The following is a 72,089-nucleotide window of genomic DNA, read 5'->3' as shown; positions in this document are numbered from 1 at the left end:
CATTATTGTTAGTGTTAGAGAAGTCACACAACTTAGTTTTTTCTTGAGACATTATGACAATGCAAGCAATCTAGCACACAAGCAAACGAAAAAGCGAACGGAAAGAAGGCAAATATTTTTGTGTTTTTCAGAAAACATTTTAGAAGTGGGGAAGAGGAAAATGAGAGGCAAATGGAAAATAATGTAAATTCAATAGATGAGAGTTTATGATGGGTACTTGGTAGGCTTGATGTAGATCCTCCCCGGCAACGGCGCCAGAAATTCTTCCTGCTACTTCTTGAGCTTGTGTTGGTTTTTCCCTTGAACTGGAAAGGGGTGATTCAACAAAGTAGAGATAAGTATTTCCCTCAGTTAAGAACGAAGGTATAAATCCATTAGGAGGAACACACAAGTCACCAATGGTTGCACCTACACAAACAAACAAATACTTGCACCCAACACGATAAAGGGGCTGTCAATCCCTTCAGCGTTACTTGCAAGGATGAGATATGATAGAGATAGGTATAAAAGATAGGTAAAAGTGCAAAATAAAGCAAAGGTAAATAAACTGCAGCAAGGTATTTTTGGGTTTTTGTTTTTATAAATCTTAAAATAATATGGTAAAAATAGACCCGAGGGCCATAGTCTTCAGTAGAGGCTTCTCTCTTGAAAGAAAGCATACGGTGGGTAAACAAATTACTGCTGAGAAATTGATAGAAAAGCGAATAATTATGATGATAACTAAGGCAATGATCATGAATATAGGCATCACATCCATGAAAAGTAGACAGACTCCTGCCAGCATCTACTACTATTACTCCACACATCGACCGTTATCCAGCATGCATCTAGTGTATTAAGTTAACAAGAACGGAGTAACATCTCAAGCAAGATGACATGATGTATAGGGATAGATCCAATCAATATGAACAAACCCCATCTTTTTATCCTTAATGGCAACAGTACAAATGTGTGTCATGTCCCTTTTTGTCAGTGGGAATAAGCACCGCAAGATTGAACCCATTACAAAGCACCTCTCCCATTACAAGAAAAATCAATCTAGTTGGCCAAACCAAATCAATAAATCAGAGAGAAATACAAAGCTATCTTAGTCATGCATAAAAGAGTTCAGAGAAGACTCAAATAATATTCATAGATAATCTGATCATAAACCCACAATTCATCGGATCTCAGCAAATGCACCGCAAAGAAGATTACATCGAATAGATCTCCAAGAACATCGTGGAGAACATTGTATTGACAATCAAAGAGAGAGAAGAAGCCATCTAGCTACTATCTATGGACCCGTAGGTCTATGGTAAACTACTTAGACATCATCGGAAGGGCGGCAAGGTTGATGTAGAAGCCCTCCGTAGTGGAATCCCCCTCCGGCAGAGTACCGGAAAAGGCCTCCAGATGGGATCGCACGAGGACAGAAACTTGCGGCAGGGGAAAAGTATTTTTGGTGTGCCCTCTCATCTATGGGGAATATTTAGGTATTTACAGAAGAATAATTAGGGTTGGAAGAGCTATGAGGGGCCCACAAGCTTGGGGCGCCCTATGAGCTTGTGGCTCTCTCGTGGCCCTTCTGGCCTCCTCCCGAAGCTTCTAGGGTGTCTTGTGGTCCAAGAAAAATCATCAAAAAGTTTCGTTTTGTTTGGAATCCATTTGGTATTGATTTTCTGTAAAGGCAAAAACAAGGAAAAAAACAGCAACTAGCACTTGGCACTAGGTTAATAGGTTAGTCCCAAAAATGATATAAATGGCATAATAATGCATATAAAACATCCAAGATCGATAATATAATAGCATGGAACAATCAAAAATTATAGATATGTTAGAGACGTCACAGTTGCCAAGGGAAATGATGATTGTGTGTGGTTTTTTGATCGAGTATCTTTATTACTGAATGTTATTGGAGTGTCTTGTAAGCGTCAATACATGCTTCGAGATGCTAGACTTCAGAATATCATGAAACTACTTGAATGTGGTGAGTTACAAACTGGGGGTGGTTTGAATCAAGAGATGGGGTTACCTAGGTCTGGTGATACTCCGTGGAGCTCTCATTACAAAATTGTTCTCAACATTATTGCTATGTATCCCATCATCCGTGATGTGCTCATAAATCTTGGAAAAGATACTTCACAAAGAAGTGATTGGCCCAAAATTCATACTATTGTTGGAGTGTTTGAGTCATTTGACTTTATTTTGAAAGCACACTTGATGCTTGTCATTCTTGGATACACAAGTGATTTCTCTGATTGCTTGCAAAGAGGATACCAAGATATTCTTACTGCAATGGCGCTTGTTAGAACTGCAAAAAGTAGAATGCAATAACTTAGGTCTAATGGGTGGGATGCATTTCTGCAAAAGGTCACACTATTTTGTAACAAGCATGGCATTCAAGTTCTTATAATGGAAGATAATTATGTGCCTTATGGAAGATCTGCATGGTTTGCTCAACCTCAAACAAATGGTGATCACTTCAGAAGAGAAGTTTTTCTTGGAGTCATTGATCAAATTTGTCAGGGGCTTGAAAATCAGTTTGATGAGATCAATATGGAATTTCTATATTGTATGTCTGCTTTGGATCCCGCCAACTCATTTACTGCTTTTGATGCACAAAAGGTATGCAAACTTGCTTCTAAAATTTGTATTGCTTTCAAAATTGGTATTGAATCTCTTAAACTCATTTGTTTCTTTTGATGCACACAAGGTACGAAGACTTGCTGAGTTTTATACCAAATACTTTTCAAGTGCCGACTTGATACACCTTGAACTACAACTTGATAACTATATTGATGACATGAGAAATGATGAGAACATCCAAGGCCTTGGAAATCTGGTTGATCTCTCGGTTAAGCTTGTTCAAACAGGGAGGCACATAGTTCATCATTTGGTGTACATGCTTTTAAAATTGGTATTGATTCTACCGGTGGCTAGGAAAATGTTGAGAGAGCATTTTCTGCCATGAGTATAGTCAAGAGCAAGTTGAGAAATAAGATGGGTGATAGTCTTTTGGATGATTGCCTAGTTGCATACACTGAGAGGGATGCTTTCTCTGAGGTGAATGAAGATGATATATTTGATACCTTCATGGCAATGCAAAAGCATAGGCTAGAAACATAGCCTTTTTGAACTTCTTAAGGTATGTACTATGGTCCGTGTACTATTTATTATGTAGGCTTCTTTGTGCAAAACTCGGATTTAATTGAGAATTTTAGTGTGTTCGTTAGACCTATTGATATATTTCTTTGTGTTCTTAATAATTAGTTAGAACATTCACATGTCGTATGAGTTATCAATAACATTGGGGGTGAACCACCCTATTGTCAAATGCGAGCTCCGTCACTAACTAGTAGGGGGTTGCTGGGGTGGGTTGTTTGCTGGGACGCCTGGTTAGTTTCTCTCCCTCTCTTTATTTTATTGTTTCTATTTTCTATTTTTCTCTTTTTGTTTTGATTTGATTTAAAATACCAGATTATTTGTATAGATATTGAAAATATTTGTGCGCCCCTTTCCGAATTATTGCGGTGACCCTCAAACAGTTCTAGAATATTTGGAGCAACAAAACTATTTATAGGAACTGTTTGCTCCAACTCAAATATGATATGAATTAATTCAAAAATCCAAAAATGTCCTAGAAATATGTGCATCATCTTTGGCAGAGGTTTTCACCTTAATCAAAAATCATGAACTTTTCTAAAGGGCATTTTGCGTTCATTGAAAAGATTTAAATTTGAACATAGTTGAAAATTTATCTTCTAGGGCTTTATCATCCCCATTTCAACTTTAAATAGAATTTGAACATGATGGATGGATGCAGATGCAACTATTTACAATCAATTTCTAGGGTTGTGACAGCCCTGGGATGCACCAACGAATTGTTGGCACCTTAGGTAGCCTAAGAAGCATATCAGGTTGGATACACAATCCCCAATGCAAATACCATCGTCATTGATGCCCCGGATTAACAGCCCTGCACTGGGATCATTTCCTTCGGGTCAAAGCCCACTTAAAGGTCCCAAGGACTTAGTACCTAACTAAAGAGAGACAACTAAGAGAGATGGGTACATCGAGTACTTTGAGCATGCTCTCAATGACATCAATATGTATTTGAACAATATGCCTCCTACTGCAGGTAACCCTGATACGTCTCCAACGTATCTACTTTTCCAAACTCTTTTGCCCTTGTTTTGGACTCTAATTTGCATGATTTGAATGGACCTAACCCGGACTGACGCTATTTTCAGCAGAATTGCCATGGTGTTATTTTGTGTAGAAATAAAAGTTCTCGGAATGACCTGAAACTTCACAGAGATGGTTTTTGGACTTAATAAAAAAATATTGGCGAAATAATCAAGTGAAGGGAGCCCACACCCTGGCCACAAGGGTAGGGGTGCACCCACCCCCCCGGGGCGCGCCATCCGTCCTTGTGGGCCCCCTAGACCTCCACCGACCTCAACTCCAACTCCTTATATTCACATTCAGGGAGAAAAAATCAAAGAGAAGGATTCATCGTGTTTTACAATTCGGAGCCGCCGCCAAGCCTTGTTCTTCCTGGGAAGGGCAGATCTAGAGTCTGTTCGAGGCTCCAGAGAGGGGAATCCGTCGCCATCGTCATCATCAACCATCCTCCATCACCAATTTCATTATGATCACCGCCGTGCATGAGTAATCCATCATAGGCTTGCTGGATGGTGATGGGTTGGATGAGATTTACCATGTAATCAAGTTAGTTTTGTTAGGGTTTGATCCCTAGTATCCACTATGTTCTAAGATTGATGTTGCTATGACTTTGCTATGCTTAATGCTTGTCACTAGGGCACAGGTGCCATGATTTCAGATCTGAACCTATTATGTTTTCATGAATATATTTATGTTCTTGATCCTATCTTGCAAGTCAATAGTCACCTACTACGTGTTATGATCCGACAACCCCGGAGTGACAATAGTCAGGACACTTCCTCATGATGACCATAGTTTGAGGAGTTCGTGTATTCACTAAGTGCTAATGCTTTGGTCTGGTACTCTATTAAAAGAAGGCCTTAATATCCCTTAGTTTCCAATAGGACCCCGCTGCCACGGGAGGGTAGGACAAAAGATGCCATTCAAGTTCTTTTCCATAAGCACGTATGACTATATTCGGAATACATGCCTACATTATATTGATGAATTGGAGCTAGTTATGTGTCACCCGACGTTATAACCGTTGCATGATGAATGCCATCCGACATAAGTATCCATCATTGATCCATTGCCTACGAGCTCGTTTCATATTGATCATTCCTAAGTTACTTTTCCGTTGCCACTGTTACGATTGCTACAAAACTGCTAATGTTACTTTTGCCACCATTATCGCTACTTCCATACTACTTTGCTACTAAATATTTTGCTACAGATATTAAGTCTTTCAGGTGTGGTTGAATTGACAACTCAGCTGATAATACTTGAGAATATTCTTTGGCTCCCCTTTTGTCGAATCAATAAATTTGGGTTGAATACTCTACCCTCAAAAACTGTTGCGATCCCTTATACTTGTGGGTTATCAAGACCTTTTTTTGGTGTCGTTGCCAGGGAGCATAACTCTATTCTCTGAGTCACTTGGGATTTATATCTGTTGATCACTATGAAGAATCTAAAAGATCAAAGAACTAAGATTTTTCCCTCAACTATGAGGGGAGGTAAGGAAATGCCATCTAGCTCTGCACTTGATTCTCCTTTTGTTTTGAGTAAACTTGCGACACCTACACCTGCTATTGATTCTGATATGTCACATGTGTTATTGATGATGCCACTTCTGCTATGAATGATGCTTATGATGAAACTACTTCTATGCTTAATAATACTGTGCCACTTGGTGAATTTCTTGATGAACAACTTGCTAGGGTTAGAGAGAATGAAATTACTAAAACTGATGATATTACTAAAACTGAAGATTATGATTCTCCCCCTAGATATGAATTGCCTGTTGTACCTGAGGGTTATGCTATGGATGAAGAAACTGCTAGAGACTTCTTTGCTTGCAATGATAGAGAGGATCTTAAGAAATTGTTAGCTAAGCTAAAAGAAAAATCCTTGAATGCTAGAATGAAATATGATCCTACTTTTGCTACTTCACCTTTTGTTACTAATAAGGATTATGAATTCTCTGTCGATCCTGAGTTAATTACTTTAGTTGAATCTGATCCTTTCTATGGTTATGAATCTGAAACTGTTGTGGCACGCCTTACTAAATTGAATGATATAGCCACCCTATTTGCTCATGAGGAAAAAAATCGCTATTACTATATTCTTAAGTTGTTTCATTTCTCGTTAAAGGGTGATGCTAAGTTATGGTTTAATTCTCTTGCTCCTGGTTGTGTGCATAGTCCCCAGGATATGATTTACTACTTCTCTGCAAAATATTTCCCCGCTCATAAGAAACAAGCTGCTTTAAGGGAAATATTTAATTTTGTGCAAATTGAAAAAGAGAGTCTCCCACAAGCTTGGGGGAGGCTTCTCCAATTACTTAATGCTTTTCCTGATCATCCTCTCAAGAAAAATGAAATACTTGATATCTTTCATAATGGACTAACCGATGCTTCCAGAGACCACCTGGATAGTTGTGTTGGTTGTGTTTTCATGGAAAGAACCATTGAGCAAGCTGAATTGCTATTGAATAATATACTGAGTAATGATAATGATTGGACACTTCCTAAACCAACTCCTAAGACAACTCCAAAGAAAAGGGGTATTCTATTTCTCAGTCCTAAAGATATGCAAGAGGCAAAGAAATCTATGAAAGAAAAAGTATTAAAGCTGAACATGTTAAGAATCTACCGCCTATTGAGGAAATACATGGTCTTGATAACCTGACACGGGTAGTAGAGGTAAACTCTCTCCGTAGATTTGATGAAGGTGATATTCCTCATAATAAGTCTGCTAGTCAATGCTTGGATGAGTTTGATAATTTTATTGTTAAACAAGAAAATTTCAATGCTTATGTTAGTAGACAATTGAACCGTAATGCTTACATGCTTGACCACTTGGGTGATTATATGAGTAGAACCGTTAATGATCTTAAGCTTAGTAGTAAACATGCTTCCACGGTTACAACTCAAGTAGAACAAGTACTTAAGGCGCAGGATGATTTGCTTAATGAGTTGAATAATAAGAATAATGATAATGTTGTTAGGGTTATGACTAGAGGTGGTAAAATTACCCAGGAACCTTTGTATCCTGAGGGCCATCCTAAGAGAGTTGAGCAAGATTCTCAGAGAACTAATACGGATGCACCTAGTCCTAGTAGTAAAAAGAAAAAGAAAACTGATAGGACTTTGCATGCTGGTGAACCTGCTATAGACACATCTGAGAATCCCAATGATATTTCTATTTCTGATGCTGAGACACAATCTGGTGATGAACATGAACCTAGTGATAATGTTAATATGCAAATTTTTGCTGCTGTGGTGACCTTGTTCTTAAGCTTGCATGTCAAAATTATATGGTACAAAGTAGTTTTGATGCATGATATAGCCTCTAGGCACTTTTAGGAGTAGTTTCTATCGATTTTGTTGAGTTTGATTTACTTTTATTTTGAGTCACTAAAAATTTCAGAAATTTTCAAAGGAAGAAAATGTTGAGGAGATTGTTGAGAGGCTCCTCGAGCAGGGGTTCGAAGGATAAGGAAAATGAGGAGAAGGAGAAGGAGAAGCCCAAGTACAATCTTCCTCGCACCACAGAGATTCGGCCGTGTGAATGGCCATGTGATGCATTTTTACAGGCGGACAGAATTTATGATGATTTCTATTATTTGGCTGGGAATGCGGGCATCACCGACTTCCTGCACGACCAGTGTGATCAGTATCTCCTACTCACTAATACTTTCATGCAAAATTTTCATCTTCATGCTAGGAGATCACCACCCATGGTAGATTTTTACTTATATGATGAGTACATGGAAATGACGCTCTATGACTTTTGTGAGGTTTGTAAATTGCCTTATGAGCGTAGCATTGAGGAACCACATCCTAGTGATGTGGAAGGTTTTATTAATGAAGTTACCGTAGGGGAAAGGAGAAGGGTGTCCGAAGCAAGAGTGGCTAGTTTACATTTTCCTGTTTTGCGCTATTATTCACTATTTGTTGGGAGATGTTTAATTGGTCGTGGTGAGAGTGGAGGCCTTAGTGCTCCTGACCTTGCCATTTTGGGCCATGCTTTACTTCGTGATAAAACTTCCAGTTTAGGCGCTATGGTTGCTAAATGGTTGAGTCTCAACCGAACAAAGGGTCCTATTTTTGGAGGTATTTTCGCCTCCCGTCTTGCTAGACGCTTCGAGTTACCCATTAGGCATTATGAGAAAGAGGAGAAATTTCTACCCACTATATACTTAGATTATGAAAGCATGGTAGTACATAAGTTTATTCACTATGATGAGGAAAAGAGACTCATTTATAACTTGATATTTAGCGAGGATACTTTTCAGATTATTACCTTGCCTACACCTACTTTGTTCGATATTCATTCAGGCAGGTACTTCGTTTTGCCCGCGGACATTCATGCATACTGGGAGGGGACACGATCCCCAGCTCCTGAGCCGGAGCCATCACCTGATCCATATCAGAAGTCTATTTATCAATGGGAGCCGCAGGAGCTCGCTAACCAGTGGAACCCCCAGGATCCTCCTCAGTACACCGGAGAGGGCTACTTTGATCCATGGGCGTAGACCAACTTAGGCCAAAAGCCTAAGCTTGGGGGAGTATGTATTTCTCACCAACATTACATTCATGTTCACACACTCATTTTAGTTGTCGGTATTCATACTCTTTCATTGTATTATCCATGTTAGTTCATTTGTTTTTCCCGCTTTCTTCTTGTGTGTTTGAAAAACCTTAAGAAAAACCAAAAAAAAAAAATTAGTTGTAGTTAGTTTACTTTCTATGCATGCTTAGTTGTAGTATTAAACGAAAACCCAAAAAGATTTCTCATTCTTCTCTTGCTTGTTGGGAGCTTTCCCGTATAAATTGTTTTTCTCGTTCTTGTTTTACCTTTCTTCAGAAAAACAAAAACTCCAAAAATATTTCAGTTTGTTTCTTTGAAATTCTTTTTCTTTTCTTTGGGGGTCGAGAGAAGAAGACCACGATGAAAACGTTGAGTGGCTCTCATATGCATTATTGTTGATCTAACAAAGAGCCCACATTACCTTGTATTCTCCTTTGAATAAATGATTGCAGATTCCAGCTTAGTCCAATGCACGTGCACTATTATTATTATCCACTTTGTTCGGTCGTGCAAGTGAAAGGCAATAATGACGATATATGATGAAATGATTGAGATGAGGAAAAGTTGGTATGAACTCGACCTATCTTGTTTTTGTAAATATGATTAATTCATCGTTCTTGATTCAGCCCATTATGAATGAAACATGTTTGCAATGACAATTAGAGATTATAGTTACTCATGCCATGCTTAATTAGCTAGGAGTTTATAATGGTTTACCTTGTGTGCCAACATGAAAATTAAAATGGTTGTGATGTAGTATGATAAGATGGTATCCTCCTTTGAATGATTCGAGTGGCTTGACTTGGCACATGTTCATGCATGTAGTTGAAACAAAATAAACATAGCATCCATGATATTTATGTTCATGGTGATTTATATCCTACTCATGCTTGCACTCAATGTTGGTTACTCTCAATGCATGTTTATGACTGTCGTCGCTCTCTAGTTGGTCGCTTCCCAGTCTCTTTCTAGCCTTCACTTGTACTAAGCGGGAATACTGCTTGTGCATCCACTTCCATAAACCCAAAGTTGTTCCATATGAGTCCGCCATACCTACCTATATGCGGTATTTACCTGCCGTTCCAAGTAAATTTGCAAGTGCCAAACTCTAAACCTTCAAAGGATAATCTGTTTTGTATGCTCGAATCGCTCATGTACCAACTAGGGTTGTCTATATCTTCCATGCTAGGTGGGTTATTCTCATGGTGAGTGGACTCCGCTCATCATTCACGAGAAAATGGCTGGTAACCGGGATGCCCAGTCCCATGCTCAAATCAAATCAAAATAATTGCAAACAAAACTCCCCCAGGACTGTTGTTAGTTGGACGGTACCCGTTGTTTCGGACCAGCCGTGGAGTGTGCTTGTTGGTGGTGAGGGAGTATAAACTTTTCCATTTTGTTTGGGAACCGCCTATAATGTATGTAGCATGGAAGATACCGAGACCTCTTGGTTGTTATGTTGACAATGAAAGCATGCCGCTCAAAATATTATTTATCTCTATTTCAAAACTCGAGCTTTGGCACCTCTGTAAATCCCTGCTTCCCTCTGCGAAGGGCCTATCTATTTACTTTTATTGCTAAGTCATCATCCTATTATAAAAAGCACCAGTTAGAGAGCACCACTGTCATCTGTATGCATTGTTACTAATTTATATTGAGTATGATTGTGACTGGATCTCTTTTATCATGAATTACAATGTCTAGTCAGTCCTTGATCTTCAGGGGTGCTCTGCATTTATGTTTTGCGATCTCAAAAAGGGCTAGCGAGATACCATCTTGTTATATCATATCATGATTGTTTTGAGAAAGTGTTGTCATCCAAGATTTATTATTATTGCTCGCTAGTTGATTATGCCATTGATATGAGTAAATGTGAGACCTAAACGTCATTGTGAATATGGTTAGTTCATAATCTTTGCTGAAAGCTTGAATGCTGGCTTTACATATTTGCAACAACAAGATCAAACAAAGTTTGTAAAAGTTTTTCTTTATCACTTTCAGTTCATCAACCGAATTGCTTGAGGACAAGAAATGGGTTAAACTTGGGGGAGTTGGTACGTCTCCGTCGTATCTACTTTTCCAAACTCTTTTGCCCTTGTTTTGGACTCTAATTTTCATGATTTGAAAGAAACTAACCCGGACTGGCGCTATTTTCAGCAGAAATGCCATGGTCTTATTTTTGTGCAGAAATAGAAGTTCTCAGAATGACCTGAAACTTCACGGAGATGATTTTTGGAACTAATAAAAAATATTGGCAAAAGAATCAAGTGAAGGGGGCCCACACCCTGGCCACAAGGGTGGGGGTGCGCCCACCCCCCTAGGGCGCGCCATCCGTCCTTGTGGGCCCCCTGGACCTCCACCGACCTCAACTCCAACTCCATATATTCACATTCGGGGAGAAAAAAATCAGAGAGAAGGATTCGTCGCGTTTTACGATACGAAGCCGCCACCAAGCCATGTTCTTCCTCAGGAGGGCAGATCTAGAGTCCGTTCGGGGCTCCGGAGAGGGGAATCTGTCGCCATCGTCATCATCAACCATCCTCCATCACCAATTTCATGATGCTCACCGCCGTGCGTGAGTAATCCCGTCGTAGGCTTGCCGTACGGTGATGGGTTGGATGAGATTTACCATGTAATCAAGTTAGTTTTGTTAGGGTTTGATCCCTAGTATCCACTATGTTCTAAGATTGATGTTGCTATGACTTTGCTATGCTTAATGCTTGTCACTAGGGCCCGAGTGCCATGATTTCAGATCTGAACCTATTATGTTTTCATGAATATATTTGTGTTCTTGATCATATCTTGCAAGTCAATAGTCACCTACTACATGTTATGATCTAGCAAACCCGGAGTGGCAATAGTTGGGACACTTCCTGGTGATGACCGTAGTTTGAGGAGTTCATGTATTCACTAAGTGCTTTCCAATAGGACCCCGCTGCCACGGGGGGTAGGACAAAAGATGGCATGCAAGTTCTTTTCCATAAGCACGTATGACTATATTCGGAATACATGCCTACATTATATTGATGAATTGGAGCTAGTTATGTGTCACCCTATGTTATAACCATTGCATGATGTATGCCATCCGACATAATTATCCATCATTGATCGATTGCCTACGAGCTCATTTCATATTGATCTTTGCTAAGTTACTTTTCCGTTGCCACTATTACGATTGCTACAAAACTGCTACTGTTACTTTTGCCACCGTTACCGCTACTGACATACTACTTTGCTACTAAATATTTTGCTGCAGATATTAAGTCTTTCAGGTGTGGTTGAATTGACAACTCAGCTGCTAATACTTGAGAATATTCTTTGGCTCCCCTTGTGTCGAATCAATAAATTTTGGGTTGAATACTCTACCCTCGAAAAATGTTGCGATCCCCTATACTTGTGGGTTATCAAACCCTAGTGTTGCTAAGAGTCTTTTTAATATGCCGCAGACCGATGACGCTCAAATACAATGTCAAAATACCTTCAAAGCTAACTCTGAGGACCATGAATGGTGCAGTATGAGAAACTTTGCCAGGTTCCCTAGCCGATGTTGTACCAAAGAAGAGGAAGATGCGGCCAAAAAAAGGATCACCTAGGCACGACCAATTACATACAGAAATAGGCTGAGAACAAGATGGCGGGTCATCCTCCACCGTTCCAAGGGCCCATTTCCCTGGTGAATCCATCGCACCGCATTACATGTACGAGAGCATGGTGTCTGACATAAAGCTTCTTCATCACGACATCCTGGAGAGAGAGCCGACGACTAATGTCGACTTTCGTAGTCCATTTGAAAATCTTCTGGTATGCACGGTGAAGGTTACTAAGGATCTTGTCTTCGTCGATGAATTCCCGCTGACAAGTTCTATTTACATTTCTACCAAATCTTCAACAAGATCAACCTCAGGCAGCTTGAGGGAAGCTTCTTAGTCAGGCTATGTGTGCTTGCTCTAGCCAATAAGGTCAAGGTCGACAACGTGACGACAGTCGCGGTGACTAGGCGAACCACCGCACCCAGGCAATTGAGTTGTGGTGACGGGACAGCCAACCACCCATCCATTAATCGCCTCCACCGTTCCCCTTGATTCCCAAGACAGCCATTTGGATGGCCATCGGCTTCATCCCGACTATAAAAGCTCGACGCAAGACATCCTCATCACCAAATCCCTAGCCGCCTGATACTAACCTATTAACTCAATGCCTAGTATGAGTTGTTGTTTTTTGCTTGTTTTTGGCTATTCGGAAAATCAGTACCAAACGAAGTCCAAACACGATGAAACTTTATAGTAATTTTATCTAGACCAGAAGGGACCCTAGAACATTCGGGAGGAGGCCAGACGATCTATGTGAGAGCGACGAGCTCACACGGCGCGCCCCTAGGGGGTGCCACCTGAGCTCGTGGGTCCCACACATATCTATTTGGCCTAATTCCAACTCCATAAATTCCCAACTATTCCCGAACCAACAAAGAGCTACTCTAAACACTTTCTCCGCCGTCGCAAGCTTCTGTTCCTCCGTGATCCCATCTGGAGGCCTTTTTTGATACTCTACCGGAGGGGGAATCGATCACGGAGGGCTTCTACATCATCCTTGCCGCCCATCCAATGACGTGTGATTAGTTTACCATAGACCTACGGGTCCATAGCTAGTAGCTAGATGGCTTCTTCTTCCTCTCTGATCTTCAATACAAATTTCTCCATGATCTCCATGGAGTTCTATCTGATGTAATCTTATTTTGCGATGTATTTGTTGGGATCCGATGAATTGTGGGTTTATGATCAGATTATTCATTGAAAGTAATTGAGTCTTTTCTGGACTTTATTATGCATGGTCGTTATAGCTTTGTATTTCTTTCCGATCTATCCATTTAGTTTGGCCAACTAGATTGATTTATCTTGAGCGGGAGAGGTGCTTTGTAATGGGTTCAATCTCGGTATCCTCACCTCGTGATAGAAGGGGTAGCGAGGCACGTATTTGTATTGTTGCCATTAAGGGTAAAAGGATGGGGTTCAATCAGATTGCTTGGTTTTATTCTGTCTATATTATGTCATCATACTTCATGCATTACTCTGTTTGTTATGAACTTAATACGTAGAGAGGCAATCATAGAAGCGCTCTCGAAGTGGAGTAATAGTAGTAGATGCGGAACTGCTTTGGTCTACTTGTCATGGACGTAATGCCTATATACACGATCGTTTCCATGAATGACATCATAATTATGTGCTTTTCTATCAGTCGCCCAACATTAATTTTTCTACCCACCGTATGCTATTAATTCGAAAGAGAAGCCTCTAGTGAAAACTATGGGCCCGGGTCTATTTTTATCATATTATAGAAACTAAAAATATATTTGCTGTAATTTATTATCTTTTATTTTACTTTGTAATTTATATATCTACCACTACCAGATTTGATCCTTGCAAGTAACGAGTTCAAGGGGATTGACAACCCTCTTGCCCACATTGGGTGCAAGTATTTTCTCTTGCATGTGCAGATATTGTTCACTAGGATTTGCTTGATTCTCCTATATGTTCGATAACCTTGGTTCTCACTGAGGGAAATACTTATCAACTACTATATTACTTCACTCTTCCTCTTCGGGGAAAATCCCAATGCAGCTCACGTGTAGCAGAAAGAATTTATGGCGCCGTTGTTGGGAAGACATCTTCAAATACCTACAAGTACCTTCATTTACATTATCATTTACTTGATCTGATTTTTATTTTCTGTATTTTCTTTTATTAGTCTCTTTACAAAAAAATATCAAAACACAAAAAGATTACTTGTTAGTTTTCTTGTTTGCTTGCTTGAAGTTGATATCATGTCTGAGTTTGAGAAAATTATTGTTGAAAGTGCTAGTGAAGGTAGTGCTAGTGAGACGCATGAGGAAGAACCTAAAATTGATCTTAACAATGATCCTTTCGAGAGTAAAGGTCATCATAATGAAGCTCCACAATATTAAAAACTGGTAGTGGGAATATAATTGGAAAAACATCATCCCAAGAACTCTTTAATTACACGGGAGTCATACCATTGATTAATGGATCTATTCTTGATAAAACCTATTGTTATGTGGATGCTATTTCCATGCTTGTGGTTAAACTGAAAGGAAATTTGTGCATATTCATCCCATCCTACAAAAGATGTTCCTTGAACTTTCAAATATACATGACCCAAGAACTAAAAAGATTGCTACAATCATCCTTATGCATGAATCTGATTACATAATCCGTGAAGCTAGGGAAATTTTTTCCTTCTATAAAATAGATTCTGACCATCCACCAATAGAAGAAATTCTTCATGATAAAGACACTATGCTTAGGTTGGAGTCTAATGATTATCATGCTTATGGTGAAAATATTAGGAGAGAAGTTCCTCAACCTGAGTTAATCAAAGCCTTGTACCACAACACTTGTGATAAATTGAATGGATCACCAATAGAGTTGATGAAGGATTTAGTGAATAATGGTTTAAAAGTACTGCTAGAGATCCTATTGATGATGAAATCCATGTTTTATATGAGGACCTCTATGGTGATGATTTGGAGTTTGAAGTTATGAATGTTAAAGTTACAAAACAAAGTCCCCTCAACTATTTAATCTCACCTACTAGAAAAGTAGAATTTGAGAGTAGAGAGTTAATGAGGAAGGTTTTTGATGATTTGATTAAAAAGGATTCAGAAGATGACAATACTTGTGAACAATGCATTATGCCTATCTAGGGGCATAAAACAATAGCGCTTGTTGGGAGGCAACCCAATAGTTATCTTAAAAAAAATTCTTTTACTTTCTGTTCTTATGTGATGACGTGATTACTTCTACTATAATGATTGTGTTTTTATCTTTTAGTTAGTGTTTGTGCCAAGTAAAGCCTTTGGGATGATTTGGTTGATATTGACTTGATTGTGTGAAAAAAAACAGAAACTTTTGCTGCTAGTCCAAGAATTACTATAATTCACAGGAACGTGATAAAATTTTGAAATTTTTACACATGATTTATATACAAACTACCCATGTCGTCCTAATCTTTCCGATTTTTTGGAGTTAAAGAAGTGTAGTTTATGTAGATCATTACAAACTGTTCTATTTTAGACAGATTATGTTTTTAGTTGCATAGTATGTTTGTTTTAATGATGCTCTGGATTATATCGGGGGGTATAAGTCACGGAGAAGTTAGAATACAATAGGTATTATGAAAGAATAATTATGAATGAGTTTACAACAGTACCTAAAGTTTATGATTTGTCTATTATACTAACGGATCTCGCGAGGTTTCTGTTGAATTTTGTGTGCTAAAGTTTTCAAGTTTTGGGTGAGATCACGATGGATGAACGAATAAGGAGCAGCAAAACCCTAAGCTTGGGGGCATCCCAAGGTAATATTCAAGGAATACCCAAGCGTCAAAACTTGGGGATGCCCCGGATGGCATCCCCTCTTTTGTCTATAATTCATCGGTATGTTACTTGGAGCTACATTTTTATTCATCACATTATATAAGTTTTACTTGGAGCATCTCATCCATAGATGTGTTTTATTTGCTTTTTAGTTTCCCACAATCATTGTTTGTTGGACACCTTTTTGAAAGAGACACACATTCATTTGATTTGTTAGTGTACTCTATGAGCTTCACTCATATCTTTTGAGCTATGCAGTTGCTCTAGTGCTTCACATATATCTGTTAGAGCACGCTAGTGGCAATATTTTATAGAAATTATTGCACTCGTGCTCCACTTAAATCTTTTTGAGAGTCTATTAAATAGGAGGTGGTAATGTGCATGGGTTATAAGGCTAATCCAAGAAGGATAGGTATTTAAGAGTGGTATAATAAAAACTTCATGTAGATCACTAAATATGAAACGTATGTTCTAATTATATTGATGTCGTAATATGAAAGGTATGAGTCTATGATCATTGGTAGTAAGAATATTGATATTAAAGCTTGTTATTGACTACTCATTTAAGTGCCCGATGTGGCATGGTGGGGATGTTTGAGCATTTTAATGTCTGATTGAAATCCTTGAATGTTGTCATAACCGAGGATGCGCAATGGTTAACTCCTACCGACCTCCTCCCTATGGGCATGCGAGTAGTACTTTGCTTCGAGGACTAACAAAATTCCGCAATAAGTATATGAGTTCTTTATGACTAATGTGAGTCCATGGATAATTATTCACTTCTACCTTTTCACAATTTTCTAGCCTCTTCGGTACCGTGTGTTGCCCTTTCTCACCTCAAGAGTTGATGCAAACTTCGCCCGTGCATCCATACCTAGCGATATGATACGCTCTATCACACATAAGCCTCCTTATATCTTCCTCAAAACAGCCATCATACCTATCTATCATGGCATTTCCATAGTCATTCCAAGAAATAATGCCATGCAACCTCCACCGTTCCATGTTATGACGTGAGTTTTCATCATCATATTGCTTTGCATGATCATATAGAGATGACATGATATTTGTGGAAAAGCCACCGTTCATCATTGTTATACATGTTACGCTAGATCATTTCACATCCTGATACACCGCTAAAGACATTCATATAGAGTCATATTGTTTCGGTTTGTCTGAGTTGTAATATCGAGTTGAATGAGACAAGATCTGGCTCAAAGGTGAAGACATCATTCTTTGAACCCTCTCGGGCAGTTCCTGTTCTAGCTTCTCTATCTCTAGCAAGTGATACAAACAACACAGCATCAAGTAAATAAAAGTGTGATGATCATCATTATGAGAGCATTGTCCCAGTGAGGAAAGAATGATGGAGACAATGAACCCCCCACAAGTCAGGATGAGACTCCGGACTAAATAAAAAAAGGAGGCCAAAAGAACCCAACAAAAACATGAGAAAGAGAGAAAGGGCAATTCTACTACTCCCTCTGTTCACTTTTATAAGACCTTGAAGACATTTCAGACAATGTACAAAACAGCCCATTTTGAGTTGTCTGAAATGACTTACAAAAGTGAATGGAGGGAGTATCTTTTACCACACACAGGGCCGGTCCTGAGAATTCGGGGCCCGGGGCGAGGCTATAATCCGGGGCCCTTAATATAAAAAACAAAGTGATGGCTTATGGAGGAAGTAGACAATGGTCTCTGTTCCTATCAAGTTATTTTTGTAAATGCATATCCATGTTTAATGTGAGCCTTGTACGATAACTATAGGACTACATTATATGTATGAGGTCTCAGAAGGTTGGAACAATTTCAACGCGGTAAAGAATTGGTGGCACTCCGTGATAAATGTCAACGACGACGTCTGTAAGGAACTTGCTTCCTTTTTCATGCTTACATTGTGGGAGATTTGGTGTGAGCGAAATGCCCAGGTTTTTAGAAATTTATTCATCTGTGCCGAACACCATGTTTGGTAAGATCAAAAGAAAGGCTCTCCTTTTTTTTGCGGGTGAAAACAGAGGCTCTTTTGTGGGAAAAGGCAGGGGCCAAACGCTTAGGTTCTTTGATGCCACCAGAGCAGTTCATTGTAGCACCAGCCTTGTGGTCAAGTATTATATGTAAAAACTCTTCTTAATTAATATGATGAGGCAAAGCTCTTGTCTCCTTTTCGGAAAAAAAAAAGTTCAGAGAGACATGTGACTCCATGAATGGTCCTGAAAGAAGTTTGCATCGAAAATGCAGGGATGCAAAATTTTCAGTTCATGGCATGTGTTACTCCAAATAGAAATTAAGATAGATGAGCCAATCCATATTCCAACTAGATTCACGGGAGGGATCACCATCCAGAGCCTTGCTCTCGTCATGATCTGTTTGAGATCTGCACCACAATTATATCACAACTAAACCGCCGAAACAGTGGAAGGCGCTGACTTACCTGAAACACTCACGCCTCCGTAGACGAACGTAGCACCAGTCCGCCGCCGAGCTCCGCAGCGCAGCCGCATCGATCCCTTGCAATCCGGGCTTCCTTCCTTATTCATCTACCGCAGTTTGGTCACGAGGCGAAAGGCGGCGTGATGTGCGCACGATGGCTCGCTCAAGTTCCTCCTTTTTTTTTACGATGCATGCGTTACGGCTGGGATGTATCGCTCCAGCTAGCTACTAATTGGGCCGTCCAATAAACTTTATTAGTGTGCTAAAAAATAAAGGCCTAATTAAACAAAGATATACATATACACATACGGGGGGCCCTCCCCATTGGGGGCCCGGGGCGGCCGCCCCCCCTGCCCCCCCTCAGGACCGGCCCTCCACACTTGTGCTTCCGAGAAAAAAGCGCATCATCGTTGACTCTAGCCGTTGTCGTCGTCTACCGTAGCATGTGTAGCCCCATGGCTCGCCGCGCGTCTGCCATAGCCTGCACCGCCGGTGGCTTGCCACGTCCGTCCCACACCTAATGGCAATGCGTTGTGTTGCGCCCCCGCAATTGCAGCACCTCCGGCCAGCGCATCGGCGGCCTCATTGTGCAACGCACCCGGTGGATAGAACATCGCCGCCTCGCAGCTCCAGTTGGACCGCAGTTGCAGCATCTCACGTCACTGGTTCCAGCTCCATGCCCAAATGGTTGCAACATGGTGTAGGTCTCATGCCGACGGTCGCAGCACCTGGCGGCACTGGTTTGGACATGGATGGTTGGAGCCGGTTGAAGCATTTTTCATCTATGGTTGAAGCTATTTTTGTCAACGGTTGTACCAACACGGCGACTCCGACTCTGCTATAGTGACACTTGCCTCCTGAATCCATTGCCATCGCCAACGCAACCCTAGGAGCTAAACACCGGCTTCCTGTTTGGTTTTGAACCAAGTTTTGTTGATAATGGATGAAATTATAAGCCCATGAACGCAACTCTGGAATGGTGGAAGTGTTAGAACAGAACCAAGTTTCCCTCATCATATAATTGTATGTTCAATATTAAACAGGTCGGTCGTAGACTAATCATAAAGATGATAATACTGCGATTTTACTAGTATTCAGTGCTCATTCTAGAAAACACACATAGACCACTAAATCTAAAATTTCCAAATTAGCATGATTCTAGAATGCTCATACATGTACGACGGTTTGTACGAAAACCATGACCTGCGGATCCCACTAATTCTTTTCCTTTTTTGACTACCTTCCCTTTTTTGAACGGTCACCGGAAGAGAGAGCTTCCGCACCTGAATATATTACCGCTCATAGTTGTTACTCCCTCCGGTCCATAATATAAAACGTTTTTGTAAGGAAGTATTCCCTCCGTCAGAGGGAGTACATTACAAGAGGGGATCAAGACTAGAGGAGAGACAATTAAGCCAGGATCTGTCGGCGTCTCGTAGTGCAATGTCTTTGAATCTAAATATCCAGAGCGAGAAATCAAAAATAATGTTCCCTTTGAGAATGAATGCTTGTATTGAAAGTACATATATAGATAGTTATGGTTTTCTATTTATATAATATACACTACTTTACGAAAGGTAAGAAGAGATGAGAAGCATGCAAACAAAAGAATGTCACCTTTCACAATCAGTAAAATCGCTGGGATTTTGGATCACCCCATGAATGTAAATATCTACCTCTGCTAAAATATGGATAATCAAAACCAACATCTTGCACCGGTATTAGAATGTGAATCTTCCAAAGAATGAGTTTGGTGTCGATCCACCATCTGACAATGCTGTAGCTGGTAAGGAAGCGACATTTGAGAGGACGCCATGTTGGCATTTATTGAGCTGCCAAGGTTAAGAATGTCAACTTGGCATAATTGGTATTTTAATATCAGTCTTATAACAGTCATTCCTGTTGCAGATAATTTCCAACCAAGATATCATTGAAAACTTTATACCGGGCATGGAAGCAAGATAAATTCTCAGTACTTGTAACAACAACAAAAAAAACACTCCCAAAACTAAACCCATGTCAGCAGGATGGAAGCAGAAATCCATAGATGATAGACCCAGGTCCTTGTTCAAGGTGATTAGATGAACTCTACCATAATCATAATGACAGTTAGTTAATGCTTATATGCTGAGTACAAGTTTGAGAAGGATGGGGTTTTCCTAAGTGTGGCTTTTAATATCTATATTATGCTATAGGAATTATAACTGTCCAGTCTAGAATGTACTCTCCAATTCTACACTATAGACATGTCACATGATGTTTAACAGTGTTATCCGAATAAAACACTTCCCTGTGACCTTAATATTTGAGTAACTTAACCATGTGCTAGAATTATATAGGATCGATTCTCAAAAAAAAAGAATAATATAGGATCTAAGGCCTTCTAGAGCTAATTTGTACTCCATCTGTCCCAAAATAGGTGTCTTGTAGTTAGTACAAAGTTGTACTAAAGTTGAGACACTTATTTTGGGACGGAAGGAGTACTAATTAAACACCATATCAGAGGTTACAAGCTAGGACACTAAGATAAAACATTTTATATATACTAGTACACAAGTACCTCGTCAGGGCTGAACTGTAGTAGCATCGCAACCACGGGCAGCAAGGCCCCCACCTCCCCTGTGTAAAAGATACCAAGTCGATGTTTCATATCATCTGCCAATCAACAGCAAAATAAGCAATAAAAAGTTCCAGATACCTGTTTCAAGAAGCTTTAAGATCACATTTTTTAGGTATGTCATATCTACTCCTTCTCGCTTTTGTGATCTCTCCATATTCCGAAGCTCAGCCTTCAACATTGCTTCCTGAAATACAGAATTTCAATAGATCAGGCATCCAACTGAAGGCCTCGCACCAATAACAAGTCATGTAAAGATTACAAATTTCATCGGAACACAAAAAGGGTGAAAGATATTTTTGATAAATATAAGGTCTTAGTTCTGTATTTTATTCAACTCATCACTGCATTGACCGAATAGCAAAAGGGGAAGGGGGCACAAACTATATGAATATAATTTTGTGAAATGCAGGAAGCATGTGTCTAGTTCAATCAATTATAAATGATTAAACAGTACACAATACATGTACATAAACTGTTGTTACATATTCATGACTTCACTGACTCCCATCGCTGGATTCCACGAGAATCCCACAGAACAAGGAATATTGTGCAACTTAACGGCCTAGAGACAAAGCTTCTATTAGCCTACTGCACTCCAATGTTCACGTGATAAAATAAGAATAGGACATCTTTCATACTTCTAAGAATGTATCACAAAGAATAATGACCCGAAAATTAATCACAACACGAATAATGTGACAACAGTTAATACCAAAATTTTCACTATCAGTTTCAGCAAGGTTAGTTAGATAAATAAAATTTGACCAGAACAGCATCAAGGAACAGATAATATAGGAGCATGACTTCCATATCACTTGAGTGCAGCACACTGAGTAATAGTTACTGCCGAACTACTGTTGGAGACAAATAGGCTTGAGTGGTACTTCAGAATTAGGAACAGCAGTATAAAAATATGATTTAATTCCACAAAAAACTACACATATAATGGAAAACTGTCACAAAAGTATACAATGAAGATTTTATTCAGAAAACTACTTATTGAAGGTCATATTCCACAGAACTAAAACCACTTGGCTTTTGCCTGCACCTGAGGCTAATTCATGCCAAGCTCAATTATGTTGATTGTGCTTTTTATTCTGCTTGTTTTATTATTGCAGTAATCAGAACTCCAGCTAACTAGGAGACAGGCAATGTTTGACAATTAAATCAAACTCGCAAAAAAGTTGTGACATGAATTGAAGAAACATTGTTTATGAGACCATTATTTTCTATATCAACTGTGGTATGTTATGACATACAAACACCAAAGCCTTTCAATTCCGAACAAGTTGGAGTGGGCTAGAATTGAAACCCATGAGATCTCGAAACTTAGTTATGGTTCTGGCCTGTGGATAACTAACTTCCACTCACCCCTGTCCAAGGCTAGTTCTTTGGTGATATTTCAATCCCTCAAGTCTCTCGTAACGGATTCCCCCCATGTCAAGTTTTGGTCTAACCTGATCTCTCCTCACATTTTCAGCACGCTTTATCTTTCCTCTATGCACCGGCGCTTCTGGAGGCCTGTGTTGTACATGCCCAAACCACTCAGACAATGTTGGACAAATTCCTCTTCAATTGGTGCTACCCCAAGTCCCAACTCTATCACATATATCATCATTCCAGACCAGGCCTTTCTTGTGAAGCCACATATCCATCTCAGGATACGCATATCTGCTACATCTAACTGTTGGACATGTCGCCTTTTAGTTGGCCAACATTCTGCGCCATAAAAATTCACGGGTCGAATCACCGTCCTATAGAACCTGCCCTTTAGCTTTTGTCGCGCTCTCTTGTCACAGAGGACGCCAGTAGCTCCATCTGGCTTTGATTCCATGGCTCACATCTTCATCGACATCACCGTCCTTCTGCAGCAATGACCCCAAATATCAAAAGGTGTCCTTTTGTGGTACCGCATGCCCATCAAGGCCAACCTCCTTCTCGTGCCTAGTAGTACTGAAACTGCACCTCATGTACTCAGTTTTAGTTCTACTAAGCCTAAAACTTTTCAATTCCAAAGTCTGTCTCCATAGCTCTAACTTTCTAATAACCCTTGTCCGACTATCGTCGACTAGCAACCACGTCATCCGCAAAGAGCATACACCATGGGGTATCTCCTTGTATATTCCTTGTGACCTCATCCATCACCAAAGCAATAAGATAAGGGCTCAAAGTTGACCGTTGGTGAAGTCCTATTCTAATTTGTAAGTATTAGTGTCGCCATCACTTGTTCGAACACTTGTCACAACATTATCATACATGTCCTTGATGAAGGTAATGCACTTTGTTGGGACTTCACCAACAAAGTATGCTCTTTGTAAGTATCACTGTCGCCATCACTTGCTCGAACACTTTGACGAGTGTTTGTCCAAGGCCCACCACATGACATTTCACTGTATCTTACCTTGGGCCTTCTCCATGTCAATGAACACCATATGCAGTCCTTCTTTTGCTCCTTGTATCTCCCAACAAAACGACTTTCATGTCAACCTCCCAGGCATGAAACCAAACAGATTTTTGGTCACTCCTCTTCTTAAGCGGTGCTCAACGACTCTCATAGCTTCATTGTATGGCTCAGCAGCTTAATTCCATGGTAATTAGCACAGCTTTGAACACCCCCCTTATTCTTGAAGGTTGGTACTAATATACTCTGCCTCCATTCTTCGAGCATCTTGTTTGTCAAATGAGGTTGAAAAGCTTAGTTAGCCATATTAATTGTATTCAAGGCATCTCCACACCTCAATTGGCATACAATCATGACCCATCGCCTTGCCTCCTTTAATCCTTTTTCAAGCCTCCCTGGATTCGCCGCATGTTGGTATCATCAAAGGAGTAGTCCAGCTCAATGGCGGAGCTCTCAGTCTCTCCACTGAACAGTTTGTTAAAGTACTGTCGCCATCTATTCTTGATCTCCTCGTCCTTCACCAGAAGTCGATCTTCTCCATCCTCGATGCATTTGACTTGTTTGACATCCCTCGTCTTCCTTTCTCGGATCTTGGCCATCTTATAGATGTCCCTTTCGCCCTCCCTAGTGTTTAAATGTCGGTAGAGGTCCTCATATGCCCTACCCCTTAGCTTCACTCAGAGCTCGCTTTGTGGTCTTCTTTGCCACCTTGTGCTTCTCTATGTTGTCTGCACTCCTATCCAGGTATATGTGTCTGAAACAATCTTTCTTCTCCTTAATAGCCTTCTGGACATCATTGTTCCACCTCTAGGTGTCTTTAGCTTCGCTTTGACTTCCCCTGGTTACCCCAAACTCCTCTGAAGCCACCTTCCAAACGCAAGTCGGCATCTTAATCGACATATAGTTTGTATCTCCTCCTTCCTCCCAAGAGTCCTCCATAGTAACCCTCTCCTTGAAAGCCTGAGCTGCCTCACACGTAAACTATATGGAAAGCCTGAGCTGCCTCCCCCTTAAACTATATGTTATAATATGGTCGTAGATAATTGATTTCAATTCCTGCCCTGCCCTGCCCACCCCGTGACTGATGACAATACACTCACTAGCAGGCACCATCCATGTGTAGTTTAGTGAAATGAAACCTTCAATGCGCAGTTTTGTGACAGTTCATTATACATGTAGTTTTGCTGATTTTACTCCATGAATAAAGTCAACACACATACCACACTATATTTGGAAAATACGGTACACATTTTGCAAAACTAAATCATATTTAACATACCATGACTAGAATGATCATCTTGTGTTTTTAAATTAATCAGCACATCCAATCAAAGCTACACAACTAATTTAGGTGTGAAAAGGGAAAGATTCAAAGTCACCTGTTGATCATGAAGACGGTTTTCACGCTCAAGATCTTCAACTTCTTGCTGAACAATGCAAAGAACAAATTTAGTTCACACCAAAAATGAAAGAACAGAACCACCGAAAATGTCTGCTAAGCTGAAACTGACTTGAAGCGCCAAGATATGCCTATGTGACTGACTCAATTCTTCTTCCCTTTGTGCTTGTTGCCGTGCAAGAAGCTGAAATGTACACAATTGTAAGCTGAGAACTGTGAGATGTCGTATCCCCGTTGTTACCCGTTTTCATCAAAGTATTGTTGATTAGCGAGGTGTTATAACTTGAATGTGTAACTGAAAAGAAAGAATAGGTAAAACACTAGGACATCATCACAAGGGTGCAAAATTACAGATCAAATGTCCAATTAAATACATGTAACTAGCTCGGACTTCGGTTTCTTGGGAGTTTGCTGGAGCTCGTGTGAGCCGGAGAGGAAGATGGCATCGGTGCTGCCTTTCAAGATTCACGTGGTCTGGTTCGGCCCATTGGCCCTGGTGAGCTGCACCTGGGTTTGTTACCAATAGGGTAACCTTCTGGCTCGCAAAACCAGTAGGTTCCAGTAGGGACTAACCCTTATGACCCAGCCACACACACACATCCGCAACACACAGCCGCCGCCGCCACTGTCGCAAGATGCAGATCGCAGGTAGCCGGCCGGCCACCGGAGTAAGCACACTGGCACACCCCCTGCAGGTTTTTTACCATCTGCCTCTTCTCTCTCCCATCAGCACGTCCCCGCTGGTTCCTCTACCATCTCTGCCTCTCCTCTCTCCCACCGACACGCCCACCTGCTGGTTCCTCTCCAATTCGCCTCTCCTCTCTCGCTGGTCTGCAAGTCTTTCCCATAGCTATTGACATCGACCGGCACGGGATGCAAATGGCAAGCCAAGAGCAGAAAGATGCCATTGACCATGAGGTGTTCGTTTTCTAAATTCAGCACAAGCCCCTTTTAGCCCTGTGGCCTTCTTTGTTTTGTCTTTCGCCCTTAATCCAGGTCATGATTTAGTTGTTGCACTCCCCTTTTTTAGCACAAAGCTGCTGTACTGGTGTGTTGTGCTCCCAGCACAAGCTGCAGGTGGTAGGGCCGAACCTAGAACCTAAATGTTACCCTTTACCCTACCAGGGAGGTACGGGCCAAACCTTTAACCTGACATTTTCCAACAGGTTCTGAGGTCCAACACCAGGGGGGGACCGGATCAGACCACTTGAATATTGAGCTGCCATACAAAGCCAACGAGCTGCAGCCAACATCCGCCCAAGTCGAGACAGTACGCGGCTCAAGCTTCCGTTAGATCGTAGATCGACGGCTGATAGGTGCTTGGACAAACTGAACCGGCACTAATATATCAGGCCCTTGTCGAGACAGGTACAGTCCTGACATGAGGCCCTGGTGAGTGAAGGCTCAGCAGCAGTCCTGGACTAGGGGGGCAGGGGCTGAGCTTGTGGAACCATGCTGGTAACCCTTGCGTGGCTGCTCCTGTGGATCTGGTTTGTGTTGAAATATATTGCCCGCCGTTCTCTATCAGTTTGGATTTTTGGAGTAATTGGATAGTGCATGAATTCAATATAGTTTTATTGGATTAGCTGTGTGTGAATATGTGATGGATTCTTCAGCCAATTTGATTAAGCTGTGTGATAGATTCTTGACAAAGTTTTATTCGACTATTTTTCCCTTGATGCCATTTTAGTTGATCATTTTTATGCAAATTGCAGCTGATGACCAGCTATTCACAGTACCTATCTGCCCCACCTCTGTGGCCACGTGGCACACACACATGACCAATAACAAGACCTTGAAGTAGTTAGTTGCCAATGTGAGATGGAGAACATCCAATGATATAGAGGTCGTGCTTAGCTACCCACTGGGTAGAGAATCCACTCGTATAGCCAAGTACAGGAACAGTGGTTAGAAATTGATAATATCCACTAGATTTTTGCAACATTTTACTAACAATTTCCTACTGAACATTTAAGAGAATAGTTTATTTGAAACATAACATTACCAGAATTTGCTGCTCAGCCAATTCAATACTTAGTGCATCCTGTTTAACATATCCTGCAAATACAAATAGTGTTAACAGTGCCAAAACATCCGCAAAAAAAGTTAACAGTGCCAAATTTTAACCATTCAACTGATGGGGAAAACAAAGGAGATTAGAAAATGATATAGTATTGAGAAAACCAATTACCTGGGCTTTGATTGTCACGTTTGCTGACCTGTAGCATCAATACAGTACTCTCATCAGCAGTTTCAAAACATAACTCCATATATTCACAAGTAATTGCAATGTGAAATATGAGAAGGAAACTCTCACTGTTGTGAACTTGATTCACAATGGGATAACTACCATGCTGAAGATAGCCAGACGGCATGGCTGCGACGAATTGGGTAGACATAGGTTGGGACAAGAGAATAAACTGGAGAGATAAGATTGATTGTTCTTGCTTGCCTTAACCCTAGATACATGTCATCCTTTTATAGTGGAAGCTTAGGCCACTGACCTTTCCTAACACAATATGACTTCTAATGAATGAGACTCCTAGTCCTAAACTTCCTAATACAATGTCATTCCCTAAAGGACTCTTCTCCTTTCCTTCCCCAGCACATGACCTGCTGTTGCTGCAATATCCCTGGCCCTCTTGCTGGCCGCATCCACCGTACTAGTGTCCACAACACTACACCCTTTCCAGACTAGCAGCTTGTCCTCAAGCTGCAGGATGGTGGCCATGGTTGAAGTTCAATCACATCACACTGAACTATTTGCTCGGCAGTATATTTTGTTAGATCAATCCCTTGGTCTTCCCTCGGCTCCTTTTCCTTTGTATGCACAATTCAACAGCAACCCCATACAAAATTCAAAGCACAACACCTCTGCAAGCTTTTTTTTCAAAACTGAAACTGTTGAATGTGTGGCACATCACTGTTGGCCCAAGAGGCCCAGGTCCATACCCCAGAGAGGTATTCGAGCTAGAAGGAGAGGAACTCGATCTGTCTGGAGCTAAACGCCGCTACACCACACTGAAGCCACGGGGTACGCCTCTCCTCCTCTCTTAACATGGTATCGGACCAGGAGGCGGCCTAGTCGCGGGCGACAGCAGGGCCCTACTGGAAGGGGGAAGGCGGTGGCGGACCTGCACGACGGCGGGGCAGCTGCGGCATGCAGCAGGCGAGCTCGGGCAGGCGGCTGGTGAGGAGCGCACGGCATGGCTGCACACGAGCTGTGGGGAACACTGGTGGCCGTGGCCCGACATCTTCCTCTTCTTCTCTTCTCCGGTGGCTTGAGTTTGACTCTTGTTGCTGGAGCGGTGGTGTGTGTGTGAGGAACTGCTGGAGCTGCTGAGAAGGGGAGAAGAAAACAGTGGAGAAGGAAAGATTGAGTGCGACTGGTTCTGCTGCTGCTGAGGGCATCTGCTAAGAGCTGCTGCTGCTGCTGTGCTGATTAGAGAAAAAGGAGGAGCTGCTGCTGTTTCTGTTGCTGCTGCTGCTGGTTTGCACTCCTGAGGGCTGAACTACTGCTGCTGCTGTCTTGAAGTGTAGAGTAGGAGCTGGTGGTGCCTGTGTTGCTGCTGCTTCTGTTGGAGGTGTTGCTGCTGCATGCAGTTATTCGAGGAGGGCTAGCTGCTGTGTGTGGCTGCCTGGGAGGAAGATGGCAGGTGGTGAGGTCATGGATTCGGTGCGGCTGGATGATGGATGTTCATGTGACGCAGAGGAGGAAAGAGGAAGGCGTGTAGGAGATGAAAGGCTAGGAAGAGACCATGACCTGAAGAGGACACATGTGCCAGGCGGGTGTGAGCTGCACGAGGCAGAGGAGGCGATGGCGAATGGCGTTGGTTTGCTGTGGACATGTGCAGCAAGTATGTGACAGCACACGTGTGCTTTGTTGTTTCCCCTCGGCGAAGCGATGCAGGAAGTAGAGGATACATGTGAGATCGAACAACATGATAGCCAGGAGGACGCTAGTCTTCCAAGTTTGGCTCATTTTATCTGTACAAATTAAGGCAACACTGAAAAGGCCACAATAGCTGCTCACAGAACTGATCCGGAGTGGGTGCTCGACTCTGGTGCATCTCAACATGTTGCTGGTGACTTCACGGAATTTGAGTCATATGATCACCTAGGTTGAAGATAGTGTTTCTTGGAAAAAGTGCACTGACATAGCCACAAGCCTTGCCCAAGCTCCAAAGACCAGCTGGCTCCGGCACTGCTGGAGCCCGCACCACCGGCACCATCTCCATCCCCATTGCAGATCTGGCGCCAGTGGTGAGTTGGCAGCCACATGCCAGATCTGCAACACTGGTTCAAACTTGCAGCCAGCCACCTCCTTCAATCCCAGGAAATATTAAGCCCAACATCAGAATCTCCATCGATTCCTCATTGATAAGACTCGACTAGACGACGAGTCGCTGGTTGGTCCGATCCTTCACGGTAGTGGCAAAACAACAAAGAACGGCGGCAACGACGGTCGGATAAAAAATAGATAGCAGACGTAGAAGAAGAATTGGCCTTTGGATCAAGGAGATAGCATGAAACCAAAGGATTAGACTTGCATCGAAATTAACCCAAGGTTAATCACGACAGCGCAGCAGCAACAATCCCCGATCAAGGATCGCAAAAACTCAGAATATTGACGCCCCCGACCCGGGACTTTTCTCTTGTAACTCTCGATAAGAAAATCAATCTTCCCAAACTAATCTGCATACAAAACTGACGACGCTGCCTTTTATATCCTAGTCACACCAGCCGTAAGGGCCTAAACTAGTAACCAACTCGATATCTCAAACAAACACGGCGATCCTCTCCTTTTACATCTCGGAGAGAGAGAAAAAACCAAACTAACTAGCACGACTTGTACGTGGACCCTTGTATTCTAGTATTCTTTAATTAGGAAGCTAATTAATCATCCGGCCACGCTGATCACACATGACTAATTTAAAACAAAAAAACACCTTATTTGCTTGCACGCTGGAAGTACTTCACCGGACATGAAATACTACCAATATTAGTGCACTTTGGAGGGGTTCTAAAGTTTGGCTTCACCGCGTCCTTCTTCGGCTCCATCGGCGAAACCTCAAAGCAGAAAGAGCCAAGCCGTAGCACAGTCGAAAGTTTAGAATGTGAAGTCTCTGGAATACTTGTGTCAAAACAAATGGCTGTGCTTGTCTTTTGTTCAACACTTGGAGTCGCCCCAAGTAAACCTACGCCATTGGTGCGCACATCACTCATCCAACAGCGCACCTGAAACAGACACCTGCTGTGACTCCGGCGACGATGGCGTCAATCTCACTTCACAGTTACATGGTCACTCTCCTCCATGGGACACGGTCGAGTTGAGAGACTAGACCTCTTTGTGAGAACCTAGACCTGTTTGTGGAATGTGGGCATCAACCAGATTAGGTTCATGGGGAAGTTTCTCGATCGGAGGCAACAATGAAGGTGCGCAAGGCTCCGGTTTTCCTCAGACTCGAGATCAGAGAGCAGAATGTGGTTCCACTCGATCACAGAGAGAGAGAGAGAGAGAGTAAGAAAAATAAATCCAATTGCTAGGATCTCGTGTGGCATAATCTGATGGTTAATATGTTCATTTGTGTGATTTAGAGGAACTTCTGCCGTTGAGCTGCATGGACAAAAGACGGTGTTTGTAGGCTGAGCCTTGGATGGATACATGGACAAAAGACGGTGCCATGAAAAATACATGCAAAATGAGAGGTCAAGGGAACGGTATAAAACTTGGGACAAGGAAAGTGAACCAAAAAATGTTTGGGGTCATCCGAACAACATCGATACTCTGAAGGGAGTAAAAAGGACTTTTTATGAATGATGCAAATCACCAGCTAACAGTGGGTCCTTCTTAGCTGTTGCACATGAATTTCCAACAAGTACATAGAAACGAAAAAACATGTGAGAACAAACATAACAGGGAGTGCCCACCATTCATTCCCTTTTTCCTGCTTCAATATAGCAAACAAAGGTAGCAATGAATGGGCTTAATAGAATAACTCACTGCTGCTTTAGCCTCTAAAGAATGATGAAGATCCTTGTTTGCATTGAGAAGTTTAGCTATCTCCCGTTCCTTCTCTTCAATCATTCTATCAGAAATATCACGGAACGATTCATGCTCTTCCTAAAAAAATCAAGAATATATTAAAATACTGAATGGAAAGACCACATTCAGTCATACAAGTCATGCCACAGGGCAGGAAACAACCTTCAATTTCTCATACTTCAGTGTCCATTCCCCTAGGTTCTTCTGAAGGTGGTCTTCAACATGGCCATTGCTTTGACCCTTCATAGACTCACATTTTACTGCATTATCCATGTTCATACATTTGTTCAACGAACCTCATTAAAGAGAAAGGGAAAGAATTCTGAAAATACACTGAAGTCCTCTTACATCTCCAGCTTTCCTCTACACTTGCCAATTTTTTCTCCCATGATTCTTTTTCTGAGAGAAATTGAGAGGTAACATAATCTAATTTTTTCATGACATTCTTCAGTTTTTTGTCCAACTCCGCAAGACCCAAATCCCTGGAAGGAAATTAAGTAAAGGTAAAATGTTTCTCAAACTAAAAACTGCTTGCAGAAAATAAATTGATGGTATCACCGTGCATCAGCTTACAGGAGTAGTGCCAAGGCAGACAGGTCTAAGTGTCTAAAGTAGTCTCGACTCATGATGACTACTATGACCAATCTCAACTGGTCGACTGCCAGTCATAAGACCATACTTGATACAAATACCACACTGCTGGTCTTTTACAGTAAAAAACTGGAGGAGGGAACAACAGTATATGGCTACATACTGAACCAGAAGCACAACATTTTGCTATTTCCGTTAAAAAAACATCTTGCTATCAGATTATTAGAGGCACTTGTAAGAAAGTACATGCTCAAGCGGAACCCAGAAGCGAATCATAACTTCATAAGAAGCTGATATGAGTACATGTCGCACAGCTGATATGAGTACATGTACGCACTGCACATGCTAGATACTGCTCATCTCTACATACTGCTAGTCTGCTACTTACAAGATACTACTGAACGCATTAGGTTTGATCCCCTGGGCTCGATCGGAGGCGTATCCCCTTCGGAGTGGGCACGGACCGACATGAACACACTCTATCCGTGCACAGCACAATATGTCAAGCGACTACTTATACTTGACTAATCAGCAACAGCCAACAGGTCAACAACTCTCGACTAGTCCAATCAGTCGAGTCAGGATGTCCAGCTGAGACCCAAGTACTGACTCATAGATTAGTCAAGCGACTCTAGTAGTGCTCTGAATACCATTCGGATTTTTTTGTCACAATTAGTAGTATTACAAACAAGGTGGGCTACTACTATACACAGGCTAGGAAGTTAGTTCATTTTTTAAATAATACTCCCTCTGTAAACAAATATAAGACGTTTTAGATCACTAAAGAGTAATTCAGTAACCACCAAGTAGTATCTTGGAAGAATTTCCGGAAGCATAACCATTTTAGTTATGGACGTCATTTCAATTTAAGAACATCAACGAAGTTAAGCTGATATACCTTGCCTCAATCTCTTCACTATGCCTGCATTGAGCAACTTGAAGGTCCTGGATCGCTTCATCTCGTTCTTCTAAGGCAGCTGCCACCTCCTTTTCAGCTTCCTACATTACAGCACTGGTGATTGATTAAATAAGTTGTGACATATTTGGTTACATTACACATCTACCAAACAATTGATGGCATACTCTTATTGCTTCTTCATGTGCTTTAAGAACATCTGAATTTTGAGCTGCGCTCAACTCAGCATCCTTCCTTTGCAAAAGTGCATGTGCACGGATCTTGTACGCGGAAAACTCACTTTCTAGTCGACTGATCTGCAAAGTTTAAAATGCTAAATTTTGAGTTCTTGTCATAAGTGCTAGTTACAGCATGTTTAAATGATGTCTTCGCATCTGCAAGTCAGTGAAGCTTTTAAACACAAGGCAGTGTCGTAATAACTGGGTCAATAATATATCCTATGCCATTTTAGGCTTAAAAAGAATCATCGCATAACCAGAACACTAAGGAAAATAGACACAGTGGTTCCTCACTAGTTCAATCTCTCATAGTAAAGGCACTGTCAGGTTTTGTTACCTATTAAAGTTATACTAGACAGACATTTCATCAACTTCTACTCACCTCTTTTCCGGCTACCTTTTTTTACCAGCCTATCTGTGAATAAACCCTTGTAAACACATATCCAAACATGCTTCTCCCTATACTCCGGCTAGCTCTGCTATTCTTGGCTGACCTCTTAACTGCAGAACTGGTACAGGTCGCCATCTTCGGTCCAAACAGAAATATTGCAGCTTATACTATTAATTAAGTACTTACCTGATGAGTTCAGAGGAACTCCATGTTTATTTTATTGTGTTACTGCCTCTGTACTCCATCCTAAACCGCAACCCTTGGAAAGTCCTCAGGTCCACCATTTGGAACACAACCAACTTGCAATGCATGAGGCAACGATGCATTATATTGTTATGGACTCATACTCTGGCTATCAGAGCTGTCAACTATGGAACATACCATCAAGAAAAATACCCAGACATGCAGAGCTAACTGGTGCAACCATCACGTGTTAGGAAGTGTTAACCAAGACGAGTCCGGTTGGAATATGAACAAAGTCAATTAGTTACAGTGTTATGAATCCATATCTTAGAAGTTTGAACGTGTTAAAGAGTCCAGTGTATTGGTTGCATCCTATATCCATACAAAAGAGTCAGCATTATAATTACAAGGCAAGCACCAAAAATCTCTTCTAAAGAAGTGAGCCTAGCTCACTTGGGTGGGGAATTTGGGTTCCTACTTATTATACTGCCAGGGTCTCCGCTACAGTAATCTCTTATATATTCCATCCCCAACTTATTATAAATATCGCCAAACTGGGTGTCTGTCTCCTCTACCAAACTACCCATACGACCTTCGCAGCAAATCCAAACCACAGCGGATAAAGTATTATGTTGTCACCGACTTAAGAACCAATGGTGGTGCCAGGAGGTAGGACCTGTGTTATCAGTACCTAACTTCTACGAAGTAGGGACAGAAAGCTTCCAGTGCAGGTACAAACTTTTGGATAAGATAAGATTTAAAATAAAATGCACCTCCTCCTTCGCAGAAATTAGATCCGAATCTTTGTTTTGAAGCAATTGATTTTGCGTTGACAACTCTGATTCCAATTGATCTGCAGAATATCCAAATATCTGTATAAATGTATTACTCCAAAATTAAAATAGAAAGTTTGGGGCAGACTTACTTCTAAATTTGGCAGATTCTATCTCAGATCTAAAGCGCGCACTTTCCAATGCTTCCAATTTTTCTCTAAGGGATTCACATTCGGCTTCCCAGCTTTGTCTTTCTTTTTCCTGAATGATTATCAGTTGGGACAATTTTGGTTAGTGCCTCCAACTCCAAGACATCATAAAAAAATGTGTTAACCATACAGCAGTAAAAGCTGTTTTAAGGGGAAGTTAACTAAAGTCTAAAATATTCTACTGATGCATGGTGACAAAAAATACTACCTACTCGACATTTTAATAAGTTGATTGAACAAACTCATAGGGTGAGTTAATCTACAAGACAGAAACTAAATCAAGCCAGGCAGGTAGGTATACTCAGAAACAAGGTTACATGGACAGAACATGAAGTAACATGGCAAGTTCTTGTGAACTATAGCTGTTTCAAAATTTGAACTTAGGCTAACCACTAAAAATGATCAGCATATGTGAATAAATAGTATTTTTACCACAATTTCTGGATGCTCACTGTTTCCACAAGATAATAATCAGCATATGTGCTATTGATATTGAAGATGCCTACAAGTTTGGTGTCTAATATATTAAAAACTATCAATGGGAAGAGTTGGTACAAGATAGGCTGACATACATGTTGGTCCTTTAAATGAGTAAGCTCGCCTTTAATCTCCTCCAAGGTAGCTTTAAGCCGGGCAGCTTCACCGGTTGATGCTGCTTCAATTCCGGTTATTTTTGAATCTTTCTCCGCGAGTACCATCTGGAACAGTTTAACTATAAATCAAATATTCCAATAGACAATGGATGTTCTATTTAATCCACCTCTTATTCCCAGCATGTTGAGGCTTATCTTCTTCAGCTAGAGAATACTTTGACAACAACGTATCACATAAGAAAACAGTAATGTTTGAAAACACTCAAGTGGCAGACACAGGATATAACTTAGTCTATGATACAATGCTGCACAAAGATAACTTTTCACTCGAATTAATACCTGCAGTGATTGAATAGTTTTGGATGCCTTTGTCCTCTCTGCAGAAACCTCAGCTAGCTGTGCCTCCAAGCTCTCTAATTGCTTAAGAGAAGAAAGAAGCCAGATTGGATTACCCTAAATACTAATACTTGCATATTCACATTTACAAATGTCCTTCCTGCTTCTCTTTCCTTACCTTGCGATGCTTAGCAGAAAGCTCTGAAACTGATGCATGCCTCTTTTCTTCCGCAGACTGCATTGATCTTTGGATTTGTTCTAGCATCTTTATAGACATCACATTAGTCCACTTCAGATTATTTTAGCTCATCAGAATAACTATTGTTAACTCCGATCATGAGCATCAACTATACACATCCAAAGGTACGCATACATTAATATCTTGTTTGGTTATTTCAGCATACTCAGAGTATGAGAAATAACTAAACAAATCTCAGCAACACAACCAAACACGCAATTATTTTCACTCGATCAGCATTCAGCATCACCTATCCCCCATTTCCACCTTTGTAGGAGATCTTGGCAGTTGGCACTTACTCCTATGAAGTACTAATACGATTTTCAGAATTCGAAGTGTATACCCCTGCAACTCTTTTATCCTTCAAGATCATGTGACTGATTATGTTCGCTTCTGTTTTAAGAACATGATCACATTTCCCACAATTCAAACAACGAGAAATTATTAAGCCCTTTTTATACATGTACGTACCTGCTCTTTTTCAAGCATTGACTGTTGCAATTTCTCAAGGGCATTATTCCTGGCCTCCAAAGCAAGCCGTGTCTCGTCAAAATTACATCTTAACCTATGATTTGCATATAGTAGTAAGACAAAGATATTGTTTAATTAGCATGCCTATTGCAGAAGATAAGCATGAGATTTGATGAGTTGGTTGCAACATTAAGGAGATCATTTACTGGTAACTGCTCGGTTGGCTGGCGAGTAGGGGATTAATAGGGGAATCGGACAGTTAGTCGGCTACTCAGTGACCCACCTGTTAGGAAAGCAACTTAACTTTATTGAAGGCCCAAGGGGCATATATATATTACACATGACTTGAGGTGCAAGAAAACTAAACATAGACTAATAAGGACTCCTAGACCAATACTAATACTCCTTAACACCCCCCCCCCCCCTCGAATGCAAAGCATATGCAATAGCTTGCATTTGAAGAAGTGTAATACTAAAAAAATGATAATCCAAATCCGCGTCTTGAGAGTGTCGTCATAGCATGAAGAGTCTTCAAAACCTGTCGAGTCACCAAAGGGGATAACGAAGAGATGGCACATCAGAGGAAGACACCCCATCGATAGAAGATACAAGAGAAGTATCAAGAGAAGATGGGTTGATGAAAGAAGATGGCACATCAAGAGAATGAAGCATTGCTTAAAGAATCATGGCCCATGAAAACCGATAGCGAAAGAAGCACGGCGGCAAGAGAATGGGCTTAGATCAACAATGCAAAGAGAGGCCACAGAAATCCTAGAGAGGACAATGGCCAGAAAAAGGCTGACGGACATAGGTATGGTGGACTCACATGACATGAGAAACACAATATCAACGGATTTGATGGACGCAACAGAAAATAAACTAAAAACTAGAAAGCTAGGAAGCACACACTAGATGAAGACGACGAAGCCATTGTGTTAGCAAAAGAGATTATGAAGGAAGTCGTGCATGTAAGATGCCGACAAAGAGCAGCAAAGAGGAGCAAGCAGAGATGCATGAGTGCTACGAGGTTTAGCAGCAGCCAGCGCAGACAAGCATGCTGCAGCAGCAGCCAATATAGTAGGAGATAGCAGCAGCCACGCACACGGAAGCAAAAGCAGGAGAGGAACACCTGCACGGCTGCATGAGCGGACGCACGCGAGTGAGAAGCGGCTGCACACGGGAAAATGCATGCAGAAAGCAGCGGCTGATGAATCGGGATGGTGGTCGTCACGCGGCGGCGACAGTCTTCGCGGGAGGGCCGATCGTCCCGGTGGCAGACTTGGAGAGCAGCCAGCACGAGCACAGGAGCCCTGCACGGGGGCGACGTTGACCGAGGTGGCGGCGATCTTTAGGGCGATGGGATCCTGCGCGACGGTATTGACTGATCCAACCCGATCTCTGGAGGGTGCCAAACCAGCCTGATCTGGAGGCAGCATTGACCAGGGAGGACCCGGGCAGGGCACGTGAAGGAGGGAGGGCAGCGCGAGATGTCCAGAGGAAGATGGCGGCATGGCGAGGGGAGGCAGCGTCCGGCCAAGAGGGGGTTGGTGGCGGCGCAAGATTAGATCGGATCAGCACGAGTTGCGCGTGCGGAAAAAAAAACCTAAAGCTCTAATACCATGTTAGGAAAGCAACTTAACTTTATTGAAGGCCCAAGGGGCATATATATATTACACGTGACTTGAGGTGCAAGAAAACTAAACATAGACTAATAAGGACTCCTAGACCAATACTAATACTCCTTAACACCACCGAGTAGGGATTAATCGGCCAACATTTTGAACAATGGCTGATTGTGCAAGAGTACCAGATATGAACATGTGACACGTAATATACCCCCCCCCCCTCCCCAAACGCACGCACAAGAACAAAAGTGGAATGTGTTGTTAACTTTGCAAGATGGTATGTGCATAAATATTGCCAGCTGTGTGGGGTCCACTTTAGTCCCAAATATTCCACCCACGGTGCATCCTGCGCAGCATGCACTGCCGCTGTTCTTCTCTCCCTGCCCTGACCATCTTATCACAGGACACGGTGCTTGTATTGTCGTACAGTTGCTCCGTGCAATCATCTCTACCTCCTGCTGTTCTCTCGATGATAACGAGGCCTGCTGGGCCAGGGTCAGGTGGCAAATGGCACCAGATATAGAGTGCATATTGACTATTCAGTTTTCTTGAAAACAGAGAGTAGAGCGTGGAGCCATGGGAAGTGATAGGGAGCTAGAGAAGAATGACGAGTAGTGGTGAGCTGGGCGAAATGGAATTGCGGAGGACAGGTGAAGCTAAGTGTTGTGTTTACATGGCGAAAGGAGAAGAAGGGTGGCCTCGTTGCAAGCGGTCATGCAGCGCGTACATGTCCCAGCAGAAGCTCTTTTGGGAGCAGACAGTGGCGTGCTTCAAGGACACGTAGAGCATGCATGCTGACTCACGCTGCAGCGCCGACGGCAAACAGAGTTACGAGGTGGCGGCAAGCTCATCCTGTTCGACATTCAGGCCATGCTCCCCCGCTTCATCGTCCTCTACATGCTAAGGCACTAGAAAGTTTTATTAGCTAGCTGTGGTTTCTGTTTGTTAAGAGTTATATATATTTACCAGTGTACCCCTTTGTATTTTCCCCGTTCTATATATACTGGCCTATGGCCACCTGGAAATACAAGTTGCTATTTCCCTAACATGGTATTAGAGCCTAGTTTTTTTCCCTTCTAGGTCACAACTCGTGTCTCTGGTCGATCTTGTACTGCTTACCCTCGATCCAAATTCTCACGCCACCGCCTTCTTGCCCATGCCTTCCCGTTTCCTTCTCCAAGACACAACCGTCGTACTGTCCTAAATCAGCTAGATTGACCACTTCTCTCCGCATACGTTTGCAGCCTCCGCATAGTCCTCCGCCGATGCGCCGATCTCAACCTCGTCCGCCGTCCCGCCCTTCGCCTATCTGCCGTCGCCTTCGCCTGGTCCGCCAGCATCCTGTCGTCCATCGTCGGCTTCTCGTGTGTGAGGCTGTTGTTCCGTGCATTCGCCTCGTCCGCCGGCTTCCGCATGCATGCTACTGCCCCGTGTACGACGGCGCAGGCTGCTACTGCTCTATTGTGGCTTGCTGGCCATGCTACTGGTTGCTACAAGCCAATACCTGCTGCTACTAACTGTTGTTCATGGTATAGTGTCTGATTCGAAGTGCACGGATTGTTTCCTATTTCGGTTCAGCCAGCCGCCGCCTGTCCTCCTCCATCGAGCAGTCTGCCCAGGATATTGTGTTCTGTTCGGTTGGATCGACTGATTACAAATAAAAGTAAGTAAAAAGAGAGAAGAGAGAAAAGGTGCAATGTCTTCATTGGGCACAGTTTCCCTCCTTGTTGCCCGCTGATTTTTGACGGTGTTCCCTACACTAATCATGTCTCGCACATGCGCCGCCTCTCAATGCTTGGTGCTTGTCCGCCTGTGACGTCGTCCCCTTTGGCGTCTTTCGTAGGTTGTGCTAGTCGCTCTACAGCGACTTCTACATAAGGTCATGGTGGTCGCTCTTTGCGACCTCCACACATGGTGATTGTCGCTCTACCTCGACTCCTCTCGCGACTTCAACAGCATTTTTGGTGCATCTCGCTCCATCGACTACGCCTCACACACGCGCCTTCCCTTGGCCCTTGGTGCTTGTCTACATGCGACCTCGTCTCATGCACCGGCTTCTGCATAAGATACTGGTCATGCTAAACCGCCTCCTCCAGCGGCCTCCACAGGAGGCGGTGGCCACTCCTTTGTCGATGTTGCTATGTTGACTACGCCGGTTGCGTCCTTCAGTGAGCAGAAGATTGTGCGACTTCGCGGCCAGCTGACTGCCTCCGGCTCTCCATTATCAAGTGCCTCTACGTCAACATCCTCATATGAGCCCCTGACTGAGCAGGAGGTTGCGCGACTTCGATGCATGCTAGTTGCATCTTCCGATTCTCCATTGACAAGTTCTGCTCGTTCTTCTAGCGACTCTTCTGGCATTATGAGACCACCTTGTACACAGGCAGGTACATATGTGTGGATTCTTGATATTAGAGCATCTTTCCATATGACTCAAGATTGTTATGTGGACCAGCCCATGTTAGGAAAGAGTCTTGTCAGTTTAGAGATTCTATTAGAGTTTGAATAGATTTCCGGCTTGTTGGCCAATTATATTAAGGAGCCGACCCTTTGTTGTTTACTTTTATCTACTTTTCAGTAATTAGGGTTAGGTCAGTATTAGTTCTTCCAATTTGGTATCAGATCCATCTATGATGGCGGACAATGAAATTGAGATCGAGGCTGTGGAGCTGATGAACATCATCACAAAGCAATTGGAGGCCTTAGCACTCCAACGAGCGGAGGATCAGGCGCTCCTTGCCGACATGGTGCAGCTCTTGACGGGACTCAAGCAACGGCTGTCTGTCGTGCCCCCGTCTCCAGATTCCACGACTGCAGCAGCCGCCCATGACGCCACCTCCGCAAGCCCGGCCCTCCTCCCCAATGATGACTCGACTCTGGTGCTCCCCCTCACCAACACCTCTGGTGTCTCCTTCTCCAGCGGGAGAAATCGCCGCCACCGCTGCCACCGGACTTCCACCAGCCGGGCAGATTGTCCACCCCCACCACCCCCTCACTTTTGTTGCCAACCACCATCAGCCGCCAGCACCCTTTTCCCACCAACAGCAATCTCCTTACTCGCCACAGCCACCCCTAATATCAATCTGGGCCACCTGGCACCCTCACCCTACAGCCCAAATCCCACCCCCAATGTTGCCACCCACCTACCTGCAGCCGCCCTACCATCACCAGCGGCAGCAGATTTTCACCGCCACCTCTACCGCCTTCATGTCTCCACCCGTGAACCGATTTCATACGCCGCTATGGCCGCACCCCCCTACACAACCCATCTATGGATCCACCCCACCCATCACCTCCCTTCCGCCTCTACCTAACAACCACCTCGGCTCAGGTTCCGGTTCTGGCGTTCGCTTCCACAAGCTCAACTTCCCTATGTATGATGGTTCGGTCGATCCTCTTGGTTGGATCTATATGTGTGAGCGGTTTTTCCGTGGACAGCGCACGGCCGAAGCTGACAAGGTCTATGCGCCATCTACTTCTAATGTGCCATCTTCCTCGTCTCAGCCAACTTATCGCTTGCGTGCTCATCCGCTTCCGCTTGTTAACCGCCTTGATTTTCCAAGCGCTAACGTTGCTGTTCTTGAGCCGACTTCTTATCGTGATGTTGTTCTTCCTCGTCTCAGCCAACTTATCGCTTGTGTGCTCATCCGCTTCCGCATGTAGACCGCCTTAGTTTTCCAAGCGCTAACGTTGTTGTTCTTGAGCAGACTTGTCATGATGTTGTTCATCCCGAATGGCAATTTGCGATGGCCAAGGAGATTGATGCTATTGAGCGCACCATTACATGGGATTTTGTTTCTCTTCTTTCACATGTTCATTCCATCACTTGTAAGTGGGCCTACAAGGTTAAGACTCGCTCTAATGATTCTCTTAAGTGTTTATTACATGTTCTTTCAGCGCGAGCATGGTCGTGATTGCACGAGACTTCTCATGTGGCCCATATGACCACTGTTCGCACACTTCTTGTTGTGGCCTCTATTCGCCATGGGTCTGTGACTCAGCTTGATGTTAAGAATGTCTTTCTTGTTGGCGTCGCCTCTCCTCGCAGCGCCGCTTCTTCTTCTACCTCAAGCTCTCTCTTCTATGGTTTGTCACAAGAACACATGTGACCAGGGAACACACGCACACACCTCACTCTGCTAGCTTTGCTTATATCTCCCGGTGAGAGCATAGGCGCTACATCTTTTCCCTCAGCCCACTCGGTCTCTCTTTCATTTACTCAATGCAACATATATACACAGGAGATGGCCACACGCACGCCTATCCCGACCGCCACACTCGGCCACCATACCACGTACGAGCATGTCCAGCTAACTAATCCCTGGATTCTCTCCTTTATCTAGTATGACCCAGCTGCCCAACAAACAGCTCATGCATGCACTAAGCCACTAACTAATCTATGCATGCAACTAACTAATAGTAGTAGCTTTGCATGTGTAGCGTGAATCACATCTCAGACGTCGTACACAGCCACAGCTCCTAGCGGCATGACTCAACTATATGCATGAAACAAAATATGATGAAAACTAAATAACAAGGTTAACTCTAACAATCACCCCCTTAACCTGTTCCGCTATGAATTCCAAGGGGGGTTAGAGTTATATATATTTAGTCGTGTACCCTTTTGTATTTTCCCCGTTCTATAAAGGTTTTTTTGAAGGGGGGCCTTGGCGCCTGTGAAGCTGTTGCCTTGTGACCATGAGGTCACAGGTTCGAGTCCTGGAAACAGCCTCTTACAGAAATGTAGGGAAAAGTTGCATGCTAAAGACCCCAAGTGGTCAGACTCTTCCCCAGACCCTGCGCAAGCAGGGTTAAGTGCGCCGGGTTGCCCTTTTTTGTAAGGGGTTTTCTGCATGTTGTACCACACTTGTACGTGTATATATACTGGCCTAGGGCCACCCCGAAATACAAGTTGCTACTTCCCTAACACCGTTTATCTGAATCCAGATTGACTCAGTTTACCATCATGTCAATTACCACCACTAAACACTACTCCCTCCGTCCCATAATATAAGATCATTTTGCAAGCTAACATAGTTTGCAAAACAATCTTATATTGTCGGACGGAAGGAGTAACTGTAAGCTAGGCTGCTTGCTCCATCAGTCTAGCGTGTTCCTTTCTTGTTTTGCTGCGTGATGTAGGTGACAACCCAACCTCCCAAATCCAGGGTAGGAGAGGATATTGACTGCAGCAACCAAATTTGGAAGCACCAAAGGATCCAAGACTGTCATCAACAGAGGGGAGTAGCCCCGCTCATCGCCAACGACCAATTCTTCTCCAAATCCAGCCTGCCAGAAAACATCGCCACGCCACCTCCACAGATTAATGGACTCTCACCAGTGGCTTCTCTTTCCCTGGATCACCTCGTGTGCAGGCTTGCTTGGTGCCTGACATCGTGGCGGTGCGGAGAGCAGCAGATTTGGAAGGTGAGCTTATCGACCTCAAGTGCATTTTACTCTTTAAAAGATAGAATCTTATCTAACTACGCAAGCTGGGCGGGTTGGGCGCTAATTATTTCTTCACTGAGTTTGTTCACAAAGTAAAGTAAAAATTGGTGGCGACTGATCCACCAGTGTGGTGGCTGGGCCAGTAGGTCAACAAAGTTTCGTCGTGCCTATAACTAGCAGTTGAATGGCATCTCTAGTAGTTGGGAGGTTTTACTTGGTTTATGGTGGGGCGGCTCTATATAAGAAAGGTTGCAACATTATTAGTCTTGTTTACGGATGCAAGCTGGGCGTGTTGGGCTGATCCACCCATATTAGTTGCTTCACTAATTTAAGAGTTTTGTGCACAAAGTGAAGTAAAAATTGAGTGGGAATTGATCCCCCAGTTGAGTGAACTGGGCCAGTAGGTCAACTCAGTCTCATTCCTAACCTCATATCTAGAAGTTGAAAAGGCATTTACAGTAGTTAGGAGGTTCTAAGGCAGTGGGGCTCTGTATAAGAGGTTGCCATATTGTGACTGAGATTAAGCAAAAGATAGATCAAGTACATTACCCAAGTCCCTCAAATCCCTGCTACATCTCTGCCCTTTAGCTAGCTATATATTCTAAATTGTACATCATTAAATAGATGGCCCCCTCTCCATCTGGCGGCTAGCACCGTTGTACCTTAAGTCATGTACACGACAACATTGTACAGTGAGACCAGTACATTACTCACTTGTTGTTCACAGTCCGCAGTTGCTGTCTTTCAGCATCCATTGCCCGTAAAGCATCACTAGCCTGGTGACGAGCACGTTCCAGTTCCTGTTGTGCCGCTAGCTGTAGAGAAGCAGTTTCCATAGCCTTCTGATTAATCTCATTAAACCGAGCTTCCAGATCATCTTTTTCCTGTTAAGAAAGAAAACCGTGTCACGAATGAACAAGAAACAACAACTCATGGTTATATTATCTCGAAACCAACTCATAGTTCTAGCACGTGGATAGCTAACTTCCATGCCCCTGTCCATGGCGAGTTCTTTGGTGATATTCCAGTCCATATATCTCTTCAGGGACGTCATTAAAAAAATCAAAAATTATAACTCGCGCAAATTCTTGAGCAGACATCGAGTGATTTCCAAACTGAATGCATAAATTTTAGAAAGTGATGCAACCACTATTCTCAAGTTAATGTACAGAAAGCTTGAAGTGGTTACCTTCTGTATATCTTGTATACGGTTTTTCGCACGCTTGTGAAGCCTCTGGAACTTAGTATCCAACTCAACATATTTGTCATCTCGTTCCTTTAGTTCTTTTTCAATCTTCAGTTGAGCTACATACATGGGAATGAATGATGATTTGGATTCTATAAAAAAGGGAAATGTGCAACGACAGGAAGCAAAAAAGCGCTGGCCACATTACACATAAAAAGGTGCATTCTGATCAAGCAAAAAAGGTCCAGAAGTCGATATTGCCATTATTCAGAGAAGCATAATAATCTCAAGCTAAATGGTTTAAACAAGTTTGGAAAACTGGAGCAGGAAAAACTAGCCTAAATGATAACGCCCACACGTGTGGCACTTATCAACATGGCCCAAACGCAGTCGATGCCGTTCGATCCATTTGCACGAATATTGAAGCAGTTGCCATCTGGGTCGAGAGCCACGTAAGCACCCAGCGTCATGTGGGCGTTATCATTTAGTGCCACGTGTGGGCGCTCCTCGCCCGAACGTGTAGGTGAAACTGCTCTTCGCCCACATGACACTCGCAAGGTGATAGATGGCAACTACAGTTGTGCATATTTGGCAAGTAGTTAATCACACACGGCAACTATGGTTGACCATACATGAAAACTATGGTTTAACCACACGTGGCAACTCCAATTAGTTACACAATGTGCATATGTGGCAACTAGTTAAACAAACACGACAACTATAGTTGACCATACATGGCAACTATGGTTTGACCACACTTGGCAACTCCAATTAGTTACACATGACAACTATATTTAATGATACATGGCAGACATGGCAACTATAGTTAATTACACATGGCAACTAAAGTTGATTACACACGCATTCCCGCTCACAAGGTGGGGGTGAGCAGTTGCCACAAGGTCGTGTGGGCCGCCATAGCTGCGCCCGAATGTGTGGGCAGTTTTAATGCTCGCCCACAGAACTAGAAGAATCGGGCCGATCAACCACGGCATTCCAAGTTCCGCAACCAGACCAATATCAAAGCGTCGGGGAGGGTAGCAACTAACCTTGGTTGAGCTTCGCCGTGAGCTCCTGAACCTTGTCGTCCGCCTCGGCGTAGGACATATTGACGTGCTCGAGGGCCGCCTCCGCAACCTTCTGCGTCTGTTTTTGCTCTTGAACCTCCTTGCTAAGCCTTTCGACCTGCTCCTTCAAGCTCCTAACGAGCTCGGAGTCATCCTCGTCTTCCCTCCCACTGCCTATTCCCACCTCGGCGCTATTCGCCAGCTGCTGAGCACCGGCGATCTGGGACTTGAGGTACTCGTTCTGGATGCTGAGCTCCGTGACCGTCCGCTCGAGCTCTTCGCGTGTCCGTTCCGCCTCGTTCTCACTCGCCCCTTGGTCTTCTCCCGCTACCGCGTCAGTGTCTGCCCTCTCTTCGACCACCGGCGCCGCACTCTCTTCTTGCGACGGATCACACGCCACCTGTTCCGGAGCCGGTGGTGTGGTGCCCTCTTCGGGATCCATCCTTTGCGAGCCGGATCTGGTTTTGCCCCGCCCGCGGGGTCGAGGTCGGGGCATCGGGTGGGATCGGAGAGGCTGACCGTCGAGGTACTGGACTGGATTGGCGAAAGGTGGACTAGATTAGGGTTTACGAGCGAAGCGAAACCCCGGTCTCCAATGGCCCGGTTGAGGCAGGGGAGATTGGCGGGTTCGCCGTTGGTGGCGAAGTGGGATTGTGGGAAGGAAAGTGTTGTCCTGGAACGGAGATGGGAGTCTCAGCCGCGCCACGGTGCTGACGTGTGGGGCCCCCGGGGCCAGAAGAGAGTGGTGAATAAAAGGGCAATGACCGGCGCCACCGCGCCAGATGCACAACGGTGCCCTCGGAAACCGTCGGACTGGCTCACGCATAAGGGCGAGTTTGGTTGCCTGCATCGAGCCCAATCAAGTCTGTGTGATGCAACACTTTTTGAAGGTGGGTTGTTTTTCTTTTTGAAAGTTGAAGATGGGTGTAACATCTATGATGTGGTTATATCTCTCACGTGTCGAGGCGCGACTTATAGACATAACCGCATGATGATTTAGTCGCAAGTGGGGTAATCTTCACACAATTTCATGTATTGAATAAGAATGGGATAAAGAGTTGGCTTACAATCACCATTTCACACAAATAACAAGTTAAACATACATCATCGAGAATACAATCAAGATCCGATTACGGAACCAAAAAAAAAAGACAACCTCAAATGCTAGATCCTCGATCGTCCCAACTGGGGTCCACTATTGATCAACCGAAAAAGACACGGAATAACGACCAAAATCTTTATCGAGCTCCCACTTGAGCTTGGTAGTAACACCTGCACTGGTATCATCGGCACCTGCAAACTGTTTGGAGGTATCCGTGAGTCACGAGGACTCAGCAATCTCACACCCGCGAGATCAAGACTATTTAAGCTTATGTATAGGAGAAGGTAGTGGGGTGGAGCTGCAGTAAGCACTAAGCATATATGGTGGCTAACATACACAAATAAGAGCGACAAGAGAAGCAACGCAACGGTCGAGAAGCTAGAAGTGATCAAAAAGTGATCCTGAAACTACTTACGTTCAAGCATAACACAAGACCGTGTTCACTTCCCGGACTCCGCCTAGAAGAGACCATCACGGTTACACACGCGGTTGATGCATTTTAATTAAGTTAAGTGTCAAGTTCTCTACAACGGGCATTAATAAATTCTCATCTGCCACATAACCGCGGGCACGACTTTTGAAAGTTTTAACCCTGCAGGGGTGTCCCAGCTTAGCCCATCACAAGCTCCCACGGTCAACGAAGGATATTCCTTCTCCCGGGAAGACCCGACCAGTCTCGGAATCCCGGTTATAAGACATTTCGACAATGGTAAAACAAGACCAGCAAAGCCATCCGATGTGCCGATAAATCCCGATAGGAGTCGCACGTATCTCGTTCTCAGGGCACACCGGATGGGCAAGACGTCGGGTTGGCATAGACCCTGATTGCCCAGGGGCGCCGGACATCGCCCAGTTTGTACCAACACTCAGAGGAACACTGGTCTAGGGGTTTTAAAATAAAGATGACCCTTGAGTCTGCAGAACTCAAGGGAAAAAGGCTTAGGTGGCAAATGTTAAAACTAAGGTTAGGCCTTGCTTGAGGAGTTTTATTCAAAGCGAACTGTCAAGGGGTTCCCATAACACTCAACCGCGTAAGGAATACAAAATCAAGGAACATAACACCGGTATGACGGAAACTAAGGCGGCAAGAGTGAAACAAAACACCAGGCATAAGGCTGAGCCTTCCACCCTTTATCAAGTATATAGATGCATTAATTAAATAAGATATATTATGATATCCCCACATAAACATGTTCCAACATGGAGCAATCTTCAACTTCACCTGCAACTAACAACGCTATAAGAGGGGCTGAGCAAAAGCGGTAACATAGCTAAACAACGGTTTGCTATGATGGTTGAAAAGGTTAGAGGCTATCATGGCAATCTGGGAGGCTTGATAAACAAGTGGTAGGTAGCGCGACATAGCAATAGAGCGAACAACTAGCAAACAAAGATAGAAGTGATTTCGAGGGTATGGTCATCTTGCCTGTGATCCCGCAAGGAAGAAGAACGAGTCCATGAAGAAGACAAATGGACGTAGTCGGACGGATCCTCACAACTCTGAAACGAAACCGAAACTAACGAGAGAAGCAACCCGGAAAGAAGCAAGCAACATAGTAAATAACCATCACATAAACATGGCATGATGCACAATCAAATATGATGCATGCCCGGTTTAAAGAGGCATGGCAGGGCAAAGTGCAACAAACAATGCTACAAATTAAGTGGAGCTCAATATGCAACTCCGTTGCATATTGACGAAACACCACATGACTTATTTAGTTCTCTCTCGGTTATGTACCCAACAATATTAAATGTTATAAAACATGGCAAGGGGTGAAACATATGAAAACTACCTATCTAAGCAATTTAAATGGGGCCGGAAACATCAAACAACAATTCCGATAAATCCCCATATGCATTTAGCAATTTAATGCAAACAACAATTTTAAACATTCTTGATGTTGTTAGCATGATGCGGATGACATGTGCAAGTTTTATGCAATTTTTATTAAAAGTTGACATGAGCATGATATGAAGCATTTGGTCGCCATGACGGAATGAAAGGGGTGCCATGGCGACGATAACGAAAATGATGCCAAGGCAACATTCTGGGTCCCAGTAACTCGTTGGAGTACTGGTGCAAAGAGCAAGTGTGTGGAGCGAGTCACGCAAGGATGGTGGGGTGATCCCGGATTCCGGGTGTCCCACGGGTTCGCGGCAAGGCTAACGGGGACATGCATGAAACAAACGGGCACGGTGCAAACACGTGCATCTCATACAACACACATGCATTCGTCCACGGGTCATCGTCTCGACGGTTATACCTTACAAAGGTGCGTTTACGGAGCGATTCGATTTCGGTAAAGGAAGTAGGTGTTCTCAGGACGGTCGTAGGAAGTAGTCGTTCTCGTGACAGTAGTGGTACACGGTCATCATGGAAGTAGTTGTACACATTGTCTTGTCGAATCCACGGCGACGGTAGTTATTCACTCAATGGCCTTCGGCGGCGGTCATCATACACGGTTCGTAGACGTTCGGGTCTTCCGTAGAGGTACTCGACGCATCCCGGATGAGTAGTCGTACACGCATGTAGATGAACTTGACGGATCCCGTGAGTAGTCGTACTCGGCGAACCCGCGTAGTTGTACATATCTTCATGCTGTAGTCGAACTTGATGAAAAACCCACGGCGACGGTAGACGTACACAGCCGGCTTGATGGAACTTGGTGAAACCAAAACGTGGCAGCACAAGACGGTCTTGGCGGTCAACGACAGGAGGTGGGCGGCGAAGCAGCGGCAACGTGCGGGCACTGGCAGCGGCATCCGTGAGCAGAGGCACAACGTTGGTCGTGTGCACCGGCGGCAACCAGACACGGTGGCAGGGGGCGAGGTGCTTGGGGGCGCGGAGGCGGCGTGGCTTCGGTGGTTGAAGCCGAACGGAGGGAGAAGGCGCCGGACCACGCAGCGGTGGAACGGGAGGCCAGGGAGGCCCTAGGCGGTCGAGGTTGCCGGCGGGCTGGATTGCCGGAGCGGTGCGACGTGGTTCCTGTTCGTCTTGGTCGCTAGTCGTCGACGCGTGGAGGAGCAAGGGCGAGGCAGTCGGGGACGGGGCAAGGGCGCTGTAACACCCCTAGTGTCATGCTACAGTAATCCCCTGTTAATGGTGCCATGTCATCATGTTACTGTTGTTAATCTTCACTTGATCCAAATCACAGTTCAAATTCAAATCCAATCTAAAGTCAATTCATATTTGTCAGACATGAAAGCTAAAATGTTCAAAGTGTGGCAAATAATCTCTGGTTATTTGTCATGTTGAAACCAACCTCATTTGAGTTCCCAAAATGCCCCTGGGATTTTATTTTGTGGTCCAACAATAATTACATTGGCCTTTCCAATTTCTAAAAATGGTTAGCCAACTCCTTCTGACCCCAAACTTTTTATGCAGCTTCACTTTGTTCCTATCTATTTTTTGTGCAAAGTGCCACATTTAACAAAATTATTTCAGTAGCTCTTTTAAATAGGAAACAGTGGTAGAATAAAAGAAAGGGAGAAAACAACAGGACTTTCCCCCTCACTGGGCCTCGACCCAGCTAAACCAATGGTCAGCCCAACATCCCCGGTACCTCCCCTCTCCCCTGTTCACGCAACCGGGTCGCTACAGGGGCAGGTCGCCCCGGACCACCTCGCCGGCGCCGATGAATAGGTTTCTCGTCTCCTTGTTGATATCAACCCAATCTTTGATTTTGTTAGTGGCAGGTTGTCACCTCATAATTTGAGATGTATTCCATAAGACCATAGCAAGTTTATCCTTTTACGTTGCTGGTGTTCCAACAACTCCATTCGACCCTTCTCCTAAGGATGCCTTCTCAAACTCTTTTGTGGCAGAAGTTGGCATTTTCTTCTCCATTCTTTTATTTTAATCATCTATCTTCTATTTCTTTCTCCCGGAGGCATTGTGTTGCTGCTCTCTTCGAACCTTCTTCTTGTCCTTGTCATGCTTATCCTTTTAACCGGAGTGTTGTGCCCCTTTGCTCATGCTCTTTCATTTTATCAAGTCTTTCATCTCTTTCCAACCGGAGTGCTGTCCAAATTTGCTCTTCCTTGTTTTCCTCTTCCCTACCGGAGTGCTTTCAACTTCATTCATCTCCGTTGTATTCTTTTCTCGATATGGATTAACCTCTTCAAGGTTCCTTGGTTTCACTCGTTTGCCAAAGAAGCAATTTAGTTTTACCTCTTCTCTTTCTCTTCCGTTTGTCCCTCCGGTGCCATTCTAGATCTCAGGACGAGATCCTCTCGTAGTGGTGGAGTGTTGTAACGCCCCGAGAACGATGTGCCAGGTGTCGTCCAGTTATTCGATGTTGTTGCCTTGTCATTGCTTACGTGTATTGCATTGCATATCATGTCATCATGTGCATTTCATTTGCATACATGTTCGTCTCATGCATCCGAGCATTTCTCCCCGTTGTCCGTTTTGCATTCCGGCGCTCCGTTCTCCTCCGGTGGTCATTTCTACCTTCTTTTCATGTGTGGGGGTTAAACATGTCTGGATTGGACCCAGACTTGCCAAGCGGCCTTGGTTTACTACGGGTAGACCGCCTGTCATGTTTTGTGTCATTTGGACTTCGTTTGATGCTCCAACGGTTATCCGAGGGACCGTAAAGGCCTCGTGTGTGTTGCAGCCCAACACCCTTCCAATTTGGCCCAAAACCCACCAAAATCCTCTCCATCTTCTAGAGCGTTCGATCACGATCGCGTGGCCGCAAACCGCACCTCATTTGGAGCTTCCTAGCTCCCTCTACCTCTATAAATAGACCCCTTCATTTTCGTTTTTGGATCTTTTCTCCGAAACCCTAGCCATCTCCCTCCTCGCGCCGCCGGACAAAGTCCGCCAAGCCGGACATGTCCACCGCCGCCGGCCACCTCGCTCCGCCCAATCGGAGGCTGCCACGTCGCCTTCCCCGCCGCCGCAGCTAACCAGGCGCCGCCACCTTAGCGCGCGGCAGGCTCCTCTCTCTCCTCCACCGCCACGGGCCCGCGCGGCCCAGATCCGGCCCGCGGGGCCCGAACCAGCGCCGCCCCGCGCCTGGGCGCCCCACGCCGCCGCACCCGACAGGCGCCGCGCCGCCCGTGCTCTGCCGCACCTCGTCGCCCGAGGTCACCGGCGACCTCCACGGCGCCGCTCCACCGCCGCCCAGCGCCGGCAACCATCGCCGCCGCCTTCACGCGCCTCCCCGCTGTCGCCGCGCTCGGATCCGGCGAGGTCCGGGCCGGATCTGCTCCTCCCTCGACCTCCTCCTCGCCTCCGGCCGCTCTCGGCAAGTCTCTCCGGCGAGTCCGTGCTGCATCGTAATCCGTGCCAAGAACCCTAGATCTGGAGGTCTAATTTCTACTAAGTCCCCGAGTTTTCCACGTTTCATATGCCCATGTTCATCATGCCGTATCTTAGCATCTGTAGCTCCGATTTACGCGTATAGCATATCAAAATGTTCATCTCAGAGAGTACATCATTTCATCTCATTGCATCATTTTCATTTGAGCTCATCTTGATGCCCGAAATGCTGTTGGAAGAGAGCTATTTGAGTTATTTGTCAGATCTGCTGCTCTATTTAGATATTTGTCATTTTTGCCATGATTATTGTGTGCATGTTATGCCCATGAGCTCTACATATGTTTTGTTAAGGGTTTTGCCATCTTTCCAGAGGTGCAACCCATGTATTTTTGTGATGTGTGTGGTGACTAGCACAAGCTTGCAAAGTGAGGCATTTGGTAATGTTGATTTCAGGGACTTAGCATTTCCACTAAGTCCTTGAGCTGTTTATCTCATATGGCCATATGTTCATGTTGTTTCCTAGTGATCCGTGCCTCTTTTGAGGATGATCAGTAAGGATGTTTTGTTAATCTTGTAGTGCTATATCCATCCATGTCCTTGTTTGCAATTATGGAGCACCCTAGCTTCAGTCAATCGAGCTCTACTTTTGCTATTTCGTGAATCTGGGCAGATTGTCTACTTGTTAGCGATTTTGCCGATGATGTTGTAGTTGATCCGTGCATGCTATGGTATTGTTCTTGCCATGTCTAGCTTGTATTTTGTGCATTCTTGATGGGTGTATGCTTAGATTGTCATGCCTTGCTCTGTAGTGAGTGCATCGAGCTCGTTAACATGCCTACTTGATATCTGTTTTCAGCATGCTCCAGTTTTCACTAAGTCTGAGAATTGATTATGTTTTTGCCATGTTCACATGCTTGCAATTGTATTTTCTTATCCCTTTTGGCTCAAGGTCACTAAGGGACTTTTGTTAAGCTCTTTGAGTAGCTCCATGCCATGCTTGACTTTGCCATGATCAGGTCCTGTAGCATATAGTTTTCATGCTCCAAAGAGTGCTATCTGATCTGAAATTCCAGACAAGTGTTAATTTCACTAAGTCTGAAATCTGTTTACCAAATGCATTTTTGCCATGCTTGTTTGAACCTGTTAATGGATGAATTGGCCGTAGCTCAGTGTTCATCTTTTGTTAAGCATTATGAATGGATCCCTGTCATGTATTTGTTTGCCATATTTGAGTGCTGTAGCATGTTTAACTTGTTGCATTTAGATGGTTACTTGTTGTATATCGCAGACTGGTGCCATATTTGTTTTGCTCGCCATTTCCAAACCGTGACTCCGATTCCGGCGTTCTTTATATCGTTTTCAAGTGATTTCATCTCACCTTTCCAGTGGCACACTTGTATTTCCAAGTTGAGGCCAGTTTCATTCATTCCTTTGCAAATCATGCATGGTGCATCGCATATCGCATCCCGCATATCATGCCATGTCCATGTGTTGTTTATTTACTATGTTGTGTGCTTCTTTCCGGTGTTGCTTCTTCGGGTTGGTTCCGTTAACGTCGCATTTGTGAGGAACCGTTCGACTACGTCCGTTTGTCTTCTTCATGGACTCGCTCTTCTTCCTTGCGGGATCTCAGGCAAGATGACCGTACCCTCGAAATCACTTCTATCTTTGCTTGCTAGTTGCTCGCTCTTTTACTATGCCTATGCTGCGATACCTACCACTTGCTTATCATGCCTCCCATATTGTTGAACCAAGCCTCTAACCCACCTTGTCCTAGCAAACCATTGTTTGGCTATGTTACCGCTTTGCTCAGCCCCTCTTATAGCGTTGTTAGTTGCAGGTGAAGATTGAAGTTTGTTCCTTGTTAGAACATGGAGATGTTGTTCCTTGTTGGAACATGTTGACTTGTTGGGATATCATGATATATCTTATTTAATTAATGCATCTATATACTTGGTAAAGGGTGGAAGGCTCGGCCTTATGCCTGGTGTTTTGTTCCACTCTTGCCGCCCTAGTTTCCGTCATATCGGTGTTATGTTCCCGGATTTTGCGTTCCTTACGCGGTTGGGTTATAATGGGAACCCCTTGATAGTTCGCCTTGAATAAAACTCCTCCAGCAAGGCCCAACCTTGGTTTTACCTTTTGCCACCTAGGCTTTTTCCCTAGGGAGTCGCGCATCCCGAGGGTCATCTTATTTTAACCCCCCCGGGCCAGTGCTTGTCTAAGTGTTGGTCCAAACTAGAGCCCCTTGCAGCGCCACCTCGGGGAAACTCGAGGGATGGTTTTAGTTGTACGGATTGCTTATCCTGTGTTGCCCTGAGAACGAGATATGTGAAGCTCCTATCGGGATGTCGGCGCATCGGGTGGTCTTGCTGGACTTGTTTTACCATTGTCGAGGATGTCTTGTAGAACCAGGATATCGAGTCTGATCGGAATGTCTCGGGAGGAGGTCTATTCCTTCGTTGACCGTGAGAGCTTGTCATGGGCTAAGTTGGGACACCCCTGCAGGGATTTGAACTTTCGAAAGCCGTGCCCGTGGTTATGGGCAGATGGGAATTTGTTAATATCCGGTTGTAGAAAACCTGAAGTTGACCTTAATCAAAATACATCAACTGCGTGTGTAACCGTGATGGTCTCTTTCTGGCGGAGTCCGGGAAGTGAACACGGTGTTGGAGTTATGCTTGACGTAGGTTGTTTTAGGATCACTTCTTGATCATACTTTTATCGACCGTGCTTTGCCTTCTCTTCTCGCTCTCATTTGCGTATGTTAGCCACCATATATGCTAGTCGCTTGCTACAGCTCCACCTCATACCTTTACCTTACCCATAAGCTTAAATAGTCTTGATCGCGAGGGTGTGAGATTGCTGAGTCCCCGTGACTCACAGATACTTCCAAAACCAGTTTGCAGGTACCGATGTTATCGAGCAGGTGACGCAACCAAGCTCAAGGAGGAGCGCGATGAAGATCTTGCCCTTTGTGTTGTTTCGTTCTAGTTGACCAGTAGTGGAGCCCAGTTGGGGTCGATCGGGGACCTTGTCGCATTTGGGGTTCTTCTTTTATTTTGGTTCCGTAGTCGGACCTTGATTGTATTTGGATGTTGTAATGCTTTATTCATGTAATTGTGTGAAGTGGCGATTGTAAGTCAACTATGTATCTCTTTCCCTTATGTATTACATGGGTTGTGTGAAGATTACCTCACTTGCGACAGTGCTTTCAATGCGGTTATGCCTCTAAGTCGTGCTTCGACACGTGGGAGATATAGCCGCATCGAGGGCGTTACATTGCCGCTCTCCCCTCTTCCCTCCTTAGATCCACCTCACCCGCACCTCACCGTCGACGTTCAACGGGCGCCACCATGGCCACCCGCCACCTCTCGAAGCCCCACCGTGTCGAGGAGCTGTGCAGCGGTCCACTACTTCGACTAGGCCAACGGAATCGACCGGAGAAGCCCTGCATTGTCGCCATTTGGTCGTCTTCTCCGCGCACGGTCGCCGCCTCTTGCCATTGATTTCGTCGCTGACAAGCCATCCCCAACCTCCTCGAGTTCACCTACGGCACCGCTGTGAGAACCCTGTCCGATTCCGTCCTTTTCCCCCTTGTTCCATCACCGTTTAGTCGCGTCCCGCGCTCCGGTCACCATGGACGAAGGTCGCGCGCTCCGTGCCTCCCTACTGCGCTCCCTCGCGCCCGCGTACCACCGTCCCTAGCCGTGCTCGGCTGCGCCGGGGTCCCGTTTGCCTCTTCCCGGCCGCGTCAGCGCCGCCCGTGCCATCTGCTGCTGCGCTCGCCGCCTGTGGCCGCGCTTCCCATCCGTGAGCCCGCGGCCCCTGCTGCTATGTTGCGTAGCTGCCGCTACTACTTCTTGTGCTGCTATCGCGTCGCTGCCTAACCCTGCTGCCGCCGCATCCTAGCGTCGCCGCTCCTGCGTCGCTGCTTGCCCCGCTCGCCCCCTGCTTCTCGCCCCGCGCCGCTGCCGCCGACGACCGCAGCCCCCCGCCGCCCCTGCGCTCCAGGCCAAGGCCGCGTGCGCGCGTGTCCGCGCTGGAGGCTGCGTCCCCGCCCTACTGCTCCTGCCGGTCGCGGATGGTCATGGCCTCGCCCTCGCCGCCCCTGGCCAGTGCTGCCGCTGCTGCCGGCCGGCTGCGCCGTGGCTTCGTGCGTGAGCACGGCCAGCCATGGCCTTGTGCCGCTGCTAACTGGGCCAACCACCTAGTTTAATTAGGGGTAATCCCCTTTAGCACTAACCCCCCTTCTATAGACTATGACGTGTGGGCCTTCTCAGTTAACTAAATGCTTAAAATAAGTCTAACTCATATTCTGTCAATGGCAGTGGGGCCCCACCACTATTTAGATATTGTTAATTAAACTTTTAAACACATGTTCCTATGACATGTGGGTCCCAGAACCCAGTTGACCAGCCAAACATTGACTGGTCAACTTGTTGACTAGACCCCCCTGACCCCACCAGTCAGCCTCTCTCGCTAGCACCTGGCTGGGTACACTTAGTATTTTGTATTTATTTTCGAATTAGAATAATTCCAGTATATTGCTAAAACTTAAAAAATCATAGAAAATAATCCGTAACTCGGGTGAAAAGGTTTTATACATGAAAGTTGCTCAAAACGACGAGACGAATCCGGATACGCGGTCCGTTTACCTCTCATATGCCTCTAACTATCTGAACATGGAACGTTCCCCTTCCGGTCGTCTATCTGACACAGGTCCGGAACCGGGAATACCTTCCCGGTTGAATCCCCCCTTTACCTATATAGTGTAGCCATACGTTAGATCACATCCAACACACCATATTGCCATGTTATGCTTTGTGATGCTATGTTTGCTTGATATTTACTGTTTCTTCCCCCCTTCTCTTCGGTAGACCCCGAGACCGATGCTGCCCCTGTGATCGACTACATCGACGACAACACTTCTTCCTTTTCAGCAGAGCTTCCAGGCAAGCCCCCCCCCCCCTTTGATCATCACGATATCGCCCCTTCCATTCTCTCATGCTTGCATTAGAACTGCTACTGCTTTCTGTATGATCCTACTCAGATGCATAGCCTGTTTTTGTTACCTGCTTAATGTTACCTTACCTACTTATCCTAAACTTCTTAGTATAGGTTGGTTAGTGATCCATCAGTGACCCCTCCTTGTCCCAGTTGCCCCGCTTTATGTTTGATGACTCGATCAACATGATCGACGTCCAGGCCCCGTCACCGCACATCATCCCCCCTAGTTGTACGACTCTGCAGAGTTACCATCGAGTGCCGAGGGTGGAACCTCTTACATCACTCTTGATGAGATCTCTGTAGTGTAGCTATTCGGTCGTGGTCATCGAGGGTGATTTCCTCCTTAACCACTTTTGATACGGCTCTGTCGTTCAACCCCTCAAGTGTGAACCTCGAGGGTGGATCCTCTTACGTTCACTTGATGATTACATCTAGTGGAATTCACCCGGGGTGATTCCTCAGGTTTTCCCCTTGATGTTTGGACACACGGATACTTGGTATTTACAACTGTTACTTGGAAAGGCGGGTCAACCCTGAGGGGTACCTGCGAATGATGTAGAGATGGGTTGACCTGGAAGGTGCCCGCGAGATACTTATGAGGCGTGGCCGGGCATTCTTAGCCCTTGCCGCAAGTACTCGAGACGGGGCGACGGGGTCACATCTTTCGTGAGTCTCTGGTCGTGACCGCACTGCCAACGCACTAACGGTTTGGATATTTGATCCGAGGGGCCTCTGGCCTGATAGCACTAACCATCACGTGGGCATTGTATGGGCGTTCTGTGTCGTATGCATCAGCCGAAGCTTATTAGACGTCAGTGACTGAGCGGCGCGCGCCAGGTTGGACTGGTAAGCTCCTGCCTTTTTAAGGAGGTAGCTAGGTCTGCTCACCGGCCGCCCACACAACGTACATGAGTTCCCGGGGCGATGGCCCAAGACCCCTGGGGGCATAGGTTTAGTCCGGCGTGCTGACCTCTCTATTAAGCCTAGGTCGGGTTGCGGCGTATTGTTTGGCCGAGGCCGGGCATGACCTAGGAAAGTGTGTCCGATTGGAGTTAATCGAGTGTGGTGGGTAAGTTGGTGCACCCCTGCAGGGAAGAAAACATCTATCGATAGCCTGTCCTACGATAACGGACACTTCGAGTTGTATCCCGATCGATACAACTAGAACTGGTTACTTGAGATAAGAAATGGTTATGAGAAATCGATAGTATGGCTCTGGGATTGCTTTCTCGCAGGGAGTCGAGAAAGGATCTCTGGCCGAGGTTGATAACATTACTACTTTACATTATGTTGATCTGTACTCTTCTAAATGCTGCAAGATGCTTGAAGATGCTAGTCTTCGATAGGCTAGGCTTTCCCCTTCTCTTCTGGCATTTTGCAGTCTAGTCCACAGATACAACCCATTTCGTTGACACCGATGCATATGTAGTGTAGATCCTTGCTTGCGAGTACTTTGGATGAGTACTCACGGTTGCTTTGCTCCCTCTTTTTCCCCCTTTCCATTATTTCCGGATGTCGCAACCAGATGGTGGAGCTCAGGAGCCAGATGACACCATCGATGATTACTACTACACCGAGGGTTCCTACTACTACGTGGAGGTCACCGACGACCAGGAGTAGTTAGGAGGCTCCCAGGCAGGAGGCCTTGCCTGTTCGATCGTTGTTGCTTTTGTGCTAGCCTTCTTAAGGCAAACTTGTCTAACTTATGTCTGTACTCAGATATTGTTGCTTCCGCTGAATCTTGTGTATTCGAGCTTATGTATTCGAGCCCTCGAGGCCCATGGCGTGTAATATAAATCTTGTATTATTTTAATTTGTGTCTAGAGTTGTGTTGTGATATCTTCCCGTGAGTCCTTGATCTTGATCATACACATTTGCGTGTATGATTAGTGTATAATTGAATCGAGGGCGTCACAGGTGCGAGGAAGAGGAGCCTGGCACGGTTCGCGCTAGAGGTGTCCTTCCTGGAGGAGCTCGGCGGCGGCGGTCGCAGGCCGGCGCGGTGGAGGCATGGGAGGTGAGGAGGCGGCGAAGCAGGCTCGTGGCGAGGAAGGAGGCACATGCGTGCGGGCATGAGCGCGGGGCAGTGGCACCATGGCAGGGCCCAAGGTCGCGATGAACGCGGGGACGTGGGGTGGAGGCGAGATGGCGCGGCGGCGGCCTGGTTCTGCGGTGGCTAGCTACGGCTTGCGAGACGGCGATGATGATCGAGCAGGGGGTCGGGGAGATGGCCGCGCCCGCGTGCGTGTTTCTCTGGCGGTGTAGGAGGAGAACGAAGGGAGAGACGGGGATTGGGCAAAGGGTGCGTGCTAGGGTTGTAGGAGGGTTAGGAGGGAGTGGGCCTTGGCTGCAGATGGCTTGGGTGGGCCGGCGTGGGAGGTTGCGGTAGTTGGGAGGCCCAACTGGCTCATGGGCTTCCTTCTCTTTCTCTCTTACTTTTTTTAAATCAGAAAAGAAAGAGAAAGAAAGGGGAAGAAAAGAAAAGGTTAGAGAAAGAGTTTGGGCACAGGGATAATTTTCCCGGACTCACGAAATGTGCACGACCCAAGAAAATTGGAGTGGGAAAGATTGCAAGGTTTCAATCCAAAAGCATTTGAATTTAATTCAAATGGTTTGGACAAGGGGTAGGATTTTGAAGTGCCCAAATATGTTCGGATTTTTGGAGGAACCTCGGTAAATGGGAAGAGAATTTTGGGCAAGGTTTTGAAGTCAAGATTGATCTAGAAAGACATGGGGAATATTTGCAAGTGTGTTTATGGGTGATTCCGAAAAATGGAATATTTTATAATAGCTCCCTAAATATTGGGAGGGTATGTTTTAAAGAGAAACCACCATGTGAGTTCCCTCAATTTAAATGGATCAGGAATCCATGCAATTTATTTAAGTGAGTTTTAGTTAGCTTTCAGAAAATAATGGCATGATGACATGATGTAATGCACATGATGCAAAGATGAATGCAACGAACCAAACAAAACACACGATGAATCTAGGAAAACAAGGAAGGCATCTGGAGCGCCGGTCTTGGGGCGTCACAGTGGGCTGTTTGGTTACATGCATATACTGTTGGGTCTGCATAGCATGGTTCTTAAAACACTTCTGGGCCTGACTCACTGGAAATGGCCGATTCGGGCCTAGCTCACTGGAAACGGCCGAATCGGCAGTTTCCTGCGAGCCAGGCCCAAGCGATGCTCTCGAACGCACGTGGGTGGCTTGGCTCGTACGTATTTATAGATAATCACCTCCCTAACCTTCCTCAATCCCTCTCTCTTTGAGCACCTCATCTCTGAGCACACCCTTGCCTACTTCGCTCGCCGCCCGCCGACGGTGCAGGCGCGGGCGTCCCATCGCCCGACCTCCGCTGAACTCGCCCTCGCCGAATCCGTCCGCCGGGCCCGCCTCGCCGAGATGGTCGTAGCGCTCAAGCAGGTCGGACTGTCGGAGCTCCAGCCGGCGGCCCGGACGGGAGTCTCGGGCGAAGCAGTGGACATCACGGTTGGAGCTGGTGCGCGGGCTCAACGTTAGGACCGTCTCGACGACGTCCGACACCGTCGCGCCGCTGTGCACATGAAAATGCAACTATCCCTGGGTGGTTTTGGTAATTCCTAACAACATATAGCTCATTGAACTAATGCTCTTTCAAGATGATCATTTCAGAAAGTTCAATGATTGGTATGGCATGGACTAGGAATGTGGACCCCTCAAAATGCTAAGGACACATATTGGCAAAAAAACTCAAGACTCTATATTTTTATTTTAGTGATCCAAGATCACATTGAGTCCATAGGAAAAGCCAATACTATTAAAAGGGGATGAGGTGTTGCTTAATGGCTTGCTTGCTCAAAATGCTTAGTGATATGCTTCAAAAACCATCAATCACTTTCTCATATCCACATATGTCCTAAACCAAAACTCAAACGTGGCCCCACCGATTTGATCTATCCGACGCCATCGAGTTTATTTGACATAGCCATAGCCAGAAACCCTAATCACTTCGATCTCACTGATAGGGATCTCGGTCTCACCGAGATGGGATTGCAAACTCTCTATTTCCCTTCGTAACGTTTTGGTCTAACCGAGATGAGCGATCGGTCCTATCGAGTTGACAATACAAACTCTCTGTTTTCTTTTCGTAACGTTTTGGTCTCACTGAAATGAGTGATCGGTCCCACCTAGTTTGCCCGACCAATTCTCTATTTGCCTATGACAGAAATTAGTTCCATCGAGTTCATGTGATCGGTCTCACCGGGATTACGTTATGCCCTAACCCTAATGAAATCGGTCCCACCGAGTTGATCATATCGGTCCCACCGAAAAGCCTAACGTTCACATTTTGAACTGAATCAGTCTGACCACGTTTATGTATTCGGTCTCACCGAGTTTGGTAAATTGTGTGTGACGGTTAGATTTTATGTGGAGGCTATATATACCCCTCCACCCTTCCTCCATTCGAGGAGAGAGCCATCAGAACGTGCCTACACTTCCAACATACATTTTCTTAGAGAGAACCACCTACTCATGTGTTGAGACCAAGATATTCCATTCCAACCACAAGAATCTTGATATGTAGCCATCCCAAGTTGCTTTCCACTCAAATCATCTTTCCATCAAATCCGAATCTGTGTGAGAGAGTTGACTGTTGGGGAGACTATCATTTGAAGCACAAGAGCAAGGAGTTCATCATCAACACACTATCTATTACCTTTTAGAGAGTGGTGTCTCCTAGATTGGTTAGGTGTCACTTGGGAGCCTCCATCAAGATTGTGGAGTTGAACCATGGAGTTTGTAAGGGCAAGGAGATCGCCTACTTCGTGAAGTTCTACCCAAGTGAGGCAAGTCCTTCGTGGGCGATGGCCATGGTGAGATAGACAAGGTTTCTTCTTCGTGGACCCTTCATGGGTGGAGCCCTCTGTGGACTCGCGTAGCCATTACCCTTCGTGGATTGAAGTCTCCATCAACGTGGATGTACGATAGCACCACCTATCGGAACCACACCAAAAATCTCTGCGTCTACATTGTGTTTGCTCCCTCTAAACTCCTCCCCTTTACCTTCATATTTAATGATTTACATTTTGTTGCTATACTCTTATACTTGCATGTGTAGGTTGATTGCTTGACTTGTGCTAAGTTGTTAAAACCCCGCCAAGACTTAAAAATTGGGAAAAGGCTAGGTTTTATTTGGTCAAGTAGTCTAATCACCCCCCTCTAGACATACTTTTGATCGTACAAGTGGTATCAGAGCTTTGGTCTTAATTTCCATAGCTTTGATGATCATAGCCTTGGTTTCACAACCTAGGAGAGTATGGCGTCTAGCGAGGGAAATTACCATGGTAGAGGTCCTTACTTTGATGGTACTAATTTTGCTAGTTGGAAGCATACGATGAAAATGCATATTCTTGGACATAACCCCGCCGTTTGGGCTATTGTGTGTATTGGCTTGCAAGGTGAATTCTTTGATGGGAGAGAACCGAATCATGAAGCTACCACGGAAGAATTGAGAATGCTTCAATACAATACTCAAGCTTGCGATATCCTCTTCAACGAATTGTGCCCCAAAGAATTCAACGAAATCAGCCGTCTTGAGAATGCAAAGGAAATTTGGCATAATTTGATTGATACGCATGAAGGTACCGACTCCGTCAAGGAATCCAGATTGGATGTGCTTCAAAGTTAGCTTGACAAGTTCAAAATGAAGGATGGTGAAGGTGTCGCAGAAATGTACTCTAGGATTGCTCTCATCACAAATGAGATTGCTGGCTTAGGAAGTGAAGAGATGACCGACAGATTCATCATCAAGAAGATCCTAAGAGTCTTTGATGAAAAATATGATACCGTGTGCACATTGATCCGAATGATGCCAAACTACAAAGATCTCAAGCCAATGGAAGTCATTGGAAGAATTGTTGCTCATGAGATGTCACTCAAGGATAAAGAAGAGCTTCACAACAACTCAAGTGGTGCTTACAAAGCCTCGTGTGATGCTCCAACATCATCAAGTGAGAAACAAGTCTTCAATGAGGAATAGAGCCTACTGGTGAAGAATTTCAACAAGTTCTACAAGAGTGGAAGCAAAGAAAGGAGTTCCAAGTCAAGGTCCTACACTGACAAAAGATCTTCTAGTCGTGAGCGAAATTGCTATAATTGTGGAAGACCCGGACACTATTCCAATGAGTGTAAGGCTCCCTACAAAAGAAGAGAAGACTCACTGTCGGAGTAATTGTACACGGATACCCTGAAGACGGCGAGACAAGAATTCAAGACATCGGGGCTAGCAAAGCCCCTCAGTCCAACTACCTGGCCAGCAGCTGACTGCTAGCTGCTGACTGCTCCACCAGGCAGACTGCTGGCTGCCGACTGCTCCACCAGGCCGACTGTTGGCTGCCGACTGCTCCACCAGGCCGACTGCTGGCTGCCGACTGCTGGCTGTCGACTGCTGACTGCTCCACCAGGCCGACTGCTGGCTGCCGACTCCTCCACCAGGCCGACTGCTGGCTGCCGACTACTCCACCAGACCGACTGCTGGCTGCTGACTCCTCATCCAGGCCGACTTCCCGAAGTCAACTGCAGCCTGACGAGACATCGACGGGACAACCATACCGCGACATCATCTACAGTGTACCATGTCCCCTGGGTACTGATTTATAAAGTACCCCAGGGGACAAGCATGACATGCACCATGCCACTAGCCATGCCTACATAGCTTGGCTTGTAAGCTACCCAAGGTAGCTTACAACCAAAGCCACTACCACCCATGCCAACTCCTATATATATAGGCACACATCCATCCATCAGGGGATGAACTCACTCACGCACACACACAAGCAAGCTAGCTAGCAAGCCATCCACACACACGCATGAGCATACACATGCTCACGGCCATGAGCCATGAGCATGGCCGGCCACTAGAGCATGCCACATACATGCATATATGAAACCAGATGCCTGTGGCACTGCTTTCAGATACAGCTCCAGGAGCAACTCTGTACTATAGATATATCACATATACTCAGACATGCAGGAGTAGGGGTGTTATGTAACGCCCCGAGACCGATGTGCCAGGTGTCTTCCAGTTATTCACTGTCGTTGCCATGTCATTTGCTTGCGTGTTGCATCTTATCATGTCATCATGTGTATTGTATCATCATGTTTTAAAACTTGCATGCGTCCCGGCCTCCTCGTTCTCCCCGTTGTCCGTTCTGAGCCCAGACACACTTGCACGCGCTCGCGGCATGTCCGAAATAGCATTTTATAAGTGGCTGCAAAAATGTTCTCGGAATGGGTCGAAAGTTGGCGTGCGGTCTTATTATAGTGTAGATAGACCGCCTGTCAAGTTTCATCGCATTCAGAGTTTGTTTGATAGCCCAACCGTTAAACTATAGCGACAATATAGTCGGTCTAACGTCGGACGTTTTCGGTGTCCGGAAACAGTTGCTGGGCTGCACTCCTCTCCTCTCATCTCAGCCCAACCTCTCTTCACAGCCCACTAGCCCACCTATCTAACCCCCTCCACTCCGGGTCGTCTGATCGAGACCGAACGGCTCCAGAACGGACTAAAACCCCCAACCCTAGCTCCTCCTGCTATATATAGCAGCCCCCCTTGCCATTTTTGGCCTTCTCCTTCCTCCTCCTCGAAATCCGCACCCCCAATCATCAGCCAGCCGCCTCCCACCTCCTCTCCTCTATTTCCACCGCCGGCCACCTCGTCCCTGCCACTTGGCGCCATCCTGGTGGCCAGCCGCCACCACGCAGGACGCCCGCAACCAACAGGAAGCCGCCACATCGCCTCCCCGCGCCCCACATTGCCCCGTGCCGCCAGGCCCACTCCAGGCCCGCCCGGGCCCTGATCTGGGCTCTGAGGCCCGCACCGCGCCGCCCCTGCTCCCCGAGCTCCAGATTGGGAGAGGAGATCCCGATCCGAGCTCCTCCGCCGCGTTGCCCCGTCGTCCGCGCTCGCCGGTGACGAGCGCCGCCCATCGCCGGAGACCTCCAGAAAGACAGCCTCGCCGCCCCGCCTCTCTACTTCCTTCTCCTCCCTCCTTCGGCCTCTCCCTCTAAATTCTCCCTCTCTCTCGCAGGTGCCCACTGCCGCCGCCCAGGGAGCTCGTCGTTGGCCTCGTCTTCGCCAGATCCGGCCGGGATCCACCAGATCCGGGGCCCTGCGACCCGTTCCCGGCCTCTCCAGCTTCGCCGAACCCCGCCGTCGCTGGAGTTTTGTCACGCCGCCGCCGTCTTGTTCTTCTGCCCGTGAGGCGCACGGGAGAAGGACGACGCCGACGCTCGCCCCTCTCGCCTGCATGGGCCACCGCACGCCCTGGCCTGGCCCAGCTCCCCACTTGGTCTCCAAGGCCCAGCTCCTCTTCGCCAGATCCGCCGGCCCGCCGCTCTGCTTCCCCTTCGGCCCGTTGGCCCAATGTGAGAAGCCACCTTTTTCCCTCGCCATGTGCGCTGCATACTATCCTGCGCCCATGCTCTGTTCCAGATTCGGCCCGTTGTGTTTTTTCCTGGTCCTGCGAATTTTGCTAATTTCCTGAGACTGCAGTTTTACAGAAAAGTCCCCCTGGTTCATGCATTTAATAACTCACTAACCGTGCATCGGATTAAAATGTTTTATATATGAAACTTGCTTAGAATTGTGTCTAGTTTAATAATATGTCTTTTCCATCCATGTTTAAAATGCTGTTTGTTTTAATTTCCCCCTATGCCATGCTAAAATGATTTAATTCATAACTATTTAACCGTAGCTCCAAACCTAACAAACTTTATATGTAAATGGGGTAGGATTTTGCCTAGTTTATCATGTTGACTTTGTTTTGCATGCCTAACAACTCTAAAATATGGTTTTGGGCAGAACAGGACCTAACCTAATATATGCACATGAGGAGTTTCCGGAATTGTTGTTTGTTGTTCCCGGCCTCATTTAAATTGGACTAGATGGGTAGTTTTCTTTTGCTTCACCATCTTGCCATGTTTAACAACATTTAATATTGGTGGGTACATAACCGAGAGAGAAATAAATAATGGATGTGGTGTTCCGTCAATATGCAACCCGTTGCATATTGAGCTCCACTTAATTTGTAGTTTTGGTTGTTGCACTTTGCCATGTCATGCATATTTAAACTGGACATGCTTATGTGTTGGTTGTTTACTATATTGTTTGCTTCTTTCCGGTGTTGCTTCTTCGGGTTAGTTCCGTTAACGTCGCGTTTGTGAGGATCCGTTCGACCTCGTCCGTTTGTCTTCTTCATGAACTCGTTCTTCTTCCTTGCGGGATCTCAGTCAAGATGATCATACCCTCGAAATCACTTCTATCTTTGCTTGCTTAGTTGCTCGCTCTTTTGCTATGCCTATGCTGCGATACCTACCACTTGCTTATCATGCCTCCCATATTGTTGAACCAAGCCTCAAACCCACCTTGTCCTAGCAAACCGTTGTTTGGCTATGTTACCGCTTTGCTCAGCCCCTCTTATAGCGTTGTTAGTTGCAGGTGAAGATTGAAGGTTGTTCCTTGTTGGAACATGGAGATGTTGTTCCTTGTTGGAACATGTTTACTTGTTGCGATATCACAATATATCTTATTTAATTAATGCATCTATATACTTGGTAAAGGGTGGAAGGCTCGGCCTTATGCCTGGTGTTTTGTTCCACTCTTGCCGCCCTAGTTTCCGTCATATCGATGTTATGTTCCCGGATTTTGAGTTCCTTGCGCGGTTGGGTTATAATGGGAACCCCTTGACAGTTCGCCTTGAATAAAACTCCTCCAGCAAGGCCCAACATTGGTTTTACCATTTACCACCTAGCCTTTTTCTTTCCCTTGGGTCGGCCAGCCCAAGGGTCATCTTATTTTAACCCTCTCGGGCCAGTGCTCCTCTGAGTGTTGGTCCAACCCAGAGCACCGTGCAGGGCCATCCCTTGGCAACTTGGGTTACGTCGGCTCCTTTACGCTTAGCTTATCCGGTGTGCCCTGAGAACGAGATATGTGCAGCTCCTATCGGGATTTGTCAGCACAGCGGGTGGTCTTGCTGGACTTGTTTTACCATTGTCGAGGATGTCTTGTAGAACCGGGATACCGAGCCTGATCGGAATGTCTCGGGAGGAGGTCTATTCCTTCGTTGACTGTGAGAGCTTATCATGGGCTAAGTTGGGACACCCCTGCAGGGATTTGAACTTTCGAAAGCCGTGCCCGCGGTTATGGCAGATGGGAATTTGTTAATGTCCGGTTGTAGATAACTTGAACCTTAACTTAATTAAAATGACTCAACTGCGTGTGTAACCGTGATGGTCTCTTTCCGGCGGAGTCCGGGAAGTGAACACGGTGTTGGAGTTATGCTTGACGTAGGTTGCTATAGGATCACTTCTTGATCATACTTTTATCGACCGTGCTTTGCCTTCTCTTCTCGCTCTCATTTGCGTACGTTTAGCCACCATATATGCTAGTCGCTTGCTGCAGCTCCACCTCATACCTTTACCTTGCCTATAAGCTTAAATAGTCTTGATCGCGAGGGTGCGAGATTGCTGAGTCCCTGTGGCTCACAGATACTTCCAAACCAGCTTGCAAGTGCCGTTGAACCGTGCAGATGACGCAACCAAGCTCACAGAGGAGCTCGATGAAGATCTTGTCCTTTGTGTTGTTTCGTTCTAGTTGATCAGTAGTAGAGCCCAGTTGGGGTCAATCGGGGACCTTGTCGCATTTGGGGTTCTTCTTTTATTTTGGCTCCGTAGTCGGGCCCTGATTGTATTTGGATGATGTAATGCTTTATTCATGTATTTGTGTGAAGTGGCGATTGTAAGCCAACTATCTATCTCTTTCCCTTATGTATTACATGGGTTGTGTGAAGATTACCTCACTTGCGACATTGCTTTCAATGCGGTTATGCCTCTAAGTCGTGCTTCGACACGTGGGAGATATAGCCGCATCGAGGGCGTTACAAGTTGGTAATCAGAGCCTTCCCCGACCTTAGGAGCCCCATTGCTTGATCGTTATTAGCGGCCGAGTTGTGTCTAGAAAAATGTTTTGAGCCATTTAGGAATTATATATCGGATAGTTTAGGAATTCTTTTTACTTCCCAGTCTCCTCATCACTCTGGTAAGGCATCCTAACGTAGAGTTTTGACTCTTCTCTTCTCAAATTTCACTAAAAATTTTTTTAGGATCACGCGGGTATCTTGGAATCGTTCCGATGGTTTTGTGACGAGAACATTGTCTTGGTGCCTCCTGTCAGGGGTTTTGTGGCAGTGTCCCGGGGAGTTGAGTTCTGAGGTGTTGTCGTCACAATTTTATCGTTGCAGTTCTGGAACACCTAAGATAGTTTCGCCGACATCGAAAATCTCTTTTATGCAGTTGTTGGTGAGATAACCTCGACGCCACCCAGTACTGGGGCGGGAGTTCGGGAGTATTGCCATAACTCGTATAACGGATGCTTTTCGAAGGTTGAGGTAGGCGATTTCCGAAGGTTTCTTGGTTATGTGTTGAAGGATGGATACAGTTGGATGTAGGATTTGCTAGTTTTGGGTGAGATATTATGCTTCCCCTGTATCCCCAACACCTGATTGCATAACCGGAAAGGTTCGGGAGTTTCATAAGTGGGAATTCAAGTAGCTCTTAGGATATCTTTCCAACAGATGTATGATATGAAATTGGGGTTCGACGTCTAGTGGTCCGCCTATTCATGGTCGGTTTTACAGTGGTCTCGTTGTGTCTTAAAGAGTCCTTGGCTATGCCGACTCGGGGATGCTTCGTATGTCATGTGCACTGCCTTGTACATGATGGTGCTGTACGATCGAGCCCGTGTAGGCCCCACCACGAAAACTTCGGACGAAATCTCTATCATATGTTTGTTCCGGCTTATTTTGCAAGTCATAATCCTTTGTTTTTGTTTTTTTGAGTTGTGGTATTCGAGTTGCTTCGAAGTCAAATGTTGATTCCATACCTTCCCCAAATGGTGTTCTCATACTGCGATGTGGATACCAATCCTTCTTGATCATCAAGATTGTCATGTCAATCCTTTTCAATCGGTGTGTTTCTCTTCAAGTGGATCCGATCATTTCAACATTCGCAAGATCTAGTATCAGTTCTTCTCAACGATGTTCGTTTCATCCATTTCAAATTGTCTTTGTTTTTCCCACCCTCCCTCCCTTTGTTTTTCTCCAAGGATTCAGATCTCTTAATCGAGTATCCATCTTATTGGTGTGAAGCCTCTCCATTCTTTTTCTATCAATATTCTTATCCGGTGATTCTCATGAAGATTCTAACGGATCTTCAAGTTCGTCTCTCATCACTCGTTTTCTTCTCCGGTGGAACCAATTCAAGCTTTCGGTGTTGGTCATATCTTTTTCCTCATATCAAATGCCTTCTCATAACGGTACACCTAATAATCTTTCACCGCTCGCTACTCAATTGTTCTGGAGTGCTCAAGATATCTAGAAGAATCGTGTTTCCACTCTGCTTTCATTCAAGCTCTTTCGAGGATGTTATCTCTTTTGAGCTATGTAATTCAACTGGTGCAATCTATCTTTTAAATACTTCAACGATGTTTCTTTTGAGTGGGCCCTAACCCACAAGTCTTTTCCCAGGATCTTACCTGACTCTTCTTATTTCCCGGAGATATCCTCAAATTTCTTGTCAAAGTTTGACGTAAGAATGAATTATCATCAGTCAAATGTATTTCTCCAAGATCTTTCAAATTCTTTTCATCGTTGGTTCAACCTCTTCGCTTTTGATTCTTTCGGAGGGTTTAAATAATTCTTGGTGGTGTTTCTCGTCGTCATTCTCAACATTTGAAGACCGAAGAAGAGTTTTTCCTCCATATCTTATCCATTCTCTCAGGGATTCATGGTTCTTGTTCGAGACCGTCCTCTCATAATTGTTTTCGAATGTGAGATTTCTTTTCACCTATCCAGAGCAATTCAGGAGTCTTTTTAGTTTGATTCTCTGGAGGCCATCATATCAGAATTATTCATTCCAGCTTTCAGCTCTTATACTCCAAATTTTACCGGTGCTTCGTTTAAGTGATCTCTAATCAGTTCGTGATCCCTTCGTTCTCATGTATCTAAATTCTCTCAAGCTTCTTCATTCATTTGCTAATTCTTCCCGGTGTTGTCCTTATCTTTTCTTCGTTCATTTTAATTCTTACGGTGGTTCATTCAAGACTTCTCTTCCTCATCAATTTATTCGTTATTTCAATTCTACCAGTGGTTCGTTGAAGACCTTCTCAAGTTTTGATATATCTCTTTTAATCCTTTCTACGAGAATAAGTAGTATGCCAAATCCATTGCTTGTCATCAATTTAATTGGTGAAGGATGAGCATAATGTAATTCTTATTTTTGTTTCATCGAGTGAATTCAATTCCTTATTCCGGAGGCTCTTCAAATTCTCGGTTTCATTTGATTCATCTTTCTTTTCCCGGAGTTCCAAGCTCTCTCAATTTTTTCATCATGAAGATCCATCTAAATCATTGCAAGGCTTCAACCTTATTCTTTTCATCCTTCATTTCATTTGTTCATTCTTTTTTTACCGGAGTTCTTCATGGAGGTTCTACATGACGGTTCATCAAGGATTTAATTCCTTCTCCAAGTGTTCATCAAGATTCTTTTCATAGGAGCTCAATCATTCTTCATTTGGCAATCCGGAGTGCAATTCTTTCTACCGTATCATTGGAAGTGGTATTATGTCATTCTTGATAATTTTAGTTCATGTTTCATGATTCACATGTTGTTAAGAATGATGTATTTTAAATCCACCAATCTTTTCGTTCGAGTTAGCTTGCGTCATGTTTCACCTAAAGCCTTCCCTAAGGATTTTCCTAGTGTGAGGCGTATATTTGACCCAAGTTTTTCTTTTGTCCTCCTGGTGAAATAGTTTCTCATCTCCTTGTTCTTATCAATCCAATCTTGTTTTCGTTAGTGGCAGAAGTTCACTTCAGTGTTGAGATGTTTTCCATAAGCCCACTACAAGATTATTCGTTTCGTTGTTGGTTTTCCAACAACTCCGTTATAATTTTCTTGGAAGGGTGTTTTCCAAGCTCAATTGTTGGCAGAAGTTGTCATTTTCTTCTCAATTCTTTCATTTCCAAACGATCTAGCTTCTATTCTTTCTCCCGGAGGCTTTGTGATGTTGCTCTTTTCAATCATCATCTTGGATTGCGAGGATTGTTTTCTTTTCATGCTTATCAATTTAACCGGAGTGTGTGCCCTCTGCTCAAGTTCTTCATTTTATTAAGCCCTGCATATCTTTCCAACCGGAGTGCTGTTCGAATTTCTTCTTCCTTGTTCCTTTTCCTATCGGATTGTTTTCAACTTCGTTCATCTCTATTGTATTCTTTTCTCGTTATGACTTAACCTTTCCAAGGTTCTTTGGTCTCACTCGTTTGTCAAATAAGCAACTTAGTTTTATCTCTTCTCTTTCTCTTCCTTTTTCCCTCCGGTGCCATTCTAGATCTCGGGACGAGATCCTCTCGTAGTGGTGGAGTGTTGTAACGCCCCGAGACCGATGTGCCATGTGTCTTCCAGTTATTCGCTGTCGTTGCCATGTCATTTGCTTGCATGTTGCATCTTATCATGTCATCATGTGCATTGCATCATCATGTTTTAAAACTTACATGCGTCCCGGCCTCCTCGTTCTCTCCGTTGTCCGTTCTGAGCCCAGACACACTTGCACGCGCCCGCGGCATGTCCGAAATAGCATTTTATAAGTGGCCGGAAAAATGTTCTCGGAATGGGTCGAAAGTTGGCGTGCAGTCTTATTATAGTGTAGATAGACCGCCTGTCAAGTTTCATCGCATTCAGAGTTCGTTTGATAGCCCAACCGTTAAACTATAACGACAATATAGTCGGTCTAACGTCGGACGTTTTCGGTCTCCGGAAACAGTTGCCGGGCTGCACTCCTCTCCTCTCATCTCAGCCCAACCTCTCTTCACAGCCCACTAGCCCACCTATCTAACCCCCTCCACTCCGGATCGTCCGATCGAGATCGAACGGCTCCGGAACGGACTAAAACCCCCAACCCTACCTCCTCCTGCTATATATAGCAGCCCCCCTTGCCATTTTTGGCCTTCTCCTTCCTCCTCCTCGAAATCCGCACCCCCAATCATCAGCCAGCTGCCTCCCACCTCCTCTCCTCTATTTCCACCGTCGGCCACCTCGTCCCTGCCACTTGGCGCCATCCTGGTGCCAGCCGCCACCACGCAGGACACCCGCAGCCAACGGGAAGCCGCCACATCGCCTCCCCGCGCCCACATCGCCCCGCGCCGCCAGGCCCGCTCCAGGCCCGCCTGGGCCCTGATCTGGGCTCTGAGGCCCGCACCGCGCCGGCCCTGCTCCCCGAGCTCCAGATCGGGAGAGGAGATCCCGATCCGAGCTCCTCCGCCGCGTTGCCCCGTCGTCCGCGCTCGCCGGCGACGAGCGCCGCCCATCGCCGGAGACCTCCAGAAAGACAGC

The 72,089-nt window shown here is 44.9% G+C and overlaps 1 protein-coding gene across 1 annotated transcript; it reads right to left on the bottom strand.

The window, feature by feature from the left end:
• Positions 1 to 20,041: 20,041 nt before the first annotated feature.
• On the bottom strand, positions 20,042 to 45,989 carry ATGRIP (Golgi-localized GRIP domain-containing protein). Its single transcript, XM_048700246.2, has 21 exons — positions 45,259 to 45,989; positions 44,213 to 44,328; positions 43,738 to 43,907; positions 35,951 to 36,044; positions 35,420 to 35,506; positions 35,245 to 35,325; positions 34,885 to 35,010; positions 34,256 to 34,364; positions 34,104 to 34,183; positions 32,706 to 32,834; positions 32,521 to 32,621; positions 31,380 to 31,513; positions 31,194 to 31,291; positions 30,990 to 31,109; positions 27,177 to 27,204; positions 26,991 to 27,043; positions 25,098 to 25,169; positions 24,966 to 25,013; positions 21,264 to 21,369; positions 21,126 to 21,184; positions 20,042 to 20,397 (listed from the first exon to the last, which is right to left on the bottom strand). Exons 1-21 carry the CDS (start codon positions 45,770 to 45,772, stop codon positions 20,287 to 20,289), a joined length of 2,436 nt encoding a protein of 811 aa, XP_048556203.1. The 5' UTR covers positions 45,773 to 45,989; the 3' UTR covers positions 20,042 to 20,286.
• Positions 45,990 to 72,089: the final 26,100 nt, after the last annotated feature.

The sequence above is a fragment of the Triticum urartu genome, chromosome 2A (assembly GCF_056163025.1).
Source record: "Triticum urartu cultivar PI428250 chromosome 2A, HENAU_Tu73, whole genome shotgun sequence".
NCBI lineage: Eukaryota > Viridiplantae > Streptophyta > Magnoliopsida > Poales > Poaceae > Triticum > Triticum urartu.
This window is presented reverse-complemented; position numbering and strand designations above follow the sequence as displayed.

What these genes read in the sequence shown, in the direction of transcription:
- ATGRIP (XM_048700246.2), bottom strand. Translation starts at nt 45,772, where the DNA reads ATGCCCCGACCTCGACCCCGCGGGCGGGGCAAAACCAGATCCGGCTCG. An exon ending in AGAATCTGCCAAATTTAGAA is followed by an intron (nt 34,184 to 34,255) that starts GTAAGTCTGCCC and finishes GATATTCTGCAG; the next exon opens with ATCAATTGGAATCAGAGTTG. An exon ending in ACCGTCTTCATGATCAACAG is followed by an intron (nt 21,370 to 24,965) that starts GTGACTTTGAAT and finishes TCTGTATTTCAG; the next exon opens with GAAGCAATGTTGAAGGCTGA.